Source organism: Heptranchias perlo, chromosome 40 (genome assembly GCF_035084215.1).
Source record: "Heptranchias perlo isolate sHepPer1 chromosome 40, sHepPer1.hap1, whole genome shotgun sequence".
Taxonomy (NCBI): Eukaryota; Metazoa; Chordata; class Chondrichthyes; order Hexanchiformes; family Hexanchidae; genus Heptranchias; species Heptranchias perlo.
In genome coordinates, this window is record NC_090364.1 from 16,484,187 (window position 1) to 16,545,134 (window position 60,948).

General features: G+C 48.0%; 1 protein-coding gene across 1 annotated transcript; it reads left to right on the top strand.

Moving 5' to 3' along the window:
- Positions 1-28,907: 28,907 nt before the first annotated feature.
- Positions 28,908-54,273, top strand: txn2 (thioredoxin 2). The gene is made up of 4 exons (XM_067974702.1): positions 28,908-29,179; positions 31,231-31,508; positions 45,673-45,796; positions 50,456-54,273. The coding sequence occupies exons 2-4, from the start codon at positions 31,231-31,233 to the stop codon at positions 50,570-50,572; spliced, it is 519 nt and encodes a 172-aa protein (XP_067830803.1). The 5' UTR covers positions 28,908-29,179; the 3' UTR covers positions 50,573-54,273.
- Positions 54,274-60,948: the final 6,675 nt, after the last annotated feature.

Consider the following 60,948-nt stretch of genomic DNA (forward strand, 5'->3'; position numbering starts at 1 on the left):
AATTGACTGGTGGCTTTACCTGTAAAAATACCATATCATGTGCCACACAGACCATGAACATCCCAGGTTCAACTGTGCTGTTACCCAATCTCATTGAGTCAAAGGTGGGGCTACTACAATTGCTCTTAGAATCGCCAGTCTAGGGAGGGGAGATTTGCTGGGGACTTTTGTTCCTGTCCAGTGAACCTTGCTAGACATTGGGTGAGGTTTGGATCAGGCTTGGCTATCGTGTCGCTGCATGCTGAGGCTCACATACAAAGAATGTCCATTTGGATGAGGTTCCAGAGGGAGGTTCTAGTGAAACTCTACTCCCTGAGTTAACAGCACAAGAAGAGGAGGGGAGAGAACTATCAGAGAATGGCATTGTTCATTAGATCTGCAACACACTATGCCATTAGGTGATAGGACAGATGAGTTTCTAATCTCAGCCCTGACATATGTTATAGGATAGAATGGGGGTCAGAGCATGTTACAGTGTTGGAGGATAAAATGAGAGAGTCACTCTAGTCTGTTCTGTCACAGCTCTTTGTGACCCACTATAGTGAGGCATTGAGGGAGCCTATGCTCAGCAGGCAGAGATACATGGTACACAGAGACTCGAAGAAAGGGGAAAAGTAGAGAAAAATAAAACTCATTGTCAAAAAAGAAAGTTATGATTTTCAATTATTTATTTAACAGTTGCCTCCTGAGGTATGAGAGTCAATTTTCTTATTAAAGAAAGAACAAAAGACTTGCATTTATACAGCGTCTTTTATGACCTCAGGACATCCCAAAGTGCTTTAGAACCAATGAAATACTTCTGAAGCGTAGTCACTGTCGTAATTACATAGAATCTACAGCACAGAAACAGGCCATTGGTCTCTGGCAGTGTTTATACTCCACATAAGCTTCCTCTCACTCCAAGTGCTTCCCACCCTGCCCCTATATCCCTTCCTCTCCCGTGTATGCATCAAGCCTCGCAACACTTTCCCACACATTTGTTAATATTTTATACAGCCAAGTCTGAATCATTTCTTTGGTGGCCACAATCCAATTAAAAAACATTAATTACAGTCGGTTATGCTTAAGTGACTAGAAGAACCAGACCCATTCCTTTTGTACCTTCTGCACACTGTGCCCTGAGAGAACCTCTGAGCATACCCCTGCTCAGATTATACATTTCAGCAGCTTCTAGCTCATATCAATTCTTTTGCATTTCATGGCTGGAACAGGAAATATTTCTGCAATTTTCTCTGCTCCTCTCCTCTAGGAAACGTAGCAGCCAATTTGCATACAGCAAGCTCCCATAAACAGCAATAAAATAAATGACCAGATCATCTGTTTTAGGTGTTGGTTGAGGGATGAATATAGGCCCAGGGCACCCGGGAGAACTCCCCATCTCTTCTTCAAATAGTGCCATGGGATCTTTCACATCCACTTGAGAGGGCAGACGGGGCCTCGGTTTAGTGTCTCCTTTGAAAGATGGCACCTCTGACAGTGCAGCACTCCCTTCAGTACTGCACTGAAGTGTCAGTATAGGTTATGTGCTCTGGAGTGGGACTTCAACCCACAATCTTCTGACTCAGAGGGCGAGAGTCTGTATAGTATATATATATATATATATATAAATATTAAACAGTTGGCTCCCATAAAGGCTCACTGAGTTTATCCAGGTGTAGCAGTAGTATAAATACAAGTTCTTTTCTTTAGCTGAGTCATACATATCAGGAATATCCTGGTTTGGACCCACAGATGTACTGAGTTAACTAAACGTAGTCAGGATGCAAGTAGAGATGTTGCAATTGAATTCAGCTGCTGGGTTAAGAAGAGGAAAATCAACCAAGGTTCCCATACCTAATCGCTATACAGTGACTGCTGCTGGGCAGTGAATGTGAGTAGAGATCAGGAGAGGCAGGATTGGGTTCTGCTGTAATGGCTTCTGGAGTCATATATCCTGCTGACACTCACTGTCAAGCTTCATGTGAAGAAGGGTGACCGGCAGTTGTAGAACTGTACCCCAGATGAGAGGAGAAAATTAACAGGAAAATAAAAAGAATAAAGGTTAGCTGATAGAAAGTAAGCTCTAAATTAAATTAAAAATGAAAGTGTTAAACAGACAGAGCACTGGATAACAAACAAATTCCAAACATCCCCCTAATGCATGAAATTCTGGGAAGTGCATGTGAAAACACTTACCAAATTCTAGGAATTCATGGGCTAAATCTTAAGCTCTTTCTCACCCTCCGGCCTCACTAGCCCTGAGTTTCTGTGCGTTTTTTTCCAATCTCCTGCCATAACTGGTGGAAGATTGGCAGAATCCACAGAGAAACTGTGTAAACATCTGATTTTGGCCATTTATGTAGTTTCTCTGGGAATTCTGCTGATCTCCCACTGGAGAACCCCAATGGAAATTCCAAGCGACAGTCTCTGTGCTTTATTGTATGATTTCGGCTGATTTTCCCCTACTAATATTCTCTGCTTTTCTCTTCTTCCGAAGACATTGTTGCTTGCAGTTCCACAGTGCCGGCAGCCTTTCCAATACCTCTCTAAATATCATGTCCAAGCTTGGACAATTAATGGCGGGAGGGTGATATTCGACCGTGGAAGCAGCACAACTACACCTGTCCTCATCTGGCATACACGCACACACCACACACACGCACTTATATATATGTATTTTCAGCCAGTGTCACTCAGTAGTGATTAGAAGTGGACACACTGGCTGAATTTCTTTTTCACTCACCCAAGCCCAGGAACACAGATGCCACGCATTGCATCCCAACAGCTACCAGGCTGAGCTTGTGTGATTCAACACAGACCAGGGACTGAATATGAGATCAGTTTAGTTTGTAAAGGCACAGGTACAGTAAACAGAAGGATGCTATTCAGAAGATCCAAGTTCATGCAGAATTGGCAAATCTCAGAAGGAGTCATAATGGGGGTGCTATAGTTGCCCTCAGCACCTCAAGGCTAGGTAGAGTAAAAAATCAGCCTGGGTTTGCATTGTTGATCGTAAAAACTTGCATTTATACAGCATCTTTAACATGGTAAAGTGAGAAGAGAACCAGATGCCAGGCATTTGCAGGAGGGTTAAGACAGGTGACCAAAAGCTTGGTTGGAGAGATGTGTTTTGAGAAGTCTTTTAAAGGTGGGAGTTCCAGAGAGTAGGGCCAAGAAAGCTCTGCTACTGAAGATGGAGGGATGCATATGAGTCCAGAGGACCAGGGGAAGTGGAAGGGAACATAAGGTTCCAAAGGTAGGGTGGGGCCAGACCATGGAGGGATTTGTAGATGAGAACAAGGGTTTTAAATTCAATCTGCTGGGGAATGGGGAGGCCGTGTAGGTCAGTGAGGATGAAGGAAATGGGTGAGTAGAGCCTAGTGTGGGACAGGATGCTGGCAGTGGAGATTGGGTGATTTGGAGTTTATGGAAGGTGGAGGATGGGAATCCAGTAAGCAGAGGACTGGAGAAATCGAGCCTAGAGATGATGAAGGCATGGATAAGTGTTGGCACCAAGCTCAGCTCTGGGTTGAACAGGCTAGTCCAGCCGAGTGAGCTGCCAGAGAAGAGGACGGTGTTGATGGCGGGAACCAAAATCAATGGGTTCGGTCTTCCGGCTGTAGAAGATTCTGGCTCATCCACAACTTAATGTGAGACAGACAGTCTGACGGCATGGAGATGGCCACGTGGTCGAGGGAGGGGATGTCAACAAGCATGTGCAAGCTGAGCCCATGTCTTTGAATGATGTTACTGAGAGGCACCATGTACATGAGGAAGAGGAAGGGGCCAAGGATGGATTCTTGGAGTACCCTGGAGATGACCGTGTGGGAGCTAGAGGAGAGGCCATTACAGGGAAGCATGCTTAGAGGTCACCATCTCTTGGATCGATGTCCAATGACTCCAGCTGGAAAATGTACATGCCTGGGTGTCCGCTGAGGACAGGATTAGGATCGGATGTGTGTACGCCAACACTGACTGCCTAGACTTACATAGGAACTTGGATGAAATACCAGAGAGAAGCCGGTGCCTTAGAAACCATATCCCAGCAGGACTCCGCACCTTTAAGAAAAGACAGGAGAGAATCAGAGGGATAAAATATTCCCAACTCCAGGAAACAGCTGAGGAGTTTGGTATAAATGTCTTTTTTCCCTGCTGCGTTTTTGTTCTCGCTGTACTGCGCTCGTACAGTGGCAGAGAGGCCCATCTCTTGCTTCTGCCAATAAATTGAAACAAAGGCTTATTATTTCCTCGGTGTGTATCTGACACTTCAATACTCAGTGAGTACTCTGTGTGAGGTGGGCAGTGTTTGTCAGAAAGGCGTACACACGTTGAATATGTGCCTTGGGGTGAGGTTGCAATGGTGTATACAGTGAGCAAGAATCATGTTTGGGGTCGAGCTCTTACACCTACAGATGGAAACATCAAGTGCACAACCGAGACTATATCCAGGAATTTGAGATTCATGTTTTCACACCTGTAACTTAAGGCCCTTGAGTTGTTGATAGTCACAGCCAGGAGAACACAAAGCATGCTTTTTATAAAATGAAACTCTCGTACGCATGACACTGAATTTCTAACCTTGTTGATATAGCTGGTAGTTACAGGGTGTCAATGCAGTTCACATAAATCAATTTGCCTTTGCAGTGCACAAACTGGAGACAATACTAACATGCACACATTGCTACAGTGAGTGTGCTGCCCTCAGGAAGCTGTCATTAAATTATAGCCAATCTTCCCCACCAATAACCCAGGAACAAAACTGGTTTTTTGATCTTCTACTGAAAGGGGCCAGGTCAATAACACCCTTCACATCTCCCCACCCCAAGACGGGAGGGAGAGAGCAGCCCATGCCCGACTGGGGAATGGGAACAAGGGGGCCTTTAAATCTGCAACATGCCGTCATATAACCTCTGTAAGCAGCACGGGAGAAGATTTCTAGTTAAATAGTAACAATGTTCTTTATATTCATGTTTGCAGAGGAAACCTTGCCCCTAGGTTTCTATTCTCTATTTGATTGTTATCATAAAGACAAGCTGTTTGAATGGATATTAGTCCTCCCAGCCACAAACATTACATTCCCTTAAACTGTGCTCCAATGCAAAACTTCCACACTGAAGGTGCAATAGCAAGTGTAAGGAATAGCCCCCGATATTTTCATCTGTCCATTAGTTTGAATTAATTCATAAATGTGAATGTACTTTTTTTTGTAAATGCAATTACATATTCATTATAGAATCATAGAAAGTTTACAATACAGGAGGAGGCCATTCGGCCCATCCTGTCTGCGCCGGCTCTATGCAAGAGCAATCCAGCTAGTCCCATTGCCCCGCCCTATCCCTGTAGCCCTGCACGTTTTTTTCATTTCAAGTACTTATCCAGTTCCCTTTTGAAGGCCATGATTGAATCTGCCTCCACCACCCCCTCGGGCAGTGCATTCCAGATCCTAACCACTCGCTGTGTAAAAAGGTTTTTCCACATATCACTTTTGGTTCTTTTGCCAATCACCTTAAATCTATGCCCTCTGGTTGTTGACCCTTCTGCCAATGGGAACAGTTTCTCTCTATCCACTCTGTCTAGACCCTTCATGATTTTGAACACCTCAATCAAATCTCCTCTCAACCGTCTCTGCTCCAAGGAGAACAATCTCAGCTTCTCCTGTCTATCCCCGTAATTTAAGTCCCTCATCCCTGGAATTATTCTAGTAAATCTCCTCTGCACCCCCTCTAAGGCCTTCACATCTTTCCTAAAGTGCGGTGCCCAGAACTGGACACAATACTCCAGTTGTGGCCGAACCAGTGTTTTATAAAGGTTAATCATCACTTCCTTGCTTTTGTACTCTATGCCTCTATCTATAAAGCCCAGGATCCCGTATGCTTTTTTAACCGCTTTCTCAACCTGCTCTGCCACCTTTAACGATTTATGCACACAAACGCCCAGATCCCTCTGTTCCTCCACCCCTTTTAGAATTGTGCCCTCTAGTTTATATTGCCTCTCCTCATTTTTCCTACCGAAATGCATCACCTTGCATTTTTCCGCGTTAAACTTCATCTGCCACGTGTCCGCCCATACCACCAGAGTGTCTATATCCTCTTGAAGTCTATCGCTATCCTCCTCACTGTTCACTACCCTTTTGTGTCAAAATGAATGTAGTCGAAAATATCAGGAAGAGCTTTTAACAGATTGGCTTCTTGGCCTCCCCCTTACTGGGAAATAATGAATCCTTAAATCTGTGTGGGAGGCACAGCTCTAACTGTAATGGCACTCGCAGTCAATCACACCCTCCATTTCCTTCATCTCTTCCTTGCCGATTTTCTCCTCTCCTTTCTGGGATTCAGTTTCACAAACATTGGCAGCCCTCCGGTATCTCATTCAGGTGACCGTTCTTCTTGTGGCACTTAGACAGTGAGTGTTGGCAGGCTATTATACCATGGGGTGCATCACCACCAAGCTCGATTCTGTCCTCACCCAGTGCTCACACATGCACTTTCCAGTGGCGGTCACCGGATTGTTATCAGCAGCAAGAACTTGGGACGATTCGCCTCTCCATAACCAAGGATGCTAAGGTCACCTGCGTTGGCTCTGTTGCTGCCTGGGATGAGATCAGCAAACTCAGCTCCACCTTTATGGTCCAAGTAAAAATGAGACTGGCTGAGTAGCCAAATGCATCTACTGGTAACACTGAGTCAGAAACCAGAAAGGACCCAGTTATAATACATGGTCTGTGCTGAATTTGCTGATCTCGGCCATTGAAGTACTATAATTAGCATCAGTGTCCCTGAGCTACAAGCAGAAAAATCAGCTCCTAATTGCTATCCAGTGACCCTTGCTGATGAAAGACAAGTGTGCGCAAGATTGGGCTCATCTGCGACGCCCACTATTTTGAATAATCTGTCAGCACTCACCGTTCAGGTCACACATTTAGAATGATCACTTGGCCAAGGGCTGCCAGTTCCATTACCCAGCATGAGCCAGCACCTTCAAGACAGTAGGAAGAAATTGTATCTCTTCAAAACAGTACTTTTTTAAGCTGCTTGTATTTTAAAGCCATATCACTCCACAACTGTTGCAGCATTACAAAAAAAAACAGACACAGGCTGATTCATCTCAGTGGAGATAATTCTGACTTTGGCCGATAAAACGGGCAATATCGGATCAGTCGCCTGTTATCATAGTATCATAGAAGGTATATAAGAACATAAGAAATGGAACAGGAGTAGGCCATACGGCCCCTCGAGCCTGCTCCGCCATTCAACAAGTCAGCTCTCTCTCTATATCAACACGTGCACTTTCCAGCAAAGATGTGGAGATGCCGGTGATGGACTGGGGTGGACAAATGTAAGGAGTCACACAACACCAGGTTATAGTCCAACAGCTTTATTTGAAATCACAAGCTTTCGGAGCTTTGCTCCTTCGTCAGGTGAAGTGAGTCACTCACCTGACGAAGGAGCAAAGCTCCGAAAGCTTGTGATTTCAAATAAAGCTGTTGGACTATAACCTGGTGTTGTGCGACTCCTTACAATGTATGGAGAGCAAGATAATTGCCAATGACACAACCCAGCCTTCAACACTGCAGCTCCTGCTGGCTAACAGCAGAGCAGTAGTTACTAGTCCCCCAGAAGTGTTTGGCCCAGCCCATTCCAGCCTCCTGCCCTAAAAAGGGAAAAAGCTACATAAATGAAAGAACTTCGAGGGTGAGATCACAGCCAATGACAGGGCTGACCTGAGGGGTTAGAATCTACGGTCCACAGCTGCAGCAGGATAGGAATGTGAGGAATGCAGTCAGTGTGTCAGAGTATGTCTTTAGCAGGCTGGGAGAGTCCTGCCAATGTGTTGTGTCAGAGGTTAGTTACTTTGATTTTTTTTAAATGATTGTTGTCAGTGGTAACAATGTCGGTGTAACAGGAAACCGCAGTCCCTCCCACCATAGCACACACCAGCACAGTCTTTCAACCATAAATGGAAGAAAACTGATTCAGGGCCTGTTGATGGGATCAGGCACGAGGATTGGGTAATGTTAAAGGGACGGATTTTTAAAGGCATTAGCATCTTTTTTTCTTGACCTACAAGGTCAAAAACTGCACAAAAAAACCACGCCAGGAAAGAGGAATTCTCTAACTTTTGAAATTTAAAAAAATCAATAGTCAAAAGCTTTTTCTTGCCAGTTTCCCCCTCCCCCTCCCCCTCTCCCTCACTAGAGTGCGGTTTCATCTGGTACCTCAGTTGTGTGGTCATTATTAATGTGTCCAGTGAGTGTTTTTTTTTATTCGTTCATGGGATGTGGGCGTCGCTGGCGAGGCCAGCATTTATTGCCCATCCCTCATTGCCCTCGAGAAGGTGGTGGTGAGCCGCCTTCTTGAACCGCTGCAGTCCGTGTGGTGACGGTTCTCCCACAGTGCTGTTAGGAAGGGAGTTCCAGGATTTTGACCCAGCGACAACGAAGGAACGGCGATATATTTCCAAGTCGGGATGGTGTGTGACTTGAAGGGGAACGTGCAGGTGGTGTTGTTCCCATGTGCCTGCTGCTCTTGTCCTTCTAGGTGGTAGAGGTCGCGGGTTTGGGAGATGCTGTCGAAGAAGCCTTGACGAGTTGCTGCAGTGCATCCTGTGGATGGTGCACACTGCAGCCACAGTGCGCCGGTGGTGAAGGGAGTGAATGTTTAGGGTGGTGGATGGGGTGCCAATCAAGCGGGCTGCTTTATCTTGGATGGTGTCGAGCTTCTTGAGTGTTGTTGGAGCTGCACTCATCCAGTAAAGTGGAGAGTATTCCATCACACTCCTGACTTGTGCCTTGTAGATGGTGGAAAGGCTTTGGGGAGTCAGGAGGTGAGTCACTCGCCGCAGAATACCCAGCCTCTGACCTGCTCTTGTAGCCACAGTATTTATATGGCTGGTCCAGTTAAGTTTCTGGTCAATGGTGACCCCCAGGATGTTGATGGTGGGGGATTCGGCGATGGTAATGCCGTTGAATGTCAAGGGGAGGTGGTTAGACTCTCTCTTGTTGGAGATGGTCATTGCCTGGCACTTATCTGGCGCGAATGTTACTTGCCACTTATGAGCCCAAGCCTGGATGTTGTCCAGGTCTTGCTGCATGCGGGCTCGGACTGCTTCATTATTTGAGGGGTTGCGAATGGAACTGAACACAGTGCAGTCATCAGCGAACATCCCCATTTCTGACCTTATGATGGAGGGAAGGTCATTGATGAAGCAGCTGAAGATGATTGGGCCTAGGACACTGCCCTGAGGAACTCCTGCAGCAATGTCCAGGGGCTGAGATGATTGGCCTCCAACAACCACTACCATCTTCCTTTGTGCTCGGTATGACTCCAGCCACTGGAGAGTTTTCCCCCTGATTCCCATTGACTTCAATTTTACTAGGGCTCCTTGGTGCCACACTCGGTCAAATGCTGCCTTGATGTCAAGGGCAGTCACTCTCACCTCACCTCTGGAGTGTGGACAGGCTATTCAACTGCAGGGGTCATCTCAGCTGAGCCCACCGTCCACACACGCATTCCAGCAGCAGTGCTAGAGACTTCTCATACTCATATCACTTCTGTCATCCCCCTGCCCCTTCTGTTCCTATTTAAATGTAATATCTCCCAGTTCTGATGAAGGGTTCACACCTGAAACATTAACTGGTCTGTTCTCTCCACAGATGCTGCCTGACCTGCTGAGTGTGTCCAGCGTTTTCTATTTCTTTTTGCATTCGAACAGAGGTGGTTGGACTAGCAGAGCGGGAACCCCGACTGATTTTCCCCTTGAGGCCAATTGTCCCATCTTTACCACTCTCAGCGCAGAGCAAAGATCAGACCAGGGATTCTCCTGATCTCTGCAACTCAGCTGCACAATGGACAGCTGATCTATTGAGAGAAAGCTTCAAATGTATAAAGTAACTTGTCACATCTCAAAGCACCTCACACACAATGAATTACTTTGAAATGTAGTGATTGCTGTTACATTGGCAAATGTAGCAGCCATTTTGTACATAGCAAACGACAGTGAGGTGAACGACCAGTTAATCAGTTTTTTTGATGACGTTTGTTGAGAGAAAAATATTGGCTGGGACAACTCCCTGCTCTTCAACTAACGCCACAAGATCTTTAATGTTCACCTGAACCAGCAGACAGGGCCTCAGTTTAACGTCTCATCTGAATGACAGCACCTCTGACAATGCTGCACTCCCTCAGTACTGCACTGAAGTGTCAGCCCAGTTTAATCAAATCCAGGAGTGGAACTTGATCCCATTGCCTTCTGATGATTTAGAGGTCAGTATGTTACCCACTGAGCCAAATTGACATTTCAAATTTTAAAACAGAATATTTTCAATCAGGAAGTTTACAGCTCCAATCCCTGTTTTGTGCTGAGTGAGCTAAGAATTAGTGAGACCACTGCTATTCTGTTTTATTTCATGCTGCCACTGATTCCATCCCCCTCACAGTTCATCACTCAGGCTAAACCTGACAGTGTGCAGCCTTGGTGCCCTATTCAACCATGAACTGCCCTTCATACATCATCAAGACTGCCTCATCCAACTTCCAAGGTATCACCCACCTCCATCCCTGCCTCATCCCTGCTGTTGCTGAAAGCCTTATTTCCACCTTCATCCCCACCAGGCTCAACTTCTGCATCAATTTCCTCACCAGTCTCCCAAGCTCCACAAATTCCAACTTATCCAGAATTCCATCTATTCCACACTAAACCCCGCTCGCCAGTCACTTCTGTCCTTGTTTACTTTCATCAAATCCCTCCATGACATCGCCCCACCCACCCCCCCCGATCTCCGCAACCTCCTCAGCCTTATGTCCCAGCTCTCTGGACTAATAGTCTGGTCTTCTGTCGCCTTCCATCCCTTTGTTCCACCATCAGTGGTAGAACCTTCAGCCATCATAGCTGTGCTGTCTGGAATTCTCTTCCCTTAAACGTGTTTCCACACCTTCAAAAACTCCCTCATAACCATCCTCTTTGACTTCATCTTCGATCATTTCCCCTGACCTTTTTTTTGCAATCTCTGGTCGGTGTCTGAATCTCCCCACTTTTGTGAAGCACTTTGGGATGTTTTGACCTACATTTCGCTGAAGGTGCTACAAAAAAGTATGTTATTAATCATAAGAACATAAGAAATAGGAGCAGGAGTAGGCCACATGGTCCCTCGAGCCTGCTGCACTATTCAATCAGATCATGGCAGATCTTCAACCTCAATTCCACTTTCCTGCCCAATCCCCATATCCTTTGATTCCCCTAGAGTCCAAAAATCTATCAATCTCAGTTTTGAATATATTCAATGACTCAGCATCCACAGCCCAGTTGGATCTCAGGTGGAGTGGTAATAGGGGATCCATAATTGAACCTTGTGCCTCTGGGCTGATGATAGGGCAAGAATTAACCAGAGTTCCCACTCTTATAGAATCATAGAATCATAGAAAGGTTACAGCACGGAAGGAGGCCATTCGATCCATCGAGTTCGTGCCAGCAAGAGCAATCCAGCTAGTCCCACTCCCCTGCCCTATCCCTGTAGCCCTTCAAATTTTTTCCTTTCAAGTACTTATCCAGTTCCCTTTTGAAGGCCATGATTGAATCTGCCTCCACCATCCCCTCAGGCAGCGCATTCCAGATCCTAACCACTCGCTGAGTAAAAAAGATTTTCCTCGTGTCACCTTTGGTTCTTTTGCCAATCACCTTAAATCTATGTCCTCTGGCTCTTGACCCTTCGACCAATGGGAACGGTTTCTCTCTATCTACTCTGTCTAGACCCTTCATAATTTTGAATCCCTCTATCAAATCTCCTCGCAACTGTCTCTGTTCCAAGGAGAACAATCCCAGCTTCTCCAGTCTATCCACGTAACTAAAGTCTCTCATCCCTGGAATCATTCTAGTAAATTTCTTCTGCACCCTCTCCAAGGCCTTCACATCTTTCCTAAAGTGCGGTGCCCAGAACTGGACACAATGCTCCAGTTGTGGCCGAACCAGTGTTTTATAAATGTTCATCATGACTTCCATTCTTTTGTACTCTATGCCTCTATTTATAAAGTCCAGGATCCCATGCGCTTTTTTAACTGCTTTCTCAACCTGCCCTGCCACTTTCAATGATTTGTGCACAGATACCCCCGGATCTTTCTGTTTCTGTATCCCTTTTAGAGTTGTGCCCTCCAGTTTATATTGCCTCTCCTCATTCTTCCTACTGAAATGTATCACTTCGCATTTTTCTGTGTTAAATTTCATCTGCCATGTATCCGCCCATGCCACTAGCCTGTCTATATCCTCTTGAAGTCTATCACTATCCTCCTCACTGTTTACTACCCTTCCAAGTTTTGTGTCATCTGCAAATTTTGAAATTGTGCCCTGTACACCCAAGTCCAAGTCATTAATATATATCAAGAAAAGCAGTGGTCCCAGCACCGACCCCTGGGGAACACCACTGTACAACTCCCTCCAGTACGAAAAACAACCGTTCACCCCTACTTTCTGTTTCCTGTCCCTTAGCCAATTCTGTATTCATGTTGCTACTGCCCCCTTTATTCCATGGGCTGCAATCTTGATGATAAGCCTACCATGCGACTCTTTATCAAACGCCTTTTGAAAATCCAGATACACCATATCAACTGCAATGCCCTCATTTACTCTCTCTGTTACCTCATCAAAAAACTTTATCAGGTTAGTTAAACACGATTTGCCTTTAACAAATCCATGCTGGCTTTCCCTAATCAATCCACATTCGTCTAAGTGACTGTTAATTCTGTCCCAGATTATCGTTTCTAAAAGTTTCCCCACCACTGAGGTTAAACTGACTGGCCTATAGTTGCTGGGTTTATCCTTACACCCCATCCAGTATCTCAACGATATCTTCCTTTACTGAGATTCTGGCAGCATCTTCTTCCTTGGTAAAGACAGATACAAAGTACTCATTTAGTACCTCGGCCATCCCCTCTGCCTCCATGAGTAGATCTCCTTTATGGTTCCCAATCGGCCCCACCCCTCCTCTTACTACCCGTTTACTGTTTAAATGCCGATAGAAGGCTTTTGGATTCCCTTTTATGTTGGCCGCCTGTCTATTCTCATACTCTCTCTTTGCCCCTCTTACTTCCTTTTTCACTTCCCCTCTGAACTTTCTATATTCTGCCTGGTTCTCACTTGTGTTATCAACCTGACATCTGTCATACGCCCCTTTTTTCTGTTTTATCTTACTCACTATCTCTTTTGTCATCCAGGGAGCTCTGGCTTTAGTTGCCCTACCTGTCTGCCTCGTGGGAATGTACCTAGACTGTACCTGAACCATTTCCTCTTTAAAGGCTGACCACTGTTCAATTACAGTTTTGCCTGCCAATCTTTGATTCCAATTTACCCGGGCCAGATCTGTTCTCACTCCATTGAAATTGACCCTCCTCCAATTGAGTATTTTTACTTTAGAATGGTCCGTGTCCTTTTCCATAGCTATTCTAAACCTTATGGTAACATGATCGCTGTTCCCTAAATGCTCCCCCACTGACACTTGCTCCACTTGGCCCGCCTCATTCCCTGGAACTAAGTCCAGCAAAGCCTCCTTCCTCATTGGGCTGGAAACGTACTGGTCAAGAAAGTTATCCTGAACACATTTCAAAAATTCCCCCCCCCTCTTTGCCCCTTATATTATTATTGTTATCCCAGTCTATATTAGGATAGTTGAAGTCCCCAGTTATCACTACTCTATGGCTTTTGCACCGCTCTGTAATTTCCCTGAAAATTTGCTCCTCTATATCCTTCCCACTAGTTGGTGGCCTATAGAATACACCCAGTAGTGTAAAGGCACCTCTTTTATTTCTTAACTCTAAACACTTAATCAATATCTAGGTGATAACAGATTCAGTCTCCATTGTGATGCCAACACTCACACTGAAAAGTATGCAGAATTGAAGTTTAGCTGTGATGCCTCACACACACACACACACACAGGCACACACGTAGCCTACTAACACTAATTACCTCTGCTCAACTAGAACAGTGGAGGGGCTAGGTTAACAGAGGGCACTCGTATAGAACCATATCCGTAGTCAGGGCTTGAGATAATGAGTGAATAAAAAAGTGTTTCAGTATCCAAGACATTAAAACTGACCTTGGAGCAAACCATAAACCAAATCACCTGTCTGTGGTGCTAACTTCTGTCACTGTCTGCAATTCTGTCGATTATATTGCTTACACTAACCTGTAAGGTGACTGGGTTCTTGCCAAACTGAAATATGATTCACCATGCGGGACTATTATAGAGGTTTGTATAACTGTCTGACCGCACCTTGAATTGATTACGTCATTGTGCAAAGTGGAATGTGCAGTTCCTATATTGGTGATTATATGATGATAGTATGAGATTTGGACAGGTACTGATTACACTTACTGTATGAGCCTCACCTTCTGCCGTGAACGTCAGCAGGCTACTTGACTGGTGAGGGGAGAGGGAATTACAGCCAAACCTGATCCTATCCTCACATGGTATAATCAGTTTCCTCCCCTCCCTAACCCAAGGGCACTGTGACCAATTGCAGTAACCCTGGGTGAGAAAAGCAAATCAACGCAGACCTAAGAATGAACCGGAGACTTTCTCAGCCTGCCTAAACATTCAGATTCATTGCTCTCTGCTTCAATTTCTTAGCCATGCTGTAATTAAGGTGCCAGCTGATGCCAGTAATTGGCATGGGTGTGCCAAGTCAAGTACAAATATTTAATTAGGGTGCCAACAGGAATCAGGGGAGTCCATTTGTTGCCTGTTGCCACTGTAAATACTCAAAAACAAAAAATAAACTTTGCATAAACATCACCTCATTAGTTAATCTTTACATTGCACTGTTGTTTGCTTTCTGATAAGTGTTTATAATTATAGTCTATAATTAAATAAGTGGTGAGATTAAAACCTATTTTGAATTCTAACCTTTTTGCGTATCTCCTGTCACTCAACAGATCCCCAGATAACCAGCAACATTACTTAAAACAGCATTTTCATGCACGGTAGAGGTTTTGCACTCTCATCTTTTCCTCCAGTTTCTTTCCCTTCCTCTTTTAAAGGTGCTGGATACAGAGGCATGGGTGATGCCTGCCCTCCTGTACCTCAGTCTACTGGTCATTCACCATGTCCGAAGGTCGAACGCCGGCAGCCTGTTTGACCGTGGGTGGCCATCAGAGCCAAGCCTGCTGCTGCCTTCACCCAACACCAGCTCATGCACTTCCAAGAGTGGGAGGGAGTGTGCTCACTGGGGACTGAGCAAGAGCGGAAGGCCAGACTGATTCTCCTTTCTCTATCCTAGGGATGCTAAACTCAGCTGAAACTAAGCACAGATTGAAACTAGGGGCTTGTCTATTCTCTGCCTCATCCCACTGAGGCACCAGGGGAAGCCTGACTATTACTTCCAAAAGGATTTCATACAGCATCACACCAGCAAAGAATCTCTGGCCTTTCACATTTCACAGCATGGAGGCATTCCCATCTGGCTCCTAATAGGATTTGTAAATTCCGAGGAATAAGTGGTCTGTTAAAGTCAAAAGATTTCAGTGTGTACAATGTCAATGTCCTAAGGACCAATCGCCACTGGTCAAAATTCTTTCTGATGCCTTCTCAGAATGGGCAGCTGCGTGGGATTAATCCACAAAGTTGACTTGTTCTAGTTTAACGCTGTTTAACACTGAGACGCTATTTCTAATGGTGTCTGCAGACAATCACCCCCTGCAGTGAGATCCTGTGTCAGGGCAGTGTTGTCTCCAGAGAGACCCTTTCAGGCACTCTTCCCTGAGGTTGAATAATAAAGCTGTTTTATCTTGGTTTTGGTGGGGTGAAAATGCAGAGCTAGCCCACGAGTCCACAATAAAACCTGGTCAGTGCATCAAGGCCGGCCACCAGGAAGATGCAGGAAACACCAGGCCTGTCCAGCAGCCAACCGAGTCTGGTACGTTTGCCCTGGGGTTGCCACTGAGGAACTCACACTTTGGGAGCATGTGGCACTGACACTCTGCCGCACCCAATATAAAGAAAGAAAAACTTGCATTTATATATTGCCTTTCACCACCTCAAGACTTCCCAAAGTGCTTCACAGCCAAATAAGTACTTTCTGAGTGCAGTCACTGCCGTAATGTAGGAAACGCGGCAACCAATTTGCGCACAGCAAGATCCCACAAACAGCAATGAAATAATGACCACATAACCATTTAAATAGAGTGGGCGAGCCGTTTATAAAGCAAACACAATGAGAAATCTGAAAAAGTGAAGTCATAGTCAGTGCAGAGGGAGGAGCGGCGAAGCCCGAAGAATTTAAGCCAAGTGTTTAATTTATTATCCACCCTCTAATTTTAACTATAAACCAATCTAGCAAATTTAAATAAACAGTTAAATAAATAAATAAATAAATATTTTGAATTTGAAATCAAGCTAAAATCCATCTAATAAAATTTTTTTTTATTCGTCATGGGATGTGGGCGTCGCTGGCAAAACCAGTATTTATTGCCCATCCCTAATTGTCCTTGAGAAGGTGGCGGTGAGCCGTCTTCTTGAACCGCTGCAGTCCGTGTGGTGACGGTTCTCCCACAGTGCTGTTAGGAAGGGAGTTCCAGGATTTTGACCCAGAGACAATGAAGGATCGGCGAAATATTTCCAAGTCGGGATGGTGTGTGACTTGGAGGGGAACATGCAGGTGGTGGTGTTCCCATGTGCCTACTGCCCTTGTCCATCTAGGTGGTAGAGGTCACGGGTTTGAGAGGTGCTGTCGAAGAAGCCTTGGTGAGTTGCTGCAGTGCATCCTGTGGATGGTACACACTGCAGCCACAGTGCGCCGGTGGTGAAGGGAGTGAATGTTTAGGGTGGTGGATGGGGTGCCAATCAAGCGGGCTGCTTTGTCCTGGATGGTGTTGAGCTTCTCGAGAGTTGTTGGAGCTGCACTCATCCAGGCAAGTGGAGAGTATTCCATCACATTCTTGACTTGTGTCTTGTAGATGGTGGAAAGGCTTTGGGGAGTCAGGAGGTGAGTCACTCGCCGCAGAATACCCAGCCTCTGACCTGCTCTTGTGGCCACAGTATTTATGTGGCTGGTCCAGTTAAGTTTCTGGTCAATGGTGACCCCCAGGATGTTGATGGTGAGGGATTCGGCGATGGTAATGCCGTTGAATGTCAAGGGGAGGTGGTTAGACTCTCTCTTGTTGGAGATGGTCATTGCCTAGCACTTGTCTGGCGTGAATATAATCTAGACCTCAAGTGATTCTATTAATTCTAGATATAAATTACTGCTAATTAATAAATAATTAAAGATTAGAAATGGCAGCAAAGGCAGTGTGTCGGCTCTGCAGTATGTGGGAGTTTCTGGACAGTGAGACTGTCCCGGATTGTCACATCTGCAGGAAATGTCTCTGCCTGGAGACACTCTGGCCCAGAGTCGTTGAGCTGGAGTGTGAGTGACACGCTGATATAAGGGAGGGGGAGGAATTCCTGGATAGTTTTCTCCAGAGTACAGTCACACCTCAGAGGAAAGCACAGGTATGTAAAGAGAAGAGTGTGAGTGTTAATCAGCAGGGTAGGGGGAACCGAGGGGAGTAGAGGAGGAGGTCCTGCAGACACTGGTCATATCTACGATGTACTTGCTATGTGTGAGGATAAGGATGAAGGCTGCAGGGAGGATGGCCAGAATGGTCACCATGGCAACGTGGAGCAGGAGGCAATCCAAGTTTGCAGGGGAGGGGGGTGAAAGCAGAATAGAAAGGTTGTAGTCATAGGGGATTTGATAATTAGGGGGATAGATAGTGTCCTCTGCAGCAGTGACCAAGAGTCCAGAAGGGTGTGTTGCCCACTGGTGCAAAGGTAAAGGATATCTCGGAGCAACTGGAGAGGAACTTGGAAAGGGAGGGGGAAGGTCCAGTTGTCGTGGTCCATTTCTGGACCAATGACATAGGAAAGAACAGGGAGGAGGCCCTGCAACGGGAATGTCAGAGGCTAGGAACTAAATTAAAAAGCAGGATCCCACGGTTGGTTACCTCAGGATTACCGCCTAATTTGCATAGGAATAGGTAGATCAGAAAGGTGTATGCGTGGCTGAAAGAGTGGAGTGGGAAGGAGGGGGTCCATTTCATGGGATACTGGCACCAGGACTGGGACAGGAAGGAGCTGTACCACTGGGACGGGTTCCACCTGAACCGGAATGGGACCAGTGTCCCAGTGGAAAGAATAAATAGGGCTGTGGATAAGATTTTAAACTAGTAAGACTGGGGAGGGGAGAGGAATCTGCTGAAAATAACATAAGCCTGAAGATAAAAGAAATAGGAGACGAGAGTAAAGATCAGACCAAGGTAAGGAATAAGGAGAACGTAAACAGTCAGGGAACAGATACAGTTATAGAACAAAAGTATAAAATGACCACTAAAAATAGGATGAGAGGAACAATTAATAAAAACTAATTAAATTGCCTGTACAGCAATGTTCACAGCATCCGAAACAAAACGGGGGAACTGAAGGCTATAATTCGTAGCGAGGAGCCAGTTGTAATAGGGATAACTGAAACATGGCTGCATAAAGAACAGGACCGGCAATTAAATACTGCAGGTTATAACATATTTGGAAAGGATAGGGAAGGAAGAAGGGGGATGGGGCAGCTGTACTAATTAGAGGTAATACTAGAACAAAAGATCAAAAAAGATATTAAGACATTTAAGATAGAAACGCGGGAGATAATTGATAAACTAGTCAAACTTAGAAAAGATAAAACCCCTGGTCTGGATTGCATCCACACATACTAAAGTAAACTAGGGAGGAGATAGCAGAGGCACTATTATATATATATATATATATAAAAAATCATTGGAAAAGGGAACAGTGCCAGAGGAATGGCAGACAGTTAATGTGATTCATATATTTGAAAAGAGAGCGAGAACAAGTCCAGGGAACTATAGACCAATTAGCTTAACGTCGGTGGTAGGAAAGATAATGGAATCTCTATTCAAAGATGTAATAGAAAAACATGTAGAAACTGAAAATATAGAAAGAATAGTCAGCATGGATTTCAAAAGGGAAGGTCATATTGAACCAACCTTATTGAATTCTTTGACGAAATAACAGAAAGAGTAGATAACTGTAATATAGTAGATGTAATATACTTGGATTTTCTAAAGACCTTCTAGTGGGGTGCTGCAAGGATCATTGCTTGCGCCTCAGCTGTTTACAATATAGATCAATGACTTAGATGAAGGGACCAAGTGTATATATCCAAGTTTGCTGACGATAGAAAGCTAGGTGGAAAATAAGCTGTGAGGAGGATGCAAAGAGGCTGCAAAGGGATATAGACAGGTTAAGTGAGTGGGCAAGAAGGTGGCAGATGGAGTATAATGTGAAATTATCCACTTTGGTAGGAAGAATAGAAAAACAGAATATTTTTTAAAAGGTGAGAGACTAAGAAAAGTTGGTATTCAGAGGGATTTGGGTGTCCTTGTACACAAATCACAGCAAGTTAACATGCAGGTACAGCAAGCAATTAGGAAGGCAAATGGTATGTTAGCCTTTATTGCAGGGGGATTGGAGTATAAGAGTAAGGAGGTCTTGCTGCAATTATGTAGGGCTCTGGTAAGACCACACCTGGAGTACTGTGTTCAGTTTTGGTCTCCCTACCTTAGGAAGGATAGACTTGCCTTAAAGAGGATGCAACAAAGGTTCACTAGATTGATTCCTGGGATGAGAGGGTTGACCTATGAGGAGAGATTGGGTAGAATGGGCCTATATTCTCTGGAGTTTAGAAGAATGAGAGGTGATCTCATTGAAATGTATCAAATTTTTAGAGGGCTTGATAGGGTAGATTTTGAGAGCTGTTTCTCCTGGCTGGAGAGTCTAGAACTAGGGGTCATAGTCTCAAGATAAGAGGTTGGCCATTTAGAACTGAGATGAGGAAAAATTTCTTCACTCAGAGGGTCGTGAATCTTTGGAATTCTCTACCCCAGATAGCTGTGGATGCTCAGTGATTCAGTATATTCAAGATTGAGATTGGGACACTAAGGGAATCAAGGGATATGGAGATCGGGCAGGAAAGTGGAGTTGAGGTAGAAGATCAGCTATGATCTTACTGAATGGCGGAGCAGGCTCAAGGGGCCGTATGACCTACTCCTGCTCCTATTTCTTATGTTCTGATGTTCGATAAGGTACCACATAGTAGATTCATGACTAAAGTCAGAGCATGTGGAGTTAGAGGACAAGTACCAGAGTGGCTACAGAACAGAAAACAGAGTGTAGGGGTTTAAGGTAGTTACTCAGACAGGTGGAAGGTGGGAAGTGATGTTCCATAGGGATCAGTGCTGGGACCACTTTTGTTCACTACTTACGTAAATAATTTGGACTCGGGAATCCGAAGTACAATTTCAAAATTTGCAGATGACACCAAATTGGTGCTTTTGCGACTGGAAGGCTGTTTCCAGTGGTGTGCCACAGGGCTCGGTACAAGGTCCTTTGCTTTTTGTGGTATATATTAACGATTTGGTCTTAAATGTAGGGGCATGATTAAGAAATTTGCAGATGACACAAAGATAGGTCGTGTGGTTGATAGTGAGGAGGAAAGCTGTAGACTGCAGGAAGATATCAATGGACTGGTCAGATGGGCAGAAAAGTGGCAAATGGAGTTCAATCCGGAGAAGTGTGAGGTAATGCATTTGGGGAGGGCAAACAAGACAAGGGAATAGACAATAAATGGGAGGATACTGAGAGGTGTAGAGGAAGAGAGGGACCTTGGAGTGCATGTCCACAGATCCCTGAAGGTAGCAGGACAGGTAGATAAGGTGGTTAAGAAGGCATATGGAATGCTTTACTTTATTAGCCGAGGCATAGACTATAAAAGCAGGGAGTTATGCTGGAACTGTATAAAACACTAGTTAGGCCACAGCTTGAGTACTGCGTACAGTTCTGGTCACCACATTACAGGAAGGATGTAATTGCACCAGAAAGGATACAGAGGAGATTTACGAGGATGTTGCCAGGACTGGAGAATTTTAACTATGATGAAAGATTGGATAGGCTGGGGTTGTTTTCCTTGGAACAGAGGAGGCTGAGGAGTGATTTGATTGAGGTGTACAAAATTATGAGGGGCCTAGATAGAGTGGATAGGAAGGACCTATTTCCCTTAGTGGAGGGGTCAATAACCAGGGGGCATAGATTTAAAGTGATTGGTAGAAGGATTAGAGCGGAAATGAGGAAATAAATTTTCACCCAGAGGGTGGTGGAGGTCTGGAACTCACTTCCTGAGAGGGTGATAGAGGCAGAAACCCTCAACTCATTAAAAAAATACCTGGATGTGCACCTGAAGAGCCGTGATCTGCTGGGCTACGGACCAAATGCGGGAAAGTGGGATTAGGCTGGCTAGCTCGTTTCTCAGCCGGCGCGGAATCGATGGGCCGAATGGCCTCCTTCTGTGCCATAAATTTTCTATGATTCTATGGGGGCGGGGGTATAGTTAATACTGAGGAAGACTGTGACAAAATACAAGATGTTAACAAACTTGCAGAATGGGCGTGTAAAAGGCAAATGAATTTCAAAATGGATTAGTGTGAGGTGTTGCATTTTGGGACATCCCTAGGCCATGAAAGGCACTATATAAATGCAAGTTCTTTCTTGTAATGACCAGATAATTTGTTTTTTTAGTGATGTTGGTTGAGAGATAAATACTGACCAGGTAACTGGGGAGAACTCCCCTGCTCTTCCTTGAAATAGTGGCATGGGATCTTTAAGGTCCACCTGAGAGGGCCGATTGGGTCTCAGTTTAACATCTCATCTGAAGAAGATGGCACCTCCAATAGTGCAGCACTCCCTCAACATTGCACTGAAGTGTTGGCCTAGATTTTGTGCTCAAGTCTCTGGAGTGGGACTTGAACCCACGACCTTCTGACTCAGAGGCGAGAGTGCTGCCCACTGAGTCACGACTGACACCGCATAAGAATTTTTTTTGTCACTGAATCGCCTAATACGAATTATCTGAACTCATGCTGGGACAGTGGCAGGGCTGCTACAACTGGCCCGATGCCCTTGGGCTAGGAAGGGGAATAAAATCTGGCAGGTTTCCCACTCCGGATTGATATCTGATGTTTCCTGCAGGAAAATGCAAATGTGTGAATGCTGAGAGGGTTTGGGACATGTTTTTTTTTTCCTGTGATGCCAAACTTAGTTGAATATCTAACATGCCAGTATTCATATCTAGGCTCACACCTGAAGACTAGCAATTTTGGCAGGGTACTAGAGTGGCAGAGCCTGTGGGACTGTAGCCCCTGTGAGGACAGGAGCATCAAGTGAGGAAACTTGGAACAGCAAAACAGAGCGACACAGGCAGAGGCCTGTCCAGCCTCTGGATTAGGAAATGGGAGCTGTTATATGACTCAGGAGAAGGGCAGAAAATAAATCACAAAATGGGAGGACATGGAGGTTACAAACCTGCATTCAGATCTGCATTAGAAAAAGCCCAGACACGCAGTTATGTACCACTTGAGGGGAAAACTGTACAGTCAGAACAAATCAGAATTTGCAGCTATAGTTTTGAGGGAGATTTAAGTGTCAGCCGTAGTTCAGTGGTAGCACTCTCTCCTCTGAGTTAGGTGGTTGTGGGTTCAAGTCCCACTTCAGAGACTTGAGCATAAAATCCAGTACAGTACCGAGGAGTGCTGCACTGTCAGAGGTGCCATCTTTCGGGTGAGCCGTTAAATCAAGGCCCCGTCTGCCCTCTCAGGTGGATGTAAAACATCCCATGCCACTATTTCCAAGAAGAGCAGGGGAGTTCTCCCCAGTGTCCTGGCCGGTATTTATCATAGAAAGGTTATAGCGCAGAAGGAGGCCATTTGGCCCATCGAGTTCATGCTGGCTCTATGCAAGAGCAATCCAACTAGTCCCACTCGCCCACCACAGGCCTGCAAATTTTTTCCTTTCAAGTACTTATCCAGGTCCCTTTTGAAGGCCACGATTGAATCTGCCTCCACCACCCCCTCGGGCAGTGGATTCCAGATCCTAACCACTCGCTGTGTAAAAAAGTTTTTCCTCATGTCACCTTTGCTCCTTTTGCCAATCACCTTAAATCTATGTCCTTTGGTTCTTGACCCTTCCGCCAATGGGAACAGTTTCTCTCTATCTACTCTGTCTAGACCCTTCATGATTTTGAATACCTCCATCAAATCTCCTCACAACCGTCTCTGTTCCAATGAGAACAACCCATTCTCCAGTCTATCCACGTAATAAAGTCCCTCATCCCTGGAATCATTCTAGTAAATCTCTTGTGCACCCTCTCTAAGGCCTTCACATCTTTCCTAAAGTGCGGTGCCCAGAATTGGACACAATATTCCAATTGTGGCTGAACCAGTTTTTTTATAAAGGTTCATCATGACTTCCTTACTTTTGTACTCTATGCCTCTATTTATAAAGCCCAGGATCCCGTATGCTTTTTTAACCGCTTTCTCAACCTGCCCTGCCACCTTCAACAATTTGTGCATATATACCCCCAGATCTCTCTGTTTCTGTACCCCTTTTAGAATTGTGCCCTCTAGTTTATATTGCCTCTCCTCGTTCTTCCTACCAAAATGTATCACTTCGCATTTTTCTGCGTTAAATTTCATCTGCCATGTGTCTGCCCATGCCACCAGCCTGTCTATATCCTCTTGAAGTCTATCACTATCCTCCTCACTGTTTACTACCCTTCCATGTTTCGTGTCATCTGCAAATTTTGAAATTGTGCCCTGTACACCCAAGTCCAAGTCATTAACATGTACCAAGAAAAGCAGTGGTCCCAGCACTGACCCCTGGGGAACACCACTGCACACCTCCCTCCAGTCCAAAAAACAACCGTTCACCACTACTCTCTGTTTCCTGTCCCTTAGCCAATTCTGTATCCATGTTGCTACTGCCCCCTTTATTCCACAGGCCGCAATCTTGATGACAAGCCTATCATGCGGTACTTTATCAAACACCTTTTGAAAGTCCATATACACCACATCAACTGCATTGCCCCCATCTACCCTCTCTGTTACCTCATCAAAAAACTTGTTGAACCAACATCACCAGAAAACAGATTATCTGGTAATTATAAGAAAGAAATGAAAGAACTTGCATTTATATAGTGCCTTTCATAACCTCGGGGTGTCCCAAAGCGCTTTATAGTTAATTAAGTACTTTTGAAGTGTAGTCACTGTTGTAATGTAGGAAATGCAGCAGCCAATTTGTGCAAAGCAAGGTCCCACAAACAGCAATGTGATAATGGCCAGATAATCTGTTTTAGTGTTGTTGGCTGAGGGATAAATATTGATCAGGACACTGGGGAGAACTCCCCTGCTCTTCTTTGAAATAGTGCCATGGGATCTTTTACATCCACCTGAGAGGGCTGACGAGGCCTCGGTTAAATGTCTCATCCAAAAGGCGGCACCTCCGACAATGCAGCACTGCCTCAGTACTGCACTGGAGCGTCAGCCTGGATTATGTGCTCAAGTCTCTGGAGTGGGAATTGAACCCACGACCTTCTGACTCAGAGGTGAGAGTGCGACCAGTGAGCCATGGCTGACACCTATCATGTTGCTGTTGTGGGACCTTGCTGCGCGCAAATTGGCTGCAGCATTTCCTACATTACAACAGTAACTACACTTCAAAAAAAGTACTTCATTGGCTGTGAAGTGCTTTCGGACGTCCTGGGGTTGGAAAGGTACTTTATAATTGCAAATTCTTTCTTTCATTTGCACTTTTATGTACATCATGACAGAAACTTCCTGACACGTGCATATAAGGTACTATTTAAGTATCATGTTAGAATTGGCACCCCAAAAATTACTGCAGCTGAGATGTGGCAAATTGGAAGAGTGGCTTGGTACACTGGAAATAAAGTGCTGCCTAGCAAGTGAGGTATGGACGCAGGGAGATCTAATGAATGCTTTTAAACACTTGTGAGAGAGGACAGAAACATCCCCTGGTGCCTGCCCGGCCTACAGGACAGCTAGAAAGAAAACAAAATTCATATATGCCTCCTAACTCCTGAGTGCAGCTCGGATTGACACAAACATGATTCATAGGATGAACAGCCCATAATATTACAAATGTTTAGATTCAATTTAATTTACATCTTCATATACATATTTATTAAGTTACTTATACTTTTCTTTCCTCTACCACATACGATGCCTGGCCGAGGTAGGCGGACACATTTCCCAGTGTTACTCTTGTTAAAGACTCACAGGAGGTGCAAGAGACAGTCTTTGCAGCGCTCCTGAAGGTGCTGGCTTTCTGCGAATACAATCCCACAGGTGTGAGCAGCTGTCCAGTGCCTCATCCAAATCCCCATTCTTTCTGCATATCTTTTTTTTTTATTCGTTCACGGGATGTGGGCGTCGCTGGCAAGGCCGGCATTTATTGCCCATCCCTAATTGCCCTTGAGAAGGTGGTGGTGAGCCGCCTTCTTGAACCGCTGCAGTCCGTGTGGTGACGGTTCTCCCACAGTGCTGTTAGGAAGGGAGTTCCAGGATTTTGACCCAGCGACAATGAAGGAACGGCGATATATTTCCAAGTCGGGATGGTGTGTGACTTGGAGGGGAACGTGCAGGTGGTGTTGTTCCCATGTGCCTGCTGCCCTTGTCCTTCTAGGTGGTAGAGGTCGTGGGTTTGGGAGGTGCTGTTGAAGAAGCCTTGGCGAGTTGCTGCAGTGCATCCTGTGGATGGTGCACACTGCAGCCACAGTGCGCCGGTGGTGAAGGGAGTGAATATTGAGGGTGGTGGATGGGGTGCCAATCAAGCGGGCTGCTTTATCTTGGATGGTGTCAAGATTCTTGAGTGTTGTTGGAGCTGCACTCATCCAGGCAAGTGGAGAGTATTCCATCACACTCCTGACTTGTGCCTTGTAGATGGTGGAAAGGCTTTGGGGAGTCAGGAGGTGAGTCACTCGCCGCAGAATACCCAGCCTCTGACCTGCTCTCGTAGCCACAGTATTTATATGGCTGGTCCAGTTAAGCTTCTGGTCAATGGTGACCCCCAGGATGTTGATGGTGGGGGATTTGGCGATGGTAATGCCGTTGAATGTCAAGGGGAGGTGGTTAGACTCTCTCTTGTTGGAGATGGTCATTGCCTGGCACTTATCTGGCGCGAATGTTACTTGCCACTTATCAGCCCAAGCCTGGATGTTGTCCAGGTCTTGCTGCATGCGGGCTCGGACTGCTTCATTATCTGAGGGGTTGCGAATGGAACTGAACACTGTGCAATCATCAGCGAACATCCCCATTTCTGACCTGATGATGGAGGGAAGGTCATTGATGAAGCAGCTGAAGATGGTTGGGCCTAGGACACTGCCCTGAGGAACTCCTGCAGCAATGCCCTGGGGCTGAGATGCTTGGCCTCCAACAACCACTACCATCTTCCTTTGTGCTTGGTATGACTCCAGCCACTGGAGAGTTTTCCCCCTGATTCCCATTGACTTCAATTTTACTCGGGCTCCTTGGTGCCACACTCAGTCAAATGCTGTCTTGATGTCAAGGGCAGTCACTCTCACCTCACCTCTGGAATTCAGCTCTTTTGTCCATGTTTGGACCAAGGCTGTAATGAGGTCTGGAGCCGAGTGGTCCTGGCGGAACCCAAACTGAGCATCGGTGAGCAGGTTATTGGTGAGTAAGTGCCGCTTGATAGCACTGTCGACGACACCTTCCATCACTTTGCTGATGATTGAGAGTAGACTGATGGGGCGGTAATTGGCCGGATTGGATTTGTCTTGCTTTTTGTGGACAGGACATACCTGGGCAATTTTCCACATTGTCGGGTGGATGCCAGTGTTGTAGCTGTACTGGAACAGCTTGGCTAGAGGCGCAGCTAGTTCTGGAGCACAAGTCTTCAGCACTACAGCTGGGATGTTGTCGGAGCCCATAGCCTTTGCTGTATTCAGTGCACTCAGCCGTTTCTTGATATCACGTGGAGTGAATCGAATTGGCCGAAGACTGGCTTCCGTGATGGTGGGGATATCGGGAGGAGGCTGAGATGGATCGCCCACTCGGCACTTCTGGCTGAAGATGGTTGCAAACGCTTCAGCCTTGTCTTTTGCACTCACGTGCTGGACTCCGCCATCATTGAGAATGGGGATGTTTGCAGAGCCTCCTCCTCCCGTTAGTTGTTTAATTGTCCACCACCATTCACGACTGGATGTGGCAGGACTGCAGAGCTTTGATCTGATCCGTTGGTTGTGGAATCGCTTAGCTCTGTCTATAGCATGTTGCTTCCGCTGTTTAGCATGCATGTAGTCCTGAGTTGTAGCTTCACCAGGTTGGCACCTCATTTTTAGGTACGCCTGGTGCTGCTCCTGGCATGCTCTTCTACACTCCTCATTGAACCAGGGTTGATCCCCTGGCTTGTTGGTAATGGTAGAGTGAGGAATATGCCGGGCCATGAGGTTACAGATTGTGCTGGAATACAATTCTGCTGCTGCTGATGGCCCACAGCGCCTCATGGATGCCCAGTTTTGAGCTGCTCGATCTGTTCTGAATCTATCCCATTTAGCACGGTGGTAGTGCCACACAACACATTGGATGGTGTCCTCAGTGCGAAGATGGGATTTCATCTCCACGAGGACTGTGCGGTGGTCACTCCTACCAATACTGTCATGGACAGATGTATTTGCGACAGGTAGATTGGTGAGGACGAGGTCAAGTAAGTTTTTCCCTCGTGTTGGTTCGCTCACCACCTGCCGCAGGCCCAGTCTGGCAGCTATGTCCTTCAGGACTCGGCCAGCTCGGTCAGTAGTGGTGCTACCGAGCCACTCTTGGTGATGGACATTGAAGTCCCCCACCCAGAGTACATTTTGTGCCCTTGCTACCCTCAGTGCTTCCTCCAAGTGGTGTTCAACATGGAGGAGGACTGATTCATCAGCTGAGGGAGGACGGTAGGTGGTAATCAGCAGGAGGCTTCCTTGCCCATGTTTGACCTGATGCCATGAGATTTCATGGGGTCCAGAGTCAATGTTGAGGACTCCCAGGGCCACTCCCTCCTGACTGTATATCACTGTACCGCCACCTCTGGTGGGTCTGTCCTGCCGGTGGGACAGGACATACCCAGGGATGGTGATGGAAGAGTCTGGGATGTTGGCTGAAAGATATGATTCTGTAAGTATGGCTATGTCAGGCTGTTGCTTGACTAGTCTGTGGGACAGCTCTCCCAATTTTGGCACAAGTCCCCAGATGTTAGTAAGGAGGACCTTGCAGGGTCAACTGGGCTTGGTGTTTTGCCGTTGTCGTGTCCGGTGCCTAGTGGTCCGATGCCGGGTGGTCCGTCCGGTTTTATTCTTATTATGACTTTTCGTAGCGAGATTTTACAACTGAGTGGCTTGCTCGGCCATTTCAGAGGGCAATTAAGAATCAACCACATTGCTGTGAGCTTTGCCAGACTATCCAACCATGATAGAGAGGGGCACCACAATGGAATGCAGTTGGTGCAATTATCGGCACACAGCGAGCACAGGTCCATTGGATGGTGATCAGGAGCAATTAGCCGTGCCAATTTTCAGAGGCATTGAAGCCAACGCAGCACCGGTATCACTGTCTCATCTGAGAACAGTTACCTTGTATAAAAAACCCAAGTCTGGGCAATTCCAAGATTTGGAACAAGGGAAGGGGAACATCAGCAACCAAATTTGAGGGGACACATTTAGTTCAGCCCTTTTCTACCTCCCCCCTATTATTTTGCTTATGTTTTTAACAACAACTTGCAGGGACTGGAGGGCATAGTGAACACTGGGAATAATATTGTTATTCCATTGTTTTATACTTTAGTTCCTCATTAGTTGTGCGCTCTAAAAAGGGGCACTTTTGTTCGGTTATAGTTCAATGAAGTAAAAGCAAATGTGCCCAGGTAGGCAACATCCGGGCCTCTCTCACCTGCACAGCTGACGAGCCCCGCCCACACCTTCCTTTACAAAGATGGCGGCCACAGCGCGGCCTCTCGCCCCCGCCCCCGCGGCCCAGAGTCAGTGACCAACCGGCGGCCCCCGCCCACACGGGCCGGAGTCAGTGACCAACCGGCCGCCCCCGCCCACACGGGCCGGAGTCAGTGACCAACCGGCCGCCCCCGCCCACACGGGCCGGAGTCAGTGACCAACCGGCCGCCCCCGCCCACCTCAGATATTAAAAGAGAGCAATTGTGCGCCTGCGCCAAGTCGCGAAGGCGTCTGGGAACCCGTTTCCAGGAAGTGATGGTCGGCTAAACCGGAAGTGATTTTGGGAGCGTGTGGAAGCCGGAGAGGTGAGTAGGACACGGGGGAGGCAGAATTATTAGGCCTTGTGGTTACTGAGTAGTGGGGAGTGGGCACCTGCGTGCCCCCTTCCCTCCCCCCCCACCACCACCACCCCCTTCCCTCCCCCCCCCCACCACCCTTCCCCCCCCCACCACCCTTCCCCCTCCCCCCTTCCTCCCTCCTCTCCTCTCCTCCCCCCCTCCTCTCCTCTCCTCCCCCCCTCCTCTCCTCTCCTCCCCCCCCTTCCTCCTCCTCCTCCCCCCCCCCTTCCTCCTCCTCCCCCCCCCCCCCTTCCTCCTCCTCCCCCCCCCTTCCTCCTCCTCCCCCCCCCTTCCTCCTCTCCCCCCCCCTTCCTCCTCCCCCCCCCCCCTTCCTCCTCCTCCCCCCCCCCCCCCTTCCTCCTCCCCCTTCCTCCTCCCTTCCTCCTCTCCTCCCCCTCCCCCGCTCTCTCCTCTTTCCCCCTCCCCCTTTCCGGCACGTCAGTTAACTCCAGTGGCTGTGGGATAAGATAACTCCAGTTACCTGCACCTCTGCGAGTCCCCAACTTTAGAAGTGCATGAGTAGAGAGAGAAGTTGGAGGCGGGGAAACTAAATTTTAGTGAGAGACAAAAGTGAGTGTTGAGCCAATTGTATTGTACTCCCTGCTCATTCAAATTAATAATTCTGATCTTGATCTGTGGCACCACAACATTAGAACAATTTATTTGATCTGTATGTTGCCTGAAAATGGACTGTTCAGAGTGAGCGCAGCTAGTCACTATGTAAACATCAGGGAGCCACACCGTTCCTATGATTTGTGTTCCATGTGTGTTTACACCTCTTCCCTCCTGACTTTCATCTGCACTGTGTGCTAGGGTATGTGTCCAAGTGATGCATTATTGCTAGTCAGCTGGCTATTATGAGAGGTACATTAGCATCCCAGGAGACCCTGGCTTTAATCCTTCCCTCTCGATTAGTATGTTGCTTGTGCACTCAGTCGAGCTGAGATTGCATAGACATAAATCTGCATATTAATCATTCCCAGCACAGGCCATTGAAGCACCTTATTTTTTTAATAAAGTTCCTTCATCTCATGGCCTAGTGGGTAATGCGTGTACTAATCATATTGATTAGAAAGGTCCCTGTTCTGAGCTGATTCTACCATTCTCACCTGCAGTGAAGGCTCTACACTGGTCTCCATGTCCCTGAGCTCTTGATCAATCTTCAGTGACCGTCCCGCCCCTTTGCTGGAAAGTGCATGTGTTGATAGAGAGAGTGCTGACTTTCAGGACTCTTCCCACACTTCTGGTTGAGCAGACTGCTGTCACTCTCTTGCCAGGCCCTCTCCACTGCCCTGCAGCTGTCTGTGACATGGTGAATGGGAGCAATCTGAATGACTCTCTTGGTCATTTTTCCTTCCCCACCCCTTTAGAAGACAATTGGCTTCTGGTCAGTTCCTTTTAAAAACATTTTTTTTGGGGGTCAATTTTTTTTCATCTTTGCTGAGGACATTGACTCTTTTTGGCGGGGAACAAGCCCAGGAGTAGGCCATTCAGCTCCTCACACCTTTCCGCACCAGATGCCCTTGGGTATTTCATCAGGTGTGAGACCTGTTAGTAGACTGTTCGATCATGGGAGGTGCACAGCTCAGCCTGACTGTGTCCTCACCCGGTCTCCACACTGGGTGGGCAGTCAGGTGTGTGGGTCCGTGGCTGAGTCTCCTCTCCCTCACCCTGGGACCAACCCCTCCCTCCTACTGCTGTCCAGTCTGAGAGCTAAAGTAGCACTGACCAGGATCGAACTGGGGACCTTCCTGGTCAGTATGAAGCACCTTGTTTTATTGCAGGAGTTCATCATGAACTTAGTCCAACTGGTGTGTGATGCACCCCCTGATCTGTGACACCAGCCGTGATCTAATTGAATGGCGGAACAGGATCGAGGGGCTGAATGGCCTCCTCTTGTTCCTATTTTAATAAGTGAGGCAAGTCGCGTTTTGTGTCAACTGAAGGCTGCTGCTGCTGTAATGCATTCACATTTGGGATGGTTTGCTCACCCTGATGCTAACGGCCTGCTTTTACAGATGGCTCACAGACTTTTGCTGAGGAGGTTCGTGTCCGTGACCCTCCGTGGGTCCTCTGGCCCAGTGCGGTCTCGATCCTCGGCACTCTTTCCAAGCCGGAGCTCCCTCTCCTGGCACGGCACTGGGCCTCCCCTCCACCACCAGGCAGTTCCTGCCACCGCCAGAGGGTTTTGTGTATCTCATGCCAGCAGAGTCACCTTCAACGTACAGAACCAGGCAGATTTCGCTGAGCGAGTCATCAACAGCAAGAAGCCGGTCTTGGTGGATTTCCACGCAGAGTGAGTTGATGCTTTTTGTTTTATTCCTTGTTGGGTTTTCCGCCTTCTCTTCAATACATTTTGTGGTGCTCGTAGCCCTCGCTCAAGTAGCCATTATTTGTGAGTGCCAATGGGTCGCCCAAGAGTGGGGTCCACACAGCTGAGCCCAGTCCTGTCCTCACCTTATGTCCACATGCAGACACTTGCAGCAAGGGTTGTTTGACGGTGACCAGGAGTGAGAACCCCGGATCCCTTCCCCCACCCACCTCAGAGATGCTGAAGCCAGTTGTAGCATTTGCTGCCTCCCTGACTGAGATTGGCTAACAGCGGGCATTGTTCCTGGGGCTGTCCTCCTTGTATCTCAGCTACTCACTGGGTAAACCTGCTGAGACATCGGGGTAGGGGGGGGGAGCTATGAGTTAATGCCTCACGTTGACTTCTGCCAGTAATTATTTTTTCCCCTGAACGAGTTTGTTTAGCTTCTCACATGTTCTAATTACTCAGTCATGCCAACCAGGAACAGACCTTTGATCTGTACTGAGTTAACCGATCACAGTTGAAGTGGCAGCAGTGTTGTTTCTACTGGCCTCTCGGCCCCTTTGTTAGAGGGAGGGGGTTGAAACAAATTGGCCAGGGTTCCCGCTCCTAATGCAGGGGGTGAGGGTGAGAGAGTGGGTGGGCGCATTGTTCTGGAGGTGGGATGTGGGTGATGGGCCTGAGCTTGCACGCTGCTGGGCTCTGCCAGAGAGGTGGATGGAATCGATGACAGGCATGTGGGTGCATCAGATTTGCTGCTGGAGTTATAGAATAGAATCCTACAGCAGAGGGAGGCCATTTGGCCCGTCATTGCTGTGCCAGCTCTTTGAAACAGTTATCCAACTAGCCCCACTCCCCTGCTCTTTCCCCATAGCCCTGCAATTTTTTTCCTTTTCGAGTATTTATCCAGTTCCCTTTTAAAAGTTACTATTGAATCTGTTTCCACTGCCATTTCAGGCAGCGCATTCCAGATCATAACAACTTGCTGTGTTATAAAAAAAAAAATTTCTCCTCAGCTCCTGCTTCTTCTGTTAATTATTTTAAATCTGTGTCCTCTGGTTACTGACCCTCCTGCCACTGGAAACAATTTCTTCCCATCAAAACCCTTCATGATTTTGAACACTATTAAATCCCCCCTTAACCTTCTCCGCTCTAAGGAGAACAATCTCAGCTTCTCCAGTCTCTCCACATAACTGATGTTCCTCATCCCGAGTACCATTCTAGTAAATCTCTTCTGCAAGGCCTTGACATCCTTCTTAAAGTGTGGTGCCCAGAGTTGTAGGAAGTTGCAACTCACCCAGAGCTTGACGGGCAGCCAATTAGAACAGCAAGAGCCCAGGGCTCGGTGATTAAGGAGGAGCCAGCGTTGGGCATCATCATCGTCGAGGAGACTGACTTTGTGTTTGTCACTGATGTTGCCGAGTGGTAGCATGCAGATAACAAACAGGACCTGGGATGGAGCTCTGGGATACTTCCAGAGATGGCCCTGCAGGGAGGAGGTACCTTTTGGAAAGATCTTTTGACTGTGTTGTGTCAGCCATGGCTCAGTGGGTGGCACTCTCTCTCCTGAGTCAGAAGGTTGTGGGTTCAAGCCCCACTCCAGAGAGCTGAGCACAAAATCCACACCGGCACTCAGTGCAGTACTGAACCCAGGCCCCGTCTTCCCCCTCAAGTAAAAGACCCCATGGCGCTATTTGAAGAGGAGCAGGGGCGTTCTCACCCGTGTCCTGGCCAATATTTATCCTTCAACCAATATCACTAAAAACAGATTATCTGGTCATTTATCTTATTACTCTTTGTGGGATCTTGCTGTGTGCTGCGTTTCCTACATTACAACAGTGACTACACTTCAGAAGTACTTCATTGGCTGTAAAGCACTTTGGGACATCTTGAGGTTGTGAAAGGTGCTGTATAAATGCAAGTTCTTTTTGGGTTGGCACAGGTTGTAATGGTGCTAAGGAGCTGGACTGAGGAGCAGATGGTTCCGACTTGTAATATTTCACATCTATGAAAGTAAATAAGATTTATTTTCTACCTGTTTAGATTTTCATGGCACTATTCAGAGGAGCAGGGAGCTCTCCCAGAGTCCTAGCCAGCCACTAAACAGTCTCATCTCCCAGTTAGCTGCTGGGTTTTACCTACACAAGTGACTGCACTTCAAAAGTAATTAATTGGTTGTGACGGACTTTGGAATGTTCAGAGTGCTGTTTTTTTTCTGATGGGGGAAATGGAATATTTGTCCACTTTTTGCCTCTGTTGATATTGAACACGGTGAGATTCGTTAGAACAAAAGTTAAATACAGAGTGACCACAGCCTCAGCTCACTGCACGTCACCCAAGTGTCGTTACCCTTTCCCAAGCCCGTTATAGTGATGGTGCCGAGACTGTGAGTCGAGTGCTTACTTGTGGTGAGTTATGAGCATTTTGTGTTGTGGGCTCATTCCTCTGGGAATGAGGTTGAGAATGTGCCTGAACTCATTTGGGTTTTTGCAGTGCAGAGAGAGAAAGGAAACTCTCTGCAGCTGCCTGAGCCGGGTTTGAACCCTGGTCCTCGAGATGGAAGGGGTGTGTTTTCACAATCTGTACCTCCCAGATGCTGCCGTGCCCCCACCCACCCCACCTTGGATTAGCTGTATTGAACTACAGAGCACAGCCTGGAGACTGTCCCAACATTGAAAGCCAAATCGGGATGCATAAAAGGGTGCAGCAGGGCTGTTTATTGGGCCTGGAGATTACAGGATATTTTACAAAGGCAGTTGTTGTACATCTGTTACCGTTGAAGCACCACATGTAGATGAAAGCGCCATGTGCTGCATTCCTGTTGCATTAATTACACACAGAATGTGGCCACCCGCCCCCCCCCCCCCCCCCCAAACACAACAACATCCCATAAACAGCCATAAGTTTCTTTTGCCTCTTTCTCCACCCCCCCACACTGTCCCCCAAACTGAATGCCCTGATTTTTTTATTCGTTCATGGGATGTGGGTGTCGCTGGCGAGGCCGGCATTTATTGCCCATCCCTAGTTGCCCTTGAGAAGGTGGTGGTGAGCCGCCGCTGCAGTCCGTGTGGTGAAGGTTCTCCCACAGTGCTGTTAGGAAGGGAGTTCCAGGATTTTGACCCAGCGACGATGAAGGAACGGCAATATATTTTCAAGTCGGGATGGTGTGTGACTTGGAGGGGAACGTGCAGGTGGTGGTGTTCCCATGTGCCTGCTGCCCTTGTCCTTCTAGGTGGTAGAGGTCACAGGTTTGGGAGGTGCTGTCGAAGAAGCCTTGGCGAGTTGCTGCAGTGCATCCTGTGGATGGTACACACTGCAGCCACGGTGCGCCGGTGGTGGATGGGGTGCCAATCAAGCGGGCTGCTTTGTCTTGGATGGTGTGGAGCTTCTTGAGTGTTGTTGGAGCTGCACTCATCCAAGCAAGTGGAGAGTATTCCATCATACTCCTGACTTGTGCCTTGTAGATGGTGGAAAGGCTTTGGGGAGTCAGGAGGTGAGTCACTCGCCGCAGAATACCCAGCCTCTGACCTGCTGGAACATGCGCTTGGGCGCTTCCTGAACTGACTATTTTACACTTGAGTCCAATGAATCCTAGCAGCCTGATTGACTATAGGAGCATCGCAGCTGAGCCTGGTCCTGGCCTGCTGCACAAGCACCATAATAGATGAGGTGTTACATAAATGAAAGCTCTTTTTGAAACGACGGCACTGCCCTTCACCTCTTGTTCCTCTTCAGCTGCAAATAAGCTCTCCTACACGCTCTTCCTCGCCATCTTGAAATTTGGACTCCTTTCATTCTGGCTCATTCTTTGACGGAACCATAACACTGAAGTCCCTCCCTTGGGCTTCCCTTTGCCTCGACAATTGTGCGGCTTTGAAAACCCAAGCTTGGACTCACCAAACTGCTGCTATTTGACTCAGCTCCTCTCTTTCCAACCTTGGTGCTGTCCTTAATTTAGCTTTCTCAATTCAAAGAAAGGGTAATTGGACTTCAGTCCTTTTGCCTGTGGAATGTTTCCTTCATAATCGTGTCAACCAAAGTTATGTCAACAGCTGGTAGACAACAACAGCTTACATTGTAGTAAAACAACCCAAGGCGCTTCACAGCGATTATCAAACAAAATTTGACACTGAGCCACAGAAGGAGACATTAGGACAAGTGACCAAAATCTTGGTCAGAGGTAGGTTTTAAGGAGTGTCTTAAAGAAGGGGAGAGAGAGGCGGAGAGGTTTAGGGAGGGAATTCCAGAGCTGAGGACCTAGGCAGCTGAAGGCACGGATGCCAATGGTGGAGCAATTAAAATCGGGGATGCACAAGAAGCAAGAATTGGAGGAGCGCAGAGATCTCGGAGGGTTGTGGAGCTGGAGAGGTTACAGAGATAGGGAGGGGCGAGGCCATGGAGGGATTTGAAAACAACTGAGAATTTTAAAATCGAGGCGTTCCCGGACTGGGAGCCAATGTGGGTCAGCGAGCACAGGGGTGATGGCTGAATGGGACTCAGATGTTTATGTAACACCTCATTCATCGAGTTAGGAGAGAGTTTTGGATGAGCTCAAGTTTATGGAGGGTGGAAGATGGGGCTGGCCTGGAGCACACTGGAATAATCAAGGCGAGAGGTAACAAAGGCATGGATGAGGATTTAAGCAGCAGATGAGCTGAGGCGGGTGGAGACAGGCGATGTTACGGAGGTGGAAGCAGGTGGTCTTGGTGATGGAGCGGATATGTGGTCGGAAGCTCATCTCAGGGTCAAATAGGACGCCAAGGTTGCGAACGGTCTGGTTCAGTCTCAGACAGTGGTCAGGGAGAGGGATGGAGTCGGAGGCTAGGAAACGGAGTTTGTGGTGGGGACCAAAGACAATGGCTTTGGTCTTCCCAATATTTAGTTGGTGGAAATTTTTGTTCATCCAGCACTGGATGTTGGACAAGCAGTGTGACAAATGAGAGACAGTGGAGAGGTTGAGGGAGGTGTGAGGGTGAGGTGGAGCTGGGTGTCATCAGCGTACATGTGGAACCTGACATGTTTTTGGATGATGTTGCCAAGAGGCAGTATGTAGATGAGAAATAGGAAGGGGCCAAGGATAGATCCTTGGGGGACTCTAGAGGTAACGGAGTGGGATGAGAAGCCATTGCAGGTGACTCTCTGGCTACGACTAGATATATAAGAATGGAACCAGGCGAGCACAGTCCCACCCAGCTGGATGATGGAGGAGAGGCGATGGAGGAGGATGGTGTGGTCAACCATGTCAAAGGCTGCAGTCAGGTGGAGAAGGATGAGGAGGGATAGTTTACCACGGTCACAGTCACATAGGATGTCATTTGTGACTTTGATAAGGGCCATTTCAGTACTGTGGCAGGGATGGAAACCTGATTGGAGAGGTTCAAACAAGATGGGCACGGAATTGAGAGGTGACAACACGTCCAAGGACTTTGGAGAGGAAAGGGAGGTTGGAGATGGGGTGGTAGCTTACAAGGACAGAAGGGTCCAGGGTGGGTTTTTTGAGGGGTGTGATGAAGGCAGATTTGAAGGGGAGTGGGACAGTATCTGAGGAGAGGGAACTGTTAATAATATCAGCTAACATGGGGCCCAGGAAGGGAAGATGGGTGGTCAGCAGTTTGGTGGGAATAGGGTCATGGGAGCAGGGGGTGGATCTCATGGTTGAGATGAGCTCGGAGAGGGCTTGAGGGAATATAGGAGAGAAACTAGAGAAAGATGTGCGTTCAGGGCTAAGGCAGGGGGGACCATAGGGGAAGTTTGGCTTGGTGGGCTAGGGGAAGGGAGGGAAGTGGCAGAGGCAGCTGAACGCATGGTCTCAGTCTTACTGACAAAGAAGTCCATGAGTTCTTTGCACTTGTTGGAGGTTAGGATGGAGGAGGCTGGGGTGAGGGGTTTAATAAGATGATTTGTCGTGAAGAGGAGAAGCCGGGGGTTATCTTTGCGTTCCAAGATGCTTTATGTGGTTCAGCCAGATCTGGCGATGAATGGCTAAACCAGTTGGCCGCCATAAATATTCAAGTCTGCATCCCTTGGACTTAAGGGAGTGGAGATGAGGGCTGTATTGGGGGAACGTCTAGAGAGAGAGAGATGGTTTCAGTGGGGATAAGGGCATCAAAGGTGGGATGAGGGTGTGATTGAGCAGATCGGTAGCTGCAGAAATATTGTGGTGAACAGAGGGCCAAAGGCTAGACAGTTGGGAATTTGAAAGTGCCGTTGTAAGTGACTTGGTGGAGAGTTTTTCCAGGGGTGGACACAGAAGGAAGTGGGATTGGGAGGGGGAAGGGGGATGTGGGGCTATCCAGTGTGATGCACAGGTGGGTGGGGAGTGGTTGCTGAGGTGTGCCAATGTGTGACTCCGACCTGAAACTGTGAAGTGGAGGTTAGATCCTGCTTCCTGCTGGTGTTTATTATGAGAGGAAGTGAAGGGGACCCTGGTGTGTCTTCAGGGCCTGATAAGGAACATGTGTGTAACAGTGTTAAAGGGACAGTAATCCCCTTGTGACTCCCCTGACTTTACTGGTACTAAAGATGCAGTCCCCAAAAAGAAAGAAAGCTTGCGTTTATATAGAGCCTTTCACAACCTCAGGACGTCCCAAAGCACTTTACAGCCAACAAAGTAGTTTTGAAGTGTAGTCACTGTTGTAATGTAGGAGAACATGGCAGCTAATTTGCACACAGCAAGATCCCACAAACAGCAATGTGATAATGACCAGATAATCAGTTTTATTAGTGATGTTGGTTGAGGAATAGTTATTGGCCAGGACACCAGGGAGAGCTCCTGGCTCTTCTTTGAATATTGCTTTTACGTCCACCTGAGAGGGCAGACGGGGCCTCGGTTTAATGTCTCATCCAAAAGACAGTCCGACAGTGCAGCGCTCCCTCGGTACTAGATTTTACGCTCAAGTTTCTGGAGTGGGACTTGAACCGACAACCTTCTGACCCAGAGGGGAGAGTGCTACCCACTGAGCCACGGCTGACACCGACAGAGCATGGACAAGTCGGGAAGAGTGAGGTGTTTGAGAGAGATCTGCTCACAGGAGTTTCTAGGACAATGCCCAGCAAAATTGCTTAATTTCCTACGCTTAAGTAACTAGTTGTTACAGATGGTAAGACTAACCTGCAACTGCTTGGTGTTCAAGTTAATTTATGATGACGAGCTGATTGGGGATCTGCTGGTGTCTGCAGAGTAGTATTGTGGTATGAGTCACTGCCTTCAGGAGAGAGGGGAGAGGAAGTGGCGGCTTTTTAAACTTCCCTCAGCATGGAATTTTACTGTTAGTGAGAAAAGGAAGTACGGTATTTTGCTTGGATAGATGTTGATGTTTCCTACCTGTTTTTGTTAATGTATATAAAATATATGGCACGGCATTGTTTGAGTGGAATAAACAGGAAGTTTGAACCTACCATCAAGAAAAAACAAAGGAAGTACTGATCCTCGGTCTCTGTGTCTGCTTGTTTATTGAATTTTAGTCTTCAAGATAAGGGACGTCAGTGCTGGGAAACAGAACATTTTTTCTATTTGCATCTGATGTAACCAGCAAGTGATCCTGGATCCGCCGTACTGTGGGTTAGAAGCAAATGAAAGTTCTAAAGTGTCCAGCAACGTGCTTTAACTCAGCCCTTCACAGCAGCTGAGTGGGATTGCCAGCTGAGTGCCAGTTAAAGGTTGTGCAGTCTCAACTGCATTCCTATTGGGCAGCACTCACTAGGAACTGGGTTGATTCTTTTTTTAAAAAAAATCATTCTTGAGATGTGGGCGTCGCTGGCAAGGCCGGCATTTATTGCCCATCCCTAATTGCCCCTTGAGAAGGTGGTGGTGAGCCGCCGCCTTGAACCGCTGCAGTCCGTGTGGTGAAGGTTCTCCCACAGTGCTGTCGGGGGGAGTTGCAGGGTTTTGACCCAGCGACGATGAAGGAACGGCGATATATTTCCAAGTCGGGATGGTGTGTGACTTGGAGGGGAACATATTGTTCCCATGCGCCTGCTGCCCTTGTCCTTCTAGTTGGTAGAGGTCGCGGGTTTGGGAGGTGCTGCACAAGGTTGTTTCATGTAGAACCTTTACAGCCGGTTGAGAAAGGAGACTCCCACACTGCATGGGCTGCACTCAGGCCCAAGCCCCAGTGGCTGATGGACAGTCTGCTGAGCCACTTTGCCATCCAGCCTCGGAATCTGCCCCCTTTTCAATATTCAGGTAACTTGCTGCTTTCTGTGACCTCCCCTATTGTACTATATTTGCCCTTCATGTGGAATGTGAACTGTTAAATTTTCACAAAATCCTAGCGAGTTGTCTACAAAAGCACATTGAAGGCTTTGAAGTCTATGAAAGTACTGTCAGCCGTGGTTCAGTGGGTTGCACACTCGCTTCTGAGTCAGAAGGTCGTGGGTTCAAGTCCCACTCCAGAGACCTGAGTGTAAAATCTAGGCTGACAGTCCAGTGCAGTACTGAGGGAGTGCTGCACTGTCAGAGGTGCTGTCTTTGGATCAGACCTTAAACTGAGGGCCTGTCTTTTTTTTATTCGTTCATGGGATGTGGGCGTCGCTGGCGAGGCCGACATTTATTACCCATCCCTAGTTGCCCCTGAGAAGGTGGTGGTGAGCCGCCGCCTTGAACCGCTGCAGTCCGTGTGGTGAAGGTTCTCCCACAGTGCTGATAGGTAGGGAATTCCAGGATTTTGACCCAGCGACGATGAAGGAACGACAATATATTTCCAAGTCGTGATGGTGTGTGACTTGGAGGGGAACGTGCAGGTGGTGTTGTTCCCATGTGCCTGCTGCTCTTGTCCTTCTAGGTGGTAGAGGTTGTGGGTTTGGGAGGTGCTGTCGAAGAAGCCTTGACGAGTTGCTGCAGTGCATCCTGTGGATGGTACACACTGCAGCCACTGTGCGCCTGTGGTGAAGGGAGTGAATATTTAGGGTGGTGGATGGGGTGCCAATCAAGCGGGCTGCTTTTGTCCTGGGTGGTGTCAAGCTTCTTGAGTATTGTTGGAGCTGCACTCATCCAGGCAAGTGGAGAGTATTCCATCACACTCCTGACTTGTGCCTTGTAGATGGTGGAAAGGCTTTGGGGAATCAGGAGGTGAGTCACTCGCCAGAGAATACCCAGCCTCTGACCTGCTCTTGTAGTCTGCCCTCAGGTGGATGTAAAAGATCCCATGGCACTATTTCAAAGAAGAGCCGGCGAGTTCTCCCCGGTGTCCTGACCAATATTTATCTATCAACCAACATCGCTAAAAAACACATTATCTGGTCATATCACATTACTGTTTGTGGGATCTTGCTGTGCACAAATTGGCTCAGCATTTCCTACATTACAACAGCAACTACATTTCAAAAGTACTTCATTGACTGTAAAGTGCTTTGGGACGTCCTGAGGTCGTGAAAGGCGCTATATAAATGCAAGTCTTTCTTTCTTTCACTCTCCTAGTTTATTTTTGTAGTGTGGTCTGGACATGATGGTGTTGTCACTACAGAGCGATGACACCCACTGACCGCAATCACATGTACTCACGACTGTTATGTGGACAAATATATCCACCTATGAGGCTGACTGTAGCCCATTCACAGGCTCTTAGCAGCCTTGCTGTTGGCTGTTATGCATCCTCATATACACAGTGTGAATCTGCTACAAAACTGTGTAAAAAGTAGAAAGATGTACAGCACCAGTGTAAATATATTGTATTTTGACAAACTGGTTTTGTTGAGAAGCCACAAAGTTTCTTCTGAGCTGATACTCCTATTTATAAATAAGTGTATCGAATGCAGTTTGTAACATGGTCTGTAAATTGTGTTAACCAGAAAGTTGCTGGTTTCATCTCTGGCTTGTGCTGATCACAGCTGGGGCTGCAATGAGATGGCTAAAGTTGGACCTTGTGTCTTTGCACTTAAGGTATGAGGGAACGAAAGCCTCTGGTAACTGCCCAGTGATCCCCGCTGGAAACGCGTTTAGGAATTTGGCTGAGAGATTTCAGTATGTTTTTGTTTGAGTTTAGATGGGAGGTAAATGGGATTTTAAGAATTTGGCATCCGCTTGCTGTATTTTTCAAAGAATCCCGTTGTCTCTGGGGTGACCAATGCACAATACTGTCTGGAAATGTCCACAGGTTCAGTGAGAATCAGCAACCCTTCACTGTTGTCGCTGTTGTATGTTTTCAGAACATAGGAACAGGAGGAGGCCATTCAGCCCCTCGAGCCTGTTCATTCGATCAGATCATGGGCTGGTCTGTATCTTAACTTCATCTACCCACCTTGATTCTGTAACCCTTAATAACCTTGCCTAACAAAAATCTATCAATCTCAGTTTTGAAATTTTCAATTGACCCCCAGCCTCAACAGCTTTTTGGGGGAGAGAGTTCCAGATTTCCACTCCCTTGTGTGAAGAAGTGCTTCCTGACATCACCCATAAATGGCCTGGCTCTAATTTTAAGGTTATGCCCCCTTGTTCTGGACTCCCCCTCTCTCCCCCCCCCACCCCCCCCCACCAGAGGAAATAGTTTCTCTCTATCTACCCTAGCAAACCCTTTAATCATCTGAAACACCTCAATTAGATCACCCCTTAATTTTCTATACTCGAGGGAATACAAACCTAGTCTATGCAAAGTTTATAGATGGGGATAGAGGAATCTGTTATCTCTGGCTGAGGTATCAATAGAATGTTTGAGAGGAAGGTGGCGGGTGTCTCAACATTAACACCTGTGAAATGAACCACTTTTGGGCATAAGTCACTGCCCTGACTGCCCGACTAGTTCAGTTCTGAATCATATTCTAGAGTCCACGGGTTGACATTGGAATTGTCACCTATGCAGATTGTCAGCTGAAGATTTCGAAAACATTGTTCATTTAAATACCTTGTTACATAATCTGTTGAAGAATAGTGACCTGGAAAAGGGTATTTAATCTTCGTAGATTAAGTATTCTACCTTTTAGTTTCTTGCTGTGCATCTGTATTATTCTACTTGTAAATAAATCAGACTCTTAGCTTTAGCCTGTGCACAGTGGCCTGATCATGTGGTATCCAGTGTGGTGCAAAAGCAGATCAGGAGTGTCCAGCACTGCAGTAGCTGTGTTGCTGTAATTGCTTCACCATCACCGCATGTGAACTAAACTGGCTGGCCCAGGGAGACAGTAACTTCCCTAGATCTGGCAGTTCAAAAGTTAACTGATTTAACACTGCATTCAGTTTTAACATCCTCCAATCTGTTGTAAAGGTTGCTTAATACATTGCATCAAAGATCGATAAAGCTGTTGGTTTATTACTCTGTGAATGACGTGTATAAATGACTAGCACTTTGGCCTCATGGTGCGCAGTGTTAAATTGAAAGCAGACTGCAGCCTGATCAAGGGTGCCCTGACAGCCCAGCAATTATTGATTGACACCCCATCCACCACCCTAAACATTCACTCCCTTCACCACAGTGGCTGCAGTGTGTACCATCCACAGGATGCACTGCAGCAACTCGCCAAGGCTTCTTCGACAGCACCTCCCAAACCCGCGACCTCTACCACCTAGAAGGACAAGAGCAGCAGGTACATGGGAACATCACCTGCACGTTCCCCTCCAAGTCACACACCATCCTGACTTGGAAATATATCGCCGTTCCTTCATCGTCGCTGGGTCAAAATCCTGGAACTCCCTTCCTAACAGCACTGTGGGAGAACCTTCACCACACGGACTGCAACGGTTCAAGAAGGCGGCTCACCACCACCACCTTCTCAAGGGCAATTAGGGATGGGCAATAAATGCCGGCCTCACCAGCGATGCCCACATCTCATGAATGAATAATAAAAATTATAGGCACAGCTGAATGCAAGTGCTCTGCTGAGTTAGAAAAACAGCATTAGGGGCATTACAATTGGGCTTGGTTTGTCTGGGCTAGGGATAGCTGAAACAGAGTTAGGGATACTACAATAAGTCTCCATACCTCTGGGTTGTCGGTATTGGGGGGAGGGAGGGGGAGAATTGTCCTCTACTTTCCCCACGGTGTGTGGAGATTGGGTGAAGACATCTCTGGGCTCAGCTGTGATGCCTCCCCTGCTCAAATAGCCTGCTGCCACTCACCTTTCTGGACCCCGACATGAAGGATGGCTAATTGGGCAAGGTGCCAAGGGCTGGCAGCACATTTGGAACTGTTACCCAGCCAGAATCAGCCCTGCCACAAAGTCAATCCCATCGAGGTTGGGGGGAGAAGAGAGAAAATCCAGCCTTGCTATTCACTTCCAGTCACTGTGGAAATGTGCTATGTATTTCTACATTTCACTGAATCATCCTGGTCAGAAAGTGGCTATTCGGCCCATCATGCCTGTACTGGCTCTTTGAAAGAACTATCCAATTAGTCCCACTCCCCTGCTCTTTTCCCATAGCCCTGTATGTTGTTCCTCTTTAAGTATTTATCGACTTCCCTTTTGAAAGTTGCTATTGAATCTCCTTCCATCACTCTTTCAGGAAGTTCATTTCTGTCACAATGTTTTGCCATTTTTGCTACACTGCACACTGAATCTTGATTGATGTGTGAGGCAAAAGGGAAGTAGAGATAAAAGGGAAAAAAATGGAAATCTGAAATAAAAACAGTGCTGGAACTGCAACATGGACAGGGGGATTAATGTATCAGGGAGAGAGCCATTGTCAGAGATCCAGTCTCCAGCTCTGACACCCGAAGTATTAATTGCCCCCTCTCCTCAGATGCTGACCAGTCTTCTGTCTGGAACATAGGGCCAGGAGTAGACCATTCAGTCCCTCAAGCCTGTTCTGCCATTCAATTAGATCACGGCTGATCTGCATCTTAATTTCATTGACCCACCTTGGTTCTGTAACCCTTATTAATAATAAAAATCTATCACTCAGTTTTGACATTTTTAATTGACCCCCATCATCAACAACTTTTTGCAGTGGGGGGATGGAGGCGGAGAGTTCCAGATTTCCACTCCCCTTTGTGTGAAGAAGTGCTTCCTGACATCACCCCTGAACGGCCTGGCTCTAATTTTAAGGTTATGCCCCCTTGTTCTGGACTCCCCCCACCAGAGGAAATAGTTTCTCTCTATCTACCCAATCAAATCCTTTAATCACCTTAAACACTCAATTAGATCACCCTTTAATCTTCTATAATTTTGTGTTTCTATTACAAAATGAAAGTTACTATTGGCAGCGGAATCACCCCGGGTTCAGTTCTGTCGCGCCCTCTGCTCCACGATGTTAACGGCTCGATAAAAGTACTGTGTGTGTGACTTGAGTGTGTGGGGAATGCGAGGCTGGGTGGAATTTAATGAAATGTGGGGTAACGCACACTGGTGTTGAAAATAGGAAGTCCATTTACTCCCGAGAGTTAACTAGGTGCCGCAAGAAAGATCAGGGTGAGACGTGCGCCAAAGTTTCTTGATGTCACTACGTCGTACGACGGCAGCTGCCACGGTGAATGGAATCTTCGGCCATGTAATCAGATTGCAGAGTCCAAGTCGGAGCTAATACTGACGCTGGGGCACAGGGTTTGGAAAGTGTCCAGAGAAGTTAGCTGCTGCCACTCAGATGTGGAGAGGGGCTCCGGGAGCTGACCCTTATTGGGGGAGAGGGAACGAGGCGGGGTGGGGGTCGTGAGAACTGGGGGTGTGGGGGGAGGGTGGGGAGAGAACGACGATGATAAAGTTCAAAGTTGACTCTGCGCCTATCTTAAAATACTCTGGTTATTGAGCAGAATGTGTAAATGCACGGCCTATTATAGTACTGAGTCATGCAGTCCAGGACGGTCCCAGATTCAGTCCCTCATCCTCGCTAAGTTAGCTGATCTTCAGTGGGTTGACTGTTAGAGCTGTGGTCCTCTGTCTGGGACAGGACAGGGGAGAAATCAGCCAGCAGCCCAGCTTATAATCACTGTCCAGTGGCCTCCGCTGGAACGTGTGTGTCTGTTTCTATTGGCCGAGGACAGGGTCAAATCAACGGAGAAGCTCTCCACAGTCAAATAGCCCATCAACACTCTGGGTGAAAGTGTCTCGTGTGAAGAATGACCATTTGGGTGCGATTCTGGATAGCTCCAGGTTGGTGTCCTGGAAACTATCCCCCAAATATGAACAGGCTCTTCAGGAGAGGTTTGATGTTAAAGTAATAAATGCTGCATTTGTCCTTCTTCGTCGAGCCGCCTTCACCCTGTCTCTCTGTCTGCTCCCTCAGGTGGTGTGCCCCCTGCCGCATTCTTGGTCCGAGGCTCGAGAAGATGGTGGCGAAACAGCAGGGGAAAGTCATAATGGCAAAAGTAGACATAGACGAGCACACGGACCTCGCCATCGAGTACAAGGTACGGGCATGGGTTATTTAATACTGGGCCAAAGGGCTTGTTTGTAAAACCCTTCACCCAAACCCCCTCAGTTAACTTCACTTGACAAATCTATCCTGAACTTCAAACAGAAGAACAGAAGCAATACATTTAGCAATGTTTTCTGTGTGAGCAGCACTGCTGTGATTAGTGTAAATACTGCCCCCCCTTCCCCCTCGCTCCGCACCATAGCTGGAGGGCTGGTGATACTCAGCAGCAGCTTGTTTATCATTAGGTTGACATCCGTATCTGGCCTGTGTTTAGTGGGTAAATCTGTCTGTCTCTGGCACTGTTACCTCTCATTAAGTGTCCAAATATTCTCCCCTTCCCTTTCCCGTCTCTCCTGAACGTTCTGCCTCAGGCTGGGATCCAGGTCTGTGATTCACCCTTTGATCTCTCATCCAATTGGCCACTCTTCGGCTGTGAGGCCGGACAGTGAATGTTGACGGGCTATTTGACTGGGGGAGGACGGGAGGGTAGAGGTGTCACAGCTGAGCCTGAGCTTGTCCCCATGAGCACACTTTCCAGTGGGCCTCACCGGATGGAGATCGGGAGTGGGAATCCCGGCTGATTTCCTTTCTTCGCCCCCTCCCAAACTAGGATATATTTTTCCCTACATCAGTGACAACACTTCATTGACTGAAAAGCACTCTGGGACATCCTGAGGTTGTGCAAGTTGCTATATAAATGCAAACTTGTTCATCCTTTTCATATAGCACTCACTTCCCTGTAAGCGTCACACCTATTTCCTGTCATGCTTTGAGTGTTGCACTTCAGTGTAGCCTCTGAATTGTAAGCGCCATTGGGTGATCTGCCATTAATACAATTTCTTAATTGCACTATTTAGGTGCCTGTCTCCTGTAAGATTGGCAAACTCGATCTTTACTGTCTGTCTCCCCTGCGGGGTGAGGACTTGGAGGCTGAAGCTGAGCCCCTTTCTTGTGGATCACAGGGTCCTGAAGGCAGAGAATATTTGGGGGAGATAAACAGATTAAAGTAATAAATTCTGAGCTGGTTGTCCTGCTGCAGTGCAGTACAGAGTCCAGCTGCTCCCAGGGCTGGGCCCACTCCATCGACCCAGTTCTTATCACGGTGTGTGTGGAATGAGTTGATTGCGGGAACACCCAGGCACCGGCCCTGTGCACCATACAAGTCTGAATTCCAAATGGAATTGAGTCCAATTTAGCATTTCACACATGATTGTGCCAGAGGAAAAAAAACTGTTGTGCAAATTGTATCTGAACATTTTATGTCCCGTTTGTACAGAGATTCTTAAACTGTTCAGATTGAAGCCGAGCATTGGGCTTGCCCTTGTCCTGATTCATTAAGTTCGCTTTGTCCTCCCTGTGCTAATTGGACCTTATCTAACCTGAGTCCACAGTATCTACCCTTTCACAGTTGGCTGCCCTGAATTGAATCTGTACTGACTCACCCTGGAGCAGCCAAGCAGACCTGTTTAAATTGGGTTCAGTCCAGCCTGTCAATTTATCTTGTTGACATTCCTGAATGGAACGCCCGGTAAATCTGGGAGAGAATTGATGTTTAACCCGAACTGAATTCCTAGGAGTTGAGGTACAGGAGTCAATGATTGGAGGATGTAGCTTTGCTTTGCCTCACCCTGCTGAGATTATGTTTGGAGCTGTCGAGAGGCAATGAGTGAGAATTGGGGGCCTCCCAGAGGGAGAGGGGGAGAATCAGGGGGCCTCCCAGAGGGAGAGGGGGGAAAATCAGGGGGCCTTCCAGAGGGAGAGAGGGGAGAATCGGGGGCCTCCCAGAGGGAGGAGAATCGTGGGGCCTCCCAGAGGGAGACGGGGAGAGGATCGGGGGGGCCTCCCAGGGGGAGAGGATCGGGGTGGGGGGGGGGGGGCCTCCCAGGGGGAGAGGATCGGGGTGGGGGAGAGGATCGGGGTGGGGTGGGGGCCTCCCAGGTGGAGAGGATCGGGGGGGGGGCCCTCCCAGGGGGAGAGGATCGGGGTGGGGGGGGGGGCCCTCCCAGGGGGAGAGGATCGGGGTGGGGGGGGGGGGCCTCCCAGGGGGAGAGGATCGGGGTGGGGGAGAGGATCGGGGTGGGGTGGGGGCCTCCCAGGTGGAGAGGATCGGGGGGGGGGCCCCTCCCAGGGGGAGAGGATCGGGGTGGGGGGGGGGGGGGGCCTCCCAGAGGTTTCATCAAATGACATTGCAGATAGTCAGGGCACAGTTCCTGGACCCTCTACAGCAGAAGTTGTATAAGTGGTGACTTGTAGAGGTGAAGAGGGTATAGAATAGAATTATTCAACACAAAAGGAGGCCATTTGGGCCATCATGCCTGTGCCGGCTCTTTGAAAGAACTATCCAATTAGTCCCACTCCCCTGCTCTTTCCCCATAGCCATGCAAATTTTTCCTTTTCAAGTATTTATCCAATTCCCTTTTGAAAGTTGCTTTTGAATCTGTTTCCACCGCCCTTTCAGGCAGTGTGTTCCAGATGTCATGGAGATATTTTATACTCCCAAAACATAGGACTTCAGATTAAGTCGAGGTGTCTGAGTAGACCACAGATTTTTTTTATTATTCGTTCACGGGATGTGGGGGTCGCTGGTGAGGCCAGCATTTATTGCCCATCCCTAATTGCCCTTGAGAAGGTGGTGGTGAGCCGCCGCCTTGAACCGCTGCAGTCCGTGTGGTGAAGGTTCTCCAGTGCTGTTAGGGAGTTCCAGGATTTTGACCCAGCGACGACAAAGGAACGGCGATATATTTCCAAGTCGGGATGGTGTGTGATTTGGAGGGGAACGTGCAGGTGGTGTTGTTCCCATGTGCCTGCTGCCCTTGTCCTTCTAGGCAGTAGAGGTCGCGGGTTTGGGAGGTGCTGTCGAAGAAGCCTTGGCAAGTTGCTGCAGTGCATCCTGTGGATGGTACACACTGCAGTGACTATTTAGGGTGGTGGATGGGGTGCCAATAAGTGGGCTGCTTTATCTTGGATGGTGTCGAGCTTCTTGAGTGTTGTTGGAGCTGCACTCATCCAGGCAAGTGGAGAGTATTCCATCACACTCCTGACTTGTGCCTTGTAGATGGTGGAAAGGCTTTGGGGAGTCAGGAGGTGAGTCACTCGCCGCAGAATACCCAGCCTCTGACCTGCTCTTGTAGCCACAGTATTTATGTGGCTGGTCTAGTTAAGTTTCTGGTCAATGGTGACCTCCCAGGATGTTGATGGTGGGGGATTCGGCGATGGTAATGCCATTGAATGTGAAGGGGAGATGGTTAGACTCTCTAGTTGCAGATGGTCATTGCCTGGCACTTGTCTGGTGCGAATGTTACTTGCCATTTATCAGCCCAAGCCTGGATGTTGTCCAGGTCTTGCTGCATGCGGGCACAGACTGCTTCATTATCTGAGGGGTTGTGAATGGAACTGAACACTGTGCAATCATCAGCGAACATCCCCATTTCTGACCTTATGATGGAGGGAAAGTCATTGATGAAGCAGCTGAAGATGGTTGGGCCTAGGACACTGCTCTGAGGAACTCCTGCAGCAATGTCCTGGGGCTGAGATGATTGGCCTCCAACAACCACTACCATCTTCCTTTGTGCTTGGTATGACTCCAGCCACTGGAGAGTTTTCCCCCTAATTCCCATTGACTTCAATTTTAGTAGTGCTTCTTGGTGCCACACTCGGTCAAATGCTGCCTTGATGTCAAGGGCAGTTACTCTCATCGCACCTCTGGAATTCAGCTCTTTTGTCAATGTTTGGACCAAGGCTGTAATGAGGTCTGGAGCCAAGTGGTCCTGGCGGAACCCAAACTCAGCATCGGTGAGTAAGTGCCGCTTGATAGCACTGTTGATGACACCGTCCATCACTTTGCTGATGATTGAGAGTAGACTGATGGGGCAGTAATTGGCCGGATTGGATTTGTCCTGCTTTTTGTGCACAGGACATACCTGGGCAATTTTTCCACATTGTCGGGTAGATGCCAGTGTTGTAGCTGTACTGGAACAGTTTGGCTAGAGGCGCGGCTAGTTCTGGAGCACAAGTCTTCAGCACTACAGCCGGGATGTTGTCGGGGCCCATAGCCTTTGTGGAAGTGCGCTCAGTGGGTTAATGGGAGCATTGAGTTAAGCCCATGTGATTTGCGTGGTGCTCCTGTTCCCGGGGCATGATACAGTTGGCAACACCCATACAGCACGGAATGTTTTGACTGTGGACAGTTGTCGGCTGGAATTTTCAATTCTCTCTCCGGTATCTCTGGCCATGCTGCGTGAGGGTGTGTGGCCCTTGGAGACACTTGCTGCATGTGGTCTCCTGCAGGATGGAATGTGCAGCAACCTGAGACACTCCACACTGTGCAACTGGAAAGAGAACGCTGGAAGTCTTGAATGGTAACTTTCAAAAGGGAATTGGATAAATACTTGAAAAAGAAAAATTTGCAGGGCTATGGGGAAAGAGCAGGGGAGTGGGACTAATTGGATAGCTCTTTCAAAGCACATGCACGATGGGCCGAATGCTGTGCTGTAGGATTCTATGATTTCCCACTGAGTTGATACCCTCTTCTGAGCCACGGATCCCCACTAAACAGCTGCACTGAAATCTAATATTTGGATGGTTTCATTTCAGAGTTCCAGTTGCACAGATTAAACTGTAATATTCCTCTGTTTTCCCCAATGATTTGCAGGTGTCTGTGGTCCCAACTGTAATTGCTGTAAAGGCCGGGGAAGTCGTGGCCAAATTCGTGGGTGTTAAAACTGAAGATGACTTGGAAGTGTTCATCAAAAAGCTGACTTGTACCTGATATGACCGTGTCCGGACTGATGCCCTGTGAAGGTTTATGGGATGGCTATGAGACTGCCATGTGATCCTCTGTTTTCCAAATACATGTTTCCTTTGTTTTGTAAAGTAGGCCTGTGTCCAGGGATGCTGCTACTGACCCCTTGGATGGCTGGTATTTCTGCCTCTCACCACACTCAACAGCTAGTAAATCTTGCCTTGACTGAGGCTGCTGTCTCCTGTCATCTTCTGAAACCTTTAGCTATTATCGCACACAATCTACTAACTCCAGCTTCCTTGTAGCTGCCAGTGGAACCTTGTTAGACCAGCACTAGCGCATTCCCCTCTCCTCCCCGCACCATCAGCTGTGTTTTACCGGCAGGAGCTGGTGTGAGATCTTCAGTTCCACTCCATTGTCCCATGGATTCACTTGTCCTGTCCCGTCCCCTCTGACTTCCCCCATTTACTGCCCTGTGCCCATGAAGTGTTTCCTGAGCAGTTGTCCAGCCTCTGCTGGTGCTATCCTGTATCTGACTGCTGACGCACCTGAATTCACCATCAACCCAATCACTGATCTGAGCTGCTTTGAACAGCGTAGTGCTGAGCAGAGGCTGTGATGTCTCCCAGCAGGAGGAAGAAACGTTTGCAGATGAGGGGCGGGGCAGAATTGACCTGTTAGTCGCTGGTGAGTCCTGATAGCCGGCTACGAGGAACCCTGGCAGTGACTGAGAGCAGGCCATGCATTAGGCCAACGCGACAAAGTACAAGGGGACATTAGGAAAATTACAAGAAGTGAGGGAATCATGCATTTGAAAAGAAATAAATTCTGTCTCGCTCATCAGGAGGGATTCGCAACAGAGTCAGTGACCAGGGCACTTGTGAAACTGTGCTTCTAATCTCGATCCCCTGTGAGGAAATGGTTTTGAAACTGGCCCTGCCACGAATGCAGTTTCTTTGGTTAATCGTCCACTTTAATTCTAACCGTCCTGTTGCCTATTGGATGCTGTGGAGTCTGGGGTCAGGCTAACCTGTGTCGCTGAACGCGAGGTCTGTTCCCAGTAATGGTCACTCGAGCTCTGCTCATCCGCTGCTGGGTGCTGAGATTTAACAGAGTTAACAACATTAGGGTTTTGACAAAAATATTCTAATGAAGACAGATTATTAGAATAATGAGTATAAGGAGAGCCCAGAAAGCTGTTTGGTTGGAGTCTCGAGAAATGGACTGTTTCAATGAATTTATTATTGACTTTTTCTTCGTCGCCCCCACCCTCACCACCCCAAAAAAAATCTGGCCTCCTGCACATGCAGTACTTCTGCCCCTTGCCTAAGAGGGGAAGTGAAACCTGGCAGAGGTTGAAGGCTTCCTCCCCATTCCTTCTCCACTGTGGCTCTGGCAGGTTACCCAGGGAGTGGCACTCTGACTAATTCATTGTTCAGTGAATTGCATGGCAGGGGTTGCATCCTGTCGAGCCCTGGCACAGTGTGCCTATGTACGGCGCCACTTGGCTGCAGAGAGTATTGTGGCTCCTTGTACCTATTTACAGGAGGCACGGCTGGGTGTAGTGCGGAGTCACCAGCAACGGAAGGCCGCAGGTACAATCCCACTGATTCCAGCCTGGGGACAGCTGCAGTTAGCTGCCGCACCTCTGGGTTAGGGAGAAGGTGAATGAGGCAGGGATTTGGTTACTCCCACTGAAGGCAGAATCTGTCTCTGCTGTGATGTAGCACACGGTTAGATAGTCTGTTGATGTTCACAGTCTGGGCAGCCCCATGAAGAATGGTCATTTGGACGATGCACTGAAGGGAACCCATGGAACTGTTCCCCGGTAAGTTAGGGGAGGGGAGAGAATTGGACCGAGACAGCCTGGCGTGAACCCATGAAGCACCCTCGGAATGGCGGAGTCTCTGGTGCTTCCCTCTTCCCAATCAGCAGCAGCTCTGATTGTTGGTGAAATCCGACTGTGACTGAGGTATATAAAGTGAGATTTAATCCTGGATTGAGGGCAGGGTAGTTTGGTGGGACCGACTGAATGTTTTTTTAAATGCAGTAAGCAGATAAAGATTAAATAAATTGTGGAAAAATATAATCTCAAAGTTTAAATGGTGCTTAAATTAAAACAAGCACACATCACCTCCCGCTGCCACTGTTTCTTAATGTGAGGTCTTTATCCCTCACTCTGTCCCCCACACCAGCTGTGGGTTAGGTAGGGAGCCTGCTGGTTACAGGGGAGCAATCTGGTGATGTCACTTGTTTCCCCTCTGTTCTGTGCTGGAACGAACCGAGGATACCCAGAGTGAGTGGTCACATCTACATCTACGCTGCACACAATTAGTGTGAGTAAACTCCTGACATACTGAAATATAATCAATCTCTTCTTCAATAAAATCTTAGCCTGAATGAAGCTGAAGGTCAGATGATGAGTTTAGGGGAGCTCTCTGCCCCCAAGTCTGGAACCAAAGTGGTGAATGTTCATTCAAAACACTTACATCAATGTACCACCTGCTGAAACTCAGCTGATGGTGTTACAGTAACACGATATTAAAAGGAAAATCATGGAATGTTAGTGGGGCTCAGGCCTTTACTGTGAATCCTGTTGGTGCTCATTTAAGTATTTGATTATTTTGCCCTTTGGCCTACTTTGTGCTGTGGTTCAGACAAAGAAGGTCCCAGGTTTTGATCACCAGTCCCTACTGAGTTAAACTGATCTCAAGTAGAGCAGCAATAATCCCACGAAAACTGGTCTCAGCACCCAGGGCCCCAGTGATGGGGAGGGAATTGGCCAGGATTGCCAGGCCTGATCACTTGTCACTGACCCATTACTGGACAGTGCTTATGCCTGGAAGTGGTTTAAGGGCAGGAGCCAGCTGGACTGCATATCCCCAATAGATTTCGGGCATTAACTGTCTGAGCTCGTACTAAACGATTCCATTGCTGACAGCAGCAGCCAGAGACGGATGTAGGGTGGGAAGTACTATTGTGGGTCAGTCGGTCGGTCTGCCTGACTGTGACCTGGAGTGTTGGGAACACCGGGCTCCAAGCACAGGTTGGACTGTGGGGTGGGGGAGGAGCTGCCCGGTTCGGCTCAGTGTCGGCATCTGACTTAAGTTTGGTTCTGGAGATCCGAGAGCGAGTAAGAGACGGGGGCAGAAGTCAGTTCCTGAGAAGCTTCATATGGTGACCCTATGGGGCTGCTGCTCGTTTTCAGTGTTTGAATTTAACATCTGTTTAATTTGATTAAACTCTTCCCGGGTGCCCCTCTGTCCCAGTGAATTTATTAAAGTGCCAGACTGTGACCCCACAGACCCTATGCTGTTTTAAAATGCTGCATCCATTGGCTGCTTCTCTTCTAGACCGATAAATACCAGACTGTGAATTTTAAACCCCCTATCACCTGTATGAGGTACCCAGCCTGTCCTCACCAACTGCACTGGCATCATTTTGATGCTGCCCCCTCTCCTGACTCATACTTCCCCCATCGCAGTGGCACAAACAAACCTTTCTCACTAACTGAAGATTTCCTTTTGCAGCAGATCGGCCGTGTGATGCAGGGCTCGGGGCTGAGCGCAGTTAGTGACGTTTAATTTAATTGTCGAATTGAGTTCCTTATTCTTTGAGTCACACACTGACCATTTTGTAACCAAATTCTGACTTTAACCTTTGAAAATGTTAAATCTTACCACCAATGTAACAGATTTATTATAAATAAAATTTCACAGCAAATTCAATATTTGTGTTTTAACAATTTTTTCCCCTTTTTTATATTAAAAAAAACCCTGGGCAGGTAGATGGAATTAAGATACAGATCAGCCATGATCTAATTGACTAGTGGAACAGGCTCGAGGGGCTGAATGGCCTCCTCCTGTTCCTATGTTCCCGCTGACTTGAGGTGAGAGTGCCACCACTGAGCCCAGTGCTCGAATTATGTGGAGTCATGTTGGAAGTATCCCAGCCCCAATTAACTGCCCCAGTGTACGCGGGACCTATCTGGCTCAGAAATCCAATCACCGAGTCTGCCACAGCAAGCTGACTCGGTGCCAAGCTTGCGTGTACTTCGAGTTCCCTAAGGCTGGGCTCGGCCAGCCTCTGCTTGTTATGTGGATGTGAGGAATTGGGGTGTTAACCCTCCAGGGTGCGTACTGGGCTGAACGATTTCTCAGTTGTTTGAGACTCTTGAACATACCGATGGTGTGTCAGCACCTGGCTAACTGAGGAAGAAAGCAGAGGGGTGATTAAAATCTGCATCTGTGCTGTGACTTCTACCTGCCACGAGGCGACTCTCCCAACCCTTGTTCAAACTAGAACATACAAATAACACCTACACATGTACAAGTGACATCTATTTAACACACTGATGCTTCTCCCATAACTGGCTCCCAACATTCGTCAATCCTTATCAGTAAATCACTACAGGAAATAAATGGCTGAACAATTTCTGCAGTAGAAAAAAACAGCTACTCCCAGTGAGTGGAGACTTTGAAACTGCTTCTTCCCATAAAGATTAAAAGTTCAATCTGTGGGGGTAAGTGCAGGGCAGCAGAACGGGTGTTGAAGGGAGCTGGGTACAGGACCAGATTCCTCCTGAGCAAAATAAACAAATCTCGTGGGCATCAATTCAACCAGTGGTGAAATCGCAGCGTGACCCGAGACAGGGCTCTCGGGACTGAAGAGCTTTGTACTGAATCCAAGCAGCAAGGGCCCCGTGTCCTTTGGCTAATGATCTCCCACAAATATTATGCTCAGGGGACAGTTCCATGAACATCCTCTGGTATCTCACCCAAGTACTTAACTGTGTGAGTGCTGGTTAGCTATTCAGCTGTAGTAGGTGGCCCTGATCCTGCCCTTCACCTCATCTCAAACATGGACACTTCCCACCTGGGAGGTTAAAAAATGGCTTTTTTTTCACCTGCCTAGCTTGGGGGCAGAGGTCATTTGCAGCACCTTCCTGCTGCCCCAGCAGAGGTCAACACACTCAGCACAGACTAGGAATTGAAGCTGGCACCTTCCTGGACTGTTGGGTTCAGGGTTCAGGGTTCAGGGTCAAACCACAGTGTGTTTCTCCACTGTACCACAGGTGATCCTGTTAAAGGGATTTCCACAATAGCGGCAGGTGGGAGTCATGGGAGATTCAAGCTGAAGAAAAAAATTCAATGAAGTAATTCCCATTCTGTTTGTATAGAGAGAGCTCACAATAGTAAACTGTTTAAAGTGCAATAAACAGCTCAACTGCACTCTTCACGTCCCCACACAATCTATCCAACCTGCCCATGTGTCTGTCTTCACAAATTATCCTCCCCCTCTCCATACCCTTCTCATCTTCTCCCCCTCTCCATACCCTTCTCATCTTCTCCCCCTCTCCATACCCTTCTCATCTTCTCCCCCTCTCCATACCCTTCTCATCTTCTCCCCCTCTCCATACCCTTCTCATCTTCTCCCCCTCTCCATACCCTTCTCATCTCCTCCCCCTGCTAATATTCTCAGGTTTTGTTTCATTACCATCGGGTAGCACTGGGGGAGAATCCCAGGGGTTATCTGTGACTTGTCACCATCAATAGACTGAGTGATCAGGCAGCCTGTAGCAGGGTTGAGTCTAATGCACTTTTCTTGTTTCAGGCTGTATGTTCTGGAGATTTATTCCCTACTGTCTGGAGGCAGATATGTTATTGGTGACTTTTTTTTTAACTCTTCACCGGATGAGATATTTACTCAACCTCAGTCCCATTGTGTTCCCATCAAACTTCTAGTCTCTGCAATAAAAGGCGAGATTAGAACCAAGAGCTGAGGGCAGACTTTATCATTTACAAACATGGACACAAATAGATTTTCTTTTCATTTACCTCCTCTCATGAGGGCAACGAATCACACTGGGGCACAGCCCCGCGTGCTCTGACCCGCACTGGGGCACAGCCCCGCGTGCTCTGACCCGCACTGGGGCACAGCCCCGCGTGCTCTGACCCGCACTGGGGCACAGCCCCGCGTGCTCTGACCCGCACTGGGGCACAGCCCCGCGTGCTCTGACCCGCACTGGGGCACAGCCCCGCGTGCTCTGACCCGCACTGGGGCACAGCCCCGCGTGCTCTGACCCGCACTGGGGCACACGTGTGAACCTTGATGATTGCCAGTAGGCTCTTTGACTATGGAGGCAACACATTCAAGCCCGATCCGGTCATTACTTGACTGTGCTTACTCAGTGGATGAGCAGGAGATCTGGCCGATTTGCCCCTCTGTTGCCCTGGGGATTCTGATGCTCTGTCAATGCCCTGACTGAGAGCAGTGGCTCTGTGATTGGAGGGATTGTGCCCGAGCGGGGCTTGGGAAGTTAGAGTCCCTCATCGAGAGGATCAGCGGAGGGAAACGAGGATCCTGTCTGGAGGGAGAGACGTACAAACACTCGCAGACCTCACACCTCCACATCAACAAACGTGTTGAGACTAAGTTTTCTGGCCCCAAACTCTGTCAGCAGCTGGGTGTGCGATTGTTCCACAGCCCTCACTTCCTGGTAGGAGGGAGATTGACAGAGGTTTGGGAGTGTCCTTTGAAAACTGTACCCAATGGAGACCTCATAACATGATCCACAAGGCAACAAGCACAGTGCCAGTGATGGTCCAGTGAATAAAGCAATGCTTAGGGAGGGACTGAGGTAAACCAAGTCCCAGCTTTGATCTGAATCCCATTTACTTTGAATCATTTGTTCTTCGGATGTGGGTGACACAGGTAAGGCAGCATTTATTGCCCATCCCTTGTTGCCCTAAGGGTGAACCACATAGTCTGGGAAGGGAGTCACATGTAAATTACACCAGGTAGATTTCCTTCCCTGAAGGTCACGAGTGACTCGGTTCGGTTTCTACCACAATCTGGCAGCTTTCATGGCAATTTTTCTGGCGCCTGCCCATAAATGACCTGATTTATTCAATTCAGTTTCATGGGACTGGAACACCGGGGGTGGGGGGGGCGGGGGGGACGACGACAGGGGGGACTGGAACTCCTGGGTTCCGAGACCAGGAACCGTAACCACGAGGCCTCTGTGCCCTGGCCTGCGCTGTTAGCTGATGTCAGCTTGGCAGCAGCAAGGGGCGTGGGAATTGGCTGGGGTCGTGGGAGGGGGAGATCAGCCAGTGCTCCTTGTCTTGCCCCCGCTCACACTTGACGATCGGCCTTCTAGGTGAGCTGCTGAAGGGCCTCTGTTTTGGAGATTGTGCGTCAGTGCCTTGAGGGAAGGAGTGGAGAGAGTTGGAACAAAAACTTGTCCACACACCACCCCCAGCACAGCCAGTGTAATTAACGGGATTACTGCTCTGCGAGATGGGACACGAGGAGGAAACTTTCAGTTTCTGGCTAAGATTTCGTGCAGAGTCTGGACTGAATGGGAGTTTGAGGCGTGTTTTGCATTTCCCTGCCATTTGCTCCCTTCTTCTCCTGGAGGCGCTGACTTTCACTGGATCACAGTGCCCAGTCCTCACCTGGACAGTGAATTCTACCGTGAACGCTAATGAATCAGTCCTCCTCCATGTTGAGCACCATTTGAAGGAGGCACTGAGGGTAGCAAGGGCACAGAATGTACTCTGGATGGGGGACTTCAATGTCCATCACCAAGAGTGGCTCGGTAACACCACTACTGACCGAGCCGGCCGAGTCCTGAAGGACACAGCTGCCAGACTGGGCCTGCAGCAGGTGGTAAGCGAACCAACACGAGGGAAAAACCTACTTGAACTCGTCCTCACAGTCCTTGTGCAGACGAAGTCCCGTCTTCAAACTGAGGACACCATCCAACGTGTTGTGTGGCACTAACACCGTGCTAAATGGGATAGATTCAGAACAGATCTAGCAGCTCAAAACGGGGCATCTATGAGGCGCTGTGGGCCATTAGCAGCAGTAGAACTGTATTCCAGCACAATCTGTAACCTCTTGGCCTGGCATATTCCTCACTCTACCATTACCAACAAGCCAGGGGATCAACCCTGGTTCAATGAGGAGTGTAGAAGAGCATGCCAGGAGCAGCACCAGGCGTACCTAAAAATGAGGTGCCAACCTGGTGAAGCTACAACACAGGACTACATGTATGCTAAATCGCGGAAGCAACATGCTATAGACAGAGCTAAGCAATTCCACAACCAATGGATCAGATCAAAGCTTTGCAGTCCTGCCACATCCAGTCGTGAATGATGGTGGACAATTAAATAACTAACGGGAGGAGGAGGCTCTGTGAACATTCCCATCCTCAATGATGGCGGAGTCCAGCACGTGAGTGCAAAAGACAAGGCTGAAGCATTTGCAACCATCTTCAGCCAAAAGTGCCGAGTGGATGATCCATCTCGGCCTCCTCCCAATATCTCCACCATCACAGAAGCCAGTCTTCAGCCAATTCGATTCACTCCACGTGATATCAAGAAATGGCTGAGTGCACTGGATACAACAAAGGCTATGAGCCCCGACAACAACCTGGCTGTAGTGCTGAAGACTTGTGCTCCAGAACTAGCCGCACCTCTAGCCAAGCTGTTCCAGTACAGCTACAACACTGGTATCTACCCGACAATGTGGAAAATTGCCCAGGTATGTCCTGTCCACAAAAAGCAGGACAAATCCAATCCGGCCAGTTACCGCCCCATCAGTCTACTCTCAATCATCAGCAAAGTGATGGAAGGTGTCGTCGACAGTGCTATCAAGCGGCACTTACTCACCAATAACCTGCTCACCGATGCTCAGTTTGGGTTCCACCAGGACCATTTGGCTCTAGACCTCATTACAGCCTTGGTCCAAACATGGACAAAAGAGCTGAATTCCAGAGGTGAGGTGAGAGTGACTGCCCTTGACATCAAGACAGCATTTGACCGAGTGTGGCACCAAGGAGCCCTAGTAAAATTGAAGTCAATGGGAATCAGGGGGAAAACTCTCCAGTGGCTGGAGTCATACCGAGCACAAAGGAAGATGGTAGTGGTTGTTGGAGGCCAATCATCTCAGCCCCAGGGCATTGCTGCAGGAGTTCCTCAGGGCAGTGTCCTAGGCCCAACCATCTTCAGCTGCTCCATCATAAGGTCAGAAATGGGGATGTTCGCTGATGATTGCAGTGTTCAGTTCCATTCACAACCCATCAGATAATGAAGCAGTCCGTGCCTGCATGCAGCATGACCCGGACAACATCCAGGCTTGGGCCCTAAAATGGCAAGTAACATTCGCCAGGAAATGACCATCTCCAACAAGAGAGAGTCTGACCACCTCCTCTTGACATTCAACGGCATTACCATCGCCGAATCTCCCACAATCAACATCCTCGGGGTCACCATTGACTGGAAACTTAACTGGACCAGCCACATAAATACTGTGGCTACAAGAGCAGGTCAGAGGCTGGGTATTCTGCAGTGAGTGACTCACCTCCTGACTCCCCAAAGCCTTTCCACCATCTACAAGGCACAAGTTGGGAGTGTGATGGAATACTCTCCACTTGCCTGGATGAGTGCAGCTCCAACAACACTCAAGAAGCTCCACACCATCCAGGACAAAGCAGCCCGCTTGATTGGCACCCCATCCACCACCCTAAACATTCACTCCCTTCACCACAGGCGCACCATGGCTGCAGTGTGTACCATCCACAGGATGTACTGCAGCAACTCGCCAAGGCTTCTTCGACAGCTCCTCCCAAACCCACGACCTCTACCACCTAGAAGGACAAGGGCAGCAGGCACATGGGAACACCACCACCTGCATGTTCCCCTCCAAGTCACACACCATCACGACTTGGAAATATATCGCTGTTCCTTCATCGTCGCTGGGTCAAAATCCTGGAACTCCCTACCTAACAGCACTGTGGGAGAACCTTCACCACACGGACTGCAGTGGTTCAAGAAGGTGGCTCACCACCACCTTCTTAAGGGCAATTAGGGATGGGCAATAAATGCCGGCTTCGCCAGCGACGCCCACATCCCATGAACGAATAAAAAAAAACTGCAGTGGGCATTACAGGCAAGTTTGATTCTGTCCTCAGCCCACTTCCACACTATCCAGTGGGCGTCACCAGTCAGTGATCAGGAGAGGGAGCCCTGCCTAGACATTACCACTCTAGCCCAGAGCGGTGTGGACAATTGTAGTGCTGCCTCCCAGGATGAATAGCACCAGCAATGGGACCACTGGTGTAGGTTTTTTTTTACTAGTTGGTTGACCCATTTGGCGATCCACGCAGGACAGATGAAAAAAACCGACCATATGAAAGGGGAATGCCACCGTCCGGCCTCTCTCCTCGGTGTGATCGGTGTAACCTTCAACCATCTGGACCCTGGGCACAGACAGCAACTCTCACCGGCACTACTGAACGCACAATAACCCTCCGCTGATACCGTCTGTCACACCCACCTTCAATGAATTCAGAGAAAAACAAGACTGAACGATTCACAACCGTCTCATGGTGGCTT

Bases quoted from the DNA above. Each gene is read 5' to 3' on its own strand.
- txn2 (XM_067974702.1), top strand. From the start codon at position 31,231: ATGGCTCACAGACTTTTGCTGAGGAGGTTCGTGTCCGTGACCCTCCGT. The intron at 31,509-45,672 runs GTGAGTTGATGC...CTGCTCCCTCAG, and splicing joins TTGGTGGATTTCCACGCAGA to GTGGTGTGCCCCCTGCCGCA. The intron at 45,797-50,455 runs GTACGGGCATGG...AATGATTTGCAG, and splicing joins ACCTCGCCATCGAGTACAAG to GTGTCTGTGGTCCCAACTGT.